The following is a 72,089-nucleotide window of genomic DNA, read 5'->3' as shown; positions in this document are numbered from 1 at the left end:
ACCGAGAGAACTGAAACAGAAGAAGAAGGGGAGGGACAGACTGGCAAAAAGACAATCAGGAAGACCAAGAAGAAGACGACGCAAAGAAAGAAGAAGGATGACGAAGGCAGAAAGAAGGAGAGAGAAGACTTGGAAAGGGCGAAGAAAGAGTCCCTAAAAGAAGCAAAGGAGAGAGAGAGAGAGGACAAAGAGACAGGAGGAGAAGGAAAAAGAGGAAGTACAGAAAGCAAAGGAGGCGTCGAAACAAGAAGCAAAAGAGAAGAAAAGGAGGGAAAAAGAACAAAAAGGGAAAAAGAAGAAAGAGTAGAGAAAAGCGGAGGAGGAAAGGAAGAGAAAAGCGGATGAGGAAGAAGAAGAGCTACGAAGGAAGGAGGAAGAGGACCTGGCAGAAGCCACCCACCGGTCCATCGAACAACAGAGCCGAGCAGATGAACTGAGGAGCCTGAGCCTGCATAGTGAAGAGGAGCCAAGGTCTAGCATGTAGGTGCCAGAGTTTGTGCCACCTCCAGTCCCTGAGGGCAAGGGCAAGGCCCCGATCCATCCAATTCCTACCCTCTTGGTGCCCTCCACTGAACTCACCACCATCACCCCCAGCATCCCGACCAGTGCAGATGTGTCAAACTTCGTGGCATGGATGCAGTATTTCATCAACAAAGAGATGGGCCAGGGGCAGAGCACAAAGACCACGGCCATAGGACAAAAGAGGCCAGCTACGGATGCGGAGTCCATGCAAGAGCCCAAAAGGTAGAAACTCAAAGCCTCAACCTCGCCCATCCACACAACGATGACGCCATCGGCTAATTACGACGAATACGTCGCCGAGCTGCTCTCCCAATTGGAGAAAGCTAAGGAGGAACACAAGATAGCCATGGTGGTTGAGTTGGCAGTCGAGAAAGAATCAGTGGCCGCCTTCCAGCTGGATAAAACAAGAATGATAGCCTTGCAACAGTAGAGGGAGATCACGGATCTCAGACAAGAAATGAAGGCTAGGGATGAGAGGGAGGAGCACTGGAGGTAGCAGCTCGAAAACGAGACATAGAAGCTAGTAAAAATGCAAAGAGAGCACAAGCTCCTAATAGTGCAATACCAGGAGCTTGCTGCGAAATCTACTCAGATTGATGCACCTTATGTTGTGGACAATCTAGGTATATGTGGGTGATTCTACATTTAGCGTAATGTTGGTCACAACATCACGAACCACATTACTCTTTCATTTGGGGACACCTATACAGAGACGAAGAAAGAAAACAAGGCATGAAGGAACAGCAAGAGGAAATAGAGCACCTGACAGACCAGCTACTATTTGAAAGAGAAGAGCAAGAGAGGCTAGTCAGGGAATTGGAAGACTATGAGCAGAAACTTATGATGCTAACCCTAAAACAGGGAGAGAGCTTGGAGGTGATGAACAAAAGAGCAGAGGAGTGGGCTGCGCACAATGAAAAGAGGGTGAAGACACTGGCGCAGCACCTTGCTCTGGCAGAAAAGGAGAAAATCATCGCAGAGAGCAAGGCAGAAGCGGACCAAGTGGCCTTCAGCTCAACAGAAGGCCTTCCTCGACACCATCCTAGATGCCACCCACGCAGCACAAGGAGAGCCATTGGAGGTGATGCAAAGAAAGCTCGACATGGCATGAAGAGCCCTACACGCTGGATTGCAGATGCCACCCTTACCTATGGAGGTTAGGCTGAGCTTGGATGAGCAATGAAAATACCTAATGCTAGCCGGCCTAACCCCCCAGGAGATCGACGCCCTCGAATTCGAGGAAGAAGCAGCACACGCAGAACGGCAGGGGGAAGAAGCAGAACTAGAAATCGATATGAATCGATTCAGGGAGGATGTAGTCCCACAACCCCCCTCGCCGTAGTCTCAAGAGGCACCACAAGAGGACCCATCTGCGGAAAGAAAAGCCACCTCTAGGAAAAGATGCAAAAAGCTGGTGGAGGAAGCTAGAAAAAAACTAAGAGCCAAGCCAGTCGTGCTACCATCTGCACCTCTCCCACCATGCCCTGATGATCTTCCCGCAGGATTCCACACAGAACTGGTGTTGTGGGAGATACAGGAACTAGGGAAGGATCCATTCCCCTTTAGTTTCCTCTTACCCAACAGTCTGTGGAGGGTCATGCCGCTCAAGGTGATGGATGAGGTAATCGCGGTCGGTGGCCGATTGAGGCAAAGATGGCTGAAAGAGCGGGAAAAGACCCCGACCTCTTGGAGCACAGAAGCGGGCAACTACTGGAAAAATAAAGTTTTTGAAGTCCCACACACTGTACAGGGCTACAAAAGCCAACCCCTGTGGAGGAGGCAAGTATGTGACATCAACATGCTCGCTTGGATGGCATTTTGTAACACCCTGCCATTCGAGCGGAACAACCCTACCTACGTGGCATACCCTCAAAGGGTAGGGGTAGATTTTGATGCCACCCTCCACAGGCGGTACGACTTTCCCATTATTTATAAATCCACTGTAGTATCCTTCGAGCATGCCCTTTTTTTTACCACCGAAAGCCTAGATGAGTCTATGATGCGCTTTCTTGCGAATTTCTCCTCATGTCCTGACCCCGCTTTTGTAACAACTTGTAATTATCTTAGGTTACTTAGGCTACTTCTTAAGCAGGACCCGACTCCACAAGAGCGCGGCCTATCTCCCCTATTCTTTGATCCTAACGCTATAGACAACTGCGCCATGGCTCGTCTCATGATGAGGGCTAGTCTTCTTCCCTCTTTTTGCCTAGCCCTCCTAGAAGATATGAACGACAGCCAATTCACTAGGTACAATCACCCTTTTCTCTCCACCACTTCTCTTCATGTCCGCATGAATCTGAAAGATTGCATGCAAAGTCGCCAGTTTTTGAGCAAATCTATCCGACCCCCTTCTCCTCCTCATTTCGATGAAGACAATTCGGCCTATTTATCATTTTCCAAAAAAAAAAAACACCACAGTCACTGCACCTAGGGTTTTCCCTAGCCCCCTCCCCACTTCACACTTAGGGCACATCAAGGGCAGGACTTTCAGACCTGTCACCCTAAGACTTGCACCGCACCTCCAACGACGCACGAACTGGGTCCTCAAGTGTGGGATGTTACCAAGGGCTTGCCCAAGGTTAGACCCATCTCCCAGTTCCACTACCATGGGCACCAAACACTACACGGCGAGACAGACACACCCCTTAGGAAGTGCACAACTTTTCTTACAGGTTATGTTCGAGTTTCAAGAAATGGCTACTCCGCGGAAGAGGATCAACCACGGCATCCTTTAATGACCACAACTTCTTTCCATGTGCCGGCATCTAGCCATCTGCTTGCTTGCTGATGGCTACCATGATTGAACCAAGTCAAGATAGATTTGCCATTGGCATAGATCTTGGAACCTCATCTTCTAAAGATGCATGCCCAACGCCTCAAGATCTACGGATCGCTTATTGATTCCACCAGCCTGAAGAATTTCAATGCATAGTTGAAGATCTTCAATGCCGTACTGAAGATCTTCGACTCAAAGACAAAGACCTTCAAATCAACGACACAAATTTTCAATACGAAGACAAACTATATCTTTGTCAAAACAGAGTTTGGGGAGGGGGGGGGACTCCTCCAGAATAAATCCCTCCAATACCATCCTCCTAAGGGATTGCTTATTGCTTCAAGCGTTTCTAATGCTCAAGCGACGACCAGCTACATGACGGACGCCACAACTGTGTGAAAGATGCCGAGCATCTTCATGGAGCCTAAAGCACACCAGAACCTGTCCTGGTCATCGTCACTAAACTCCATCAACTCTCATTCACACAACCACCTTGGAAGAGGTGTCATCCACCCACCAGTTTCGCCTCGCAGCAACCCTAACTAGCCACTACTTCCCATTGCAGTGCCATGGGACTGGCACTTGGCTAGGAGGGGGGTAATGTTACCGTGTTTCTCGCAGCACAGAGGAGCGGAAAACGAAAAAAAGAGAAATAGCAAAAAAGGCACCTTGAACGGTAACCAGACCCTGAAAATTTTAAAGGTTCGGGCACAACCCTCAAAAATTCTCAGTGTAGCCCGAGGCGACAAAAGAGTAAAAGGCGCACCATTAAATACGGAAGCGCTCCCAAATCCTTGTAAAAGAGCGCCAGGCTCGCTCCTGTGCAAAGTGTATGCATTAGTTGGAAACAGGATAAATTAGAATGGTGGGAAATGGGAAAAAGTGCCTAGGCTACGGCTGGCCATGTAAAAAAAGGGAAAAGGGGATGACCGCCCAAAAAGGATTTAGGGCTTTGTATATAAAGTTGAAAAGTGAATGAGAAGCTCATTCTTGGGTGTGGCAAAAGGAATCTTCTTCTTCCTCTCTTCTTCTCTCCTTCTTGCTTGTCTGTGCTCTTGAGAGAGGGAGTGTGAGAGTGTGAGGGAGTGAGTGTGTGGGAGTGAGGGATCAAGAGGGTGAAGCTCTTCACCATCTCCTCTCCTTCTCTTCTCTTCTCTTCTCTTCTCTTCTCTTCTCTTCTCTTCTCTTCTCTTCTCTTCTCTTGCGTGCGCGGCTATGGAGGATGGAGCTTGGAGATGGAGGAGGCTTGATGATGCTTGAGCTAGCATCAAGAATTGTGGAGCTACCGGAGTGTGAGAGAGAGGAGGGCACTCGATCAAGCATCAAGGTAAGCTCACTACACTCGTAGGATCAACGGCTCGTCGGCTAAGTGAGAGATAGCCATTAGAGCTCGCTTGGAACACTTGAACAATAAGCGGTCCGTGGGTCTTGGCCGTTGAGCAAAAGCTCCCACAACTGATAGGTCTTATGAAGTCGATTCCCCATTTTTCGAAGGGTTGTCGAGCAATAATTGGGGTCAACTCCATTTAATCCTTGCGAATCGGGACTTTTGTCCGTTGGCACTCATCACAATGCTTGACAAATCGCGTGGCGTCGCGGAAAAGTGTGGGCCACCATAGTTGAGACTGCAGCACCTTCCGTGCTGTCATGTCTCCACTAAAGTGTACTCCTGCAATGCCGCTATGCACCTCCGAGAGCACATCACGCATCTCATGCTCACACATGCACCTACGAAGCAATCCGTCTTGCCCCAGCCTATAGAGTTGGCTTGCAATCAGCTGGTAGGGCTGGATCTTCAAGATCAAGCACCTAAGCGGGGCTTTTTCTATTGGTCGCTCGCGTAGTCCGTGCTCGAGCACTTGGACTATGTCGTCCGCCCAGTATGGCGTCAGATCAGCCTTAAATAAGTCTCTCTCGCTGGACAGGTGGAATAGGTGGGCGTCAAGTAACTCGTCAACGATGCCTTGTCCAGCGGCTTCTCCTATGGGGATGTGTGACATGTGATCAGCCATGTAATGATGTTTTCCCTTTCGTACTACCACAGAGAAATCGAACTCTAGAAGCAAGAGGAGCCATCGAGCTATGCGCCCTGTAGCACAACATTTGTTTACTAAATAAAGCAGGGCTTAATGGTCCACGAAAAAGATGAAGGGTGTGGCCAAAAGATAATGCCAGAATTTCTTCACAGCGAACACCATGGCTAATCCCTCCCTTTCTGTTGTCGAGTAGTTCATCTCAGTCTCAGTGAGTTGTCTGCTAGCAAAGCTCACTGGATAATCTTAGTTGTGCTCACCAGATTGGCACAACATTGCCCCCACGGCAAACTTAGAAGCATTGATGTGCACGTGGAAGGTAATGGTCCAATCCGGGGCTCGTAGAATTGGTGCTGTTGTTAGAGCCTTTTTCAATTCTTCGTACACTCATTGGCATGCCTTGGTCCACTCGAAGACAATCAGTAGCTTGTACAATGGTCTGGCGATCAGTGCATAGTTCAGTACAAACCGCCGATAGTATCCTATATGGCCTAAGAAGCATTGAAATCCCTTGTAATTAATTGGGGGTGGAAGGTCAACAATAACCCTGACCTTCGAGAAGTCAGTGGCAATGCCATTCTTCGACACCACGTGTCCTAAGATGCATCCGTTGCTTTACCCAAAACTGGCACTTCAAGGGGTTCAAGGAGAGATGATATAAGCGACACCGTTCAAAGACTGCACGGAGTTTGTCTAAATGTTCGATCCAGGTCGAATGGACACATAGGTCGTCGACAAAGACCTCTAACTCCTTGCGAAGCATGTCCTTAAAGATGGTGCACATGAGACATTGGAAAGTGGCAGGGGCATTGGTCAACCCGAAGGGCATGATTATGTATGCAAAGACGCCCCACTCAGTGGCAAAGGCGGACTTGTGCATGTCTGCAGGATGCACTTGCACCTGGTTGTACCCTGAGAAGCCGTCTAGAAAACTGTAGGCTTCCTTGTGTGCCATCCTCTCAAGCATGTGCTCGATGTACGGCAATGGATAGTTGTCTCTCTTCGTAGCAGCGTTCACCTTCTTGTAATTGACGCACACTCGTATTTTTTCGTTCTTCTTCATCACAATGACTATGGGTGATACCCAGTCCGTGTGCTCAATTTTGTAAATGAATCCAGCTCTCATCAACTTGTCAATTTCCTCTTTGACAGCATGAGCGTGTTTTGGATTCATAGGGTACAGTCGTTGCTTGACGAGCATTGCTTCCGACGTCATGGGTATGTTGTGAGTCACAGCACTCGGATCTACCCCCTATAGCTCCTCTAAGGACTAGGCAAACACGTCTATATACTCTCGCAAGAGAGCGAGAAGACTCGTTTCTTCTTCACCAGTCAAGTCATCGGCAATGAACATTGGTCGGGGTGTTTCCCCTTCCTGGGCTAAGTCTACCTCCTTGACTTTGGCTAGTCCCTCAATTGGTTCGCTTATCTGCCCTTGACGTTTGGCACCTAATAGAACTATTACCCTATCCCCTTTTTTGAATTTCGTGAAGCGTTTAGGGAGGTCCTGCGGCTTTCACTGTTCTTTTGTTCATGTATCCCTAGGTTGCTTTGCCTTTTCCTGCCTTAATCGTCTCGCCTCAGGTGGACGGGTAGATCCCCTTTGGTACATCTGGTTGTGGGCGGCCTAGGGATCTCTGGATCACTATCCGAACTAACTTTTGATTCAGAGTCAAACCCTCCATCTTCGCTAGAAGAGGTGATCTCCCCTGGTGGCCGTAGTTCAGATGGTGATTCAGTCCTAAGTATTGATGCCGTTCCTGGCTGGGCTAGGCCTGCTTGCTCAAGGTCTATGGCTCCTACACGTTCCAACCAAGCGCGATCACATTCCATGCACATGACTCCTCGCTCTACTCTAAGGGTCTGCCTTTTCTGCGGCTTGGCGTCTGCTCGTATCTGTTCAATTTTTCGTCCTTCAATGTTGTATTCTATGGTATCTACTTCACCCTCGCTCTCATCACTGAAGGTTCATATTCGTCGCTAGAATCTTTGTCATCCGACTGCTCGTCGTCTCCTAGGGTTTGGTATGCCTCGTGTCATTGGTCAGGAACTAGGGCCCAGTTACACATGAGGTTTAAATCGTGCACCCTGGTCCATTGCCACTTGGATTCCTCTAAGAGATCCTAGAGTGGTTTGAAATTTGCAGCTGGATTGCCAGCTAACTGGTCCGTTAGGTATTCCAGTATCCCCTGGAGTTCCCTTTTTTGGATGGTACGTGGAAGGTGACAGGCTTAGGATTTCCACGGAGGCTTCCTGCCATCATGCAGACTGGTGTAGAGAGTGCTTCGTTAGACTTGCCGATCGTTTTGATGGCTTGCTCATACGCCTCATGATTTGAGAATGGCAGGTCGATTGTAGTGAGAACGTGCATCCAATCCTGCTCATCCTCTAGACATGGGATATACTTAGTCAAGGGCCCATAGGGCTTCTTGACTTGAGTGTTTCCCTTGAGCACAGCAGAGATGGCGTCTAGGTCGACTGGTGAGGTCTTTCAAGTGTCCATCTCTATTCTTACGGCGTCTGTTCTATTGCCAAGGAAGATCAAGCCATTTCCCCAATCTTCGATGACTCTAGCGTTGCGCATCCAGGGTCGGCCTAATAGGATATCGTAGTCCACTCCCTTCATGACTATAAAGTCAACAGAGAACTGGACACCTGCAATCTTCACTGGCCAATTCTTCAGTACCCCGAATGGCTTCACTCTCATACCGTTTGCTAACATGACATTAAGCCTAGCAGTTTCGATAGGCGGGTTTCCCCAAGTCTGGAGCACTGCGTGGCTAAGCATACTAACCCTGGCTCCCATGTCTATGATTCCGTTTCTTGTTGTGTCACCTAGGGGGCTAGGACCGGTAAGATCGCGTGCATCTCAAAGCCTTCCCAAAAGGCATTGACATGCAAAGATTTATGCACAGAGTGCAGCGTCAAACTTGGTAATTGCGTTTCTGCATCATGGTCTTGAGGGTCTGCCGTGACCTGCTCTTGTGACCCTTCGACCCACTACTTAAGATCTTGCCATAGGGTAGGATGCTGCTTAAGCAAATCTCCTAGGTTAAGTGTTATAGGGGTGGTCACTAGCGTGGTCAGGAGATCATTGGATACTCGTCCTTTCCCTAACCTAGACTGTCCGAGCCAATGGCCGCGGCTGATCTGCGGCTCTGTCGCGTCAAGGCTTGGTCTTAGCGGCACTGCTTGTGGCGTGGTTGCTTCTGCTGACTTAGGTTGAGGCGGTGATATTGGCATGCTTATGTTGGAGAGGTCATCGATCTCGTCCTCTGCGATGGGTTCAGAGTCTTTGAGGTGCTCTTGAGCCTCCTTCACCCATTCCTTCACCTTTTCTATGGCCTCTAACTGTCGCTTCGAATGCGGGTATTCGTCTACCTTAGCGCTTCCCTTTTCGGCCGTCTTAGGGGCTGAAGTCTCTGCCTCTGCGTCTGAAACCTTCTTTCTAGTAGGCAGAGTCGTAGCACTCTCGGTCTTTAGTGCGACCTTAGCTTCCGATCTCTTCTTTTTCTGCCTGCGGCTTTTCTTCCCTATCGAGGTTGTGTCAAGATTGCTAGGTCCTGGCAGAGAGATGCCGGCCTGCTTCGTTTGGGCTCGGGTCATGACCCGCAATGGAATAGGTGTGGCCTCCCCATCAAGGTTTTCGACACCAAACAGCCCCAATGGGATGGATGGCAAGTTGGCTGAGCTAGATGCTGGCTTCTGCCTTGGGCAATCTACGAAAAGATGGGTGATTCCGCACTCTGTGCACCTTTGGTCAACCTTGTCTCTGTTTTGCTGCTCTCTTTCAGGGCTGCGTGATGAGACATGACCGGGGTGACCACAAGTCCAACAAGTGACTGGATCCTGCGGCTGCCCTCCTAGGCCTCTACCTCGTCCTCGTCCTAACGCCATCAACGGCACGCGTCGATAATCCATGAGGACCGTGTTGCCCTCGTCGTCGTGCGAGATGTAAGGATATATGTAGGTCTCTTTATCATTCGGCTCCTCCACGTAGTGTACTGGAGCATCGCTTGGTGGGTGGGTCACGTAAGGACCAGGCGGTCTAGGAATGCCGATAGAGTTGATGTCCATTCTGGGGACGGCTAGTTTCATATCGTTAGGCGCGGGAAGAGCCAATGGGGCTCCCCTTCCGAAGAATGGCTGCGGCCTGTTCGCTAGATAAGACTGGCCGTAGGGTTGCGAGTATGGAAGTCTTCTTGGTAATCTACAATGCGCGACATCATGGCCGAACCTGCCGTAGTTAGCACAAGGTCTCGACCTAGGGTCTTGACACTCGGCCGGCAAGTGGTTTCTGCCACAGTACACGCAAAGACGTGCAGGCGTGTTGGTCGTCTCAACATGTCTTGCAACTTGGCTAATTCCATCTCAACCAAGTCTCGGTGGCCTTCCCCTTATCTTGGGATGATGGGATTGACTGCTCACTAGAGGCTGACGTTCTCTCTGAGCTTCGCGAGTTGGTCTCCTCTAGATTTGAGCTCCGCTCTTTCAGCTGATCATCGACTTTGGTGGCTTCCTCAAACACTCTAGCCACCGCGTCCCGCTGCAAGCTTGAGTTGCCTGCCAAAGCCTTATATAACTCCTCGTCTCGAATTCCACTGATGAATATAGTCGAAACTGCTCTTTCAGTCGGTCGCTCGCCCAGAGGAATTCTCTTAAAGAGACTCCTCACGTGGGTTACGTAGTCGCAGATGTCCTCATTCTCTTTCTGCTTGACGTTCATCAAGCATACTAGTAGATTATCGGAAGATCCGGGCTCGACGAATCTCTTAATGAAGAGATCCTTGAGGTCATTGAAGTTGGCTCGCTCTACAGCATCTAGGCTCGTATACCACGTCCTACCCTTGTCACCTAGGCAAAGCCCGAATACTTGCGAGCGTTGAGTTTGGTTGTTGAGGCCGTTGGCTTCGCAGACTTGCTCAAACTGCTCAACAAAGTTGTATGGGTCGTCATGAGATTGGTACTTATCGAGTTGCTTGGCAACAATCGGTATTTTGGCCTGGCTCTTTGAGCCTTGGTTCGCCCCTAATCCTGCAAGTAGCAACGTCGCTAGTGCAGTGGCACTCTGCTCTACTGTTGTATTATTGAGCAGCCGTTGCATGAGAAGCTCGCTCAACGTCAAGTCTCCCTCTAGTGCTCTCTCATGATCCGTTCGGTTTCGGCCAGCCAAGTTCAGCACTCGCTGCACCTCATGTAGCTCCATGCTTTGCCTTTGGCTCCTAGCCTGCTGATCCCTATTGTACTCGGCTATGCCCTGCAATGCTTTGTGGGCTAGCCTTCTCTCCTCTTCTAGATCTGCAATGATTGCGTCTGTTGTCTTGCCGCGGTGCTCCTACCGGGCGTGCGCGCCGTAATTGCTCACCAGCTGTTGAATAGCTTGAATAGACTTGACAGATCCTCATCGTTGGCACTCCTTGCTTGGTCCTATTCTGCACTTTGATGGTTTGTATATGTCTTGGGTCCTCTCCTATTGGTGGGTTCCTTGAGTGGTTTATCTGAATGAGTTCCTTTGGTTATTGAATACAAACCTCAATTTATGGTCACTCGGTACGTGTGTCGTTTCTCGTGCACTTATGCCCAATGAGACTTTCAGTTTTCTTAAGTGTACTTCAAGTGCAGAGATTCAATGTGAGTGCAACAAGCAATTCCTCAGCGTCTTACACACTCTCGCTTGTTTCGGGCCTGATAGGCTTGTAGATCCATTTTCTGGCCGTTTTGTCAAGGTTTAGGGTTTCCTCGTATGTCGCCTTGTTCGTTTTTTGTCAATCAGGTTTTACAGCTCAGCGGCTCGCGTCTAAGTCCTTGGGTCTCGCAACTGCCCACTTCTAGTTGCCCAGCGGCTGCACACTACAATTTCTCTTATTACGTGTGCCATAATCAAGTTCTGAGTGCCTGAAGTGTTTCGACAGTTTGCGCTGCTGCGTATTTGCTAGGTCAGGTCAAATTTCTAAAAATTTTGATAAAATGTTACACTCGGACTAACTGGTCCGAATTGTAGGGTCCGAGTAGGTAACAGGGCCGAGGCACAGGGCTGAGGTCCGGATTTCGGGAATAGACTCGGACCGTTTTGATTCGAACGGGCCGAATGGCGAATTCGGACAAGGTGATTCGGATGGGCCAAACGGCACTTGGGCCGAGGGCCGAATTTGGGACGTGGCCGATGTTGAGAATAGCAAATGATGTATGCCCATAGAGGTTGAATGTGTGCCCAAAAGAGGCTTGCCCATAAGTGGCTTGTATGAATGATATGACAAAGATGTATGCTCTAGAAGCTCTAAGAAGAGATGTCCAAAATCCCATATGCACAGTGAGGTACAGTGGTACTATCCAAAAAGCTATAAAGGAATGTACTTGACACTCATTTCAATGTAGTGGCACTATCAATTTGATTCACTCAAGATTGTGTTTATGAGTCCAAGCTAATCTATCTTGGAACCTAATTCACTTGAGTTACAATCTCTCATTTTGATAATGTATCATGTGTTTGATTTGCGTCCACCATAGCTAACTAGCTCTAGATCCGTGTTTCTCAACATGGTATCAGAGCTATGGTTGAGCTAGATAGCTAGTACGTGGAGTTTCTCCTTCTTTTCATGCTTTACAATCCTTCCTCTCTCATTCTCTCCCTTGTACAAACCTATTTTTATTCCAGTATCTCAAGGTATTCAACATCCATTGTGCATTCGGGGTGAAGAAGCTCAAGGAAGGAGGTGCAAGGTGTTATTCAAGAAGCTTGATTTGGATTTGGAGTCTACATTGAAGCAACGACGAGGTGCAAGCTGAGATCAAGAACTAGAATCTGGGCAAGAGGCCACAGCAGGCCTGAAAGATGGTACAACCAATGGTGATTTGTATAACAATCCAACCATGAGTGTGTTGTCGCAGAGAAGCTTGATTCAAGAAATGAGTATGGCGACCACTCTCCAGTCCTGTTGTTCTATCAAAACCTCAGCTCTCCCACCCGCAGCATCCAGTAACCATCCCGGCGGCAGAGCATTAGCCTCTTCCAGCCATCATCTGCCTCTTCCGCTTGGCCTGAGTTTGTTGCCGAGGTCCCTGTGCAAACCTTCCGCCATTGTGATGCGATGCCTTGAAGCTCCGCGTGGTTTGAGAAAGGGTGGGGTTGAGCCTGACCTGCCTGAAGACACCACTTTTGATCACCGCACTGCAGGAGAACCTCGAGAGGGTGAGGAGGATACTTTTCCTTATGGCATCGCAGATGGCCACTATACCTATCATGATGGGGAAGAGGAAGAAGGGCTAGAAGTACATGAAGATCATTCACAGTTGTCTTTCGGATTACCACCTATGTCAAGCACTACCCTCCAGCTAGATAAGGAGATCGGTGGGAAAGATGGCATGGGTAGCCTTGTTCAGCTGCCGTCAGTCATCTCTAATCTCAATTCGGGTATCACACTCGATGAAGGCTCTCCAGCACCTGGATTAGATTACCATGTCTTTAATAGTGAGCTATCGCCCTGCTGGTTTATCATCAAAGCAACAGGGAGATCGAAGGCCTTTGCATTTAATCATCAGCGCGGTCGGCTGAATTGATGTTGACCACAGAATGCAAAAGATAACACAATTTTAATATATTAAACCTTATCATTAAAGGTTTCGAAGTCTCCCCTATTAAAGCCCTATTCACACCTTGGTTTATCATTTTTTAAAATTCATACAAGACCTTCCCTCATTAAATGATTTTCTTGCACAAGTGCTCAAAAGGAAAGTCAATGCCAAATGAAAACCCAAAAACCATGTATTCCAAAATTCATCTCATGTGTGAGAGTTTGTCAAACGAAGCTCATGTATCCATCAGTGTGCTCACGTATAAAAGCATGAAGCAAAACGACCATGTCAAGAAGATTGAAGCAAAAAGAGAAGTACCAAACATCGACAAAAGGGATAAGGAGTATAACAAAAGCCAATGAGCATGAAGATAAAGAATTCCAAAAAAGATGAGGAAGATCAAAGGTTGCCAAAGAAGCAACAAAACAAAAAGGATGAAGAAAATATTTTCCGCTGCTACAAACTGACAAAATTTTTTGCAAAAATTTCCCATAGAGGATCTCGAATTCCTTGAGTGGATCTACTTCCCATAGTGGATGTAAAAACCCTACCAAAGATGTAAAGTTTCAAGCCTTAACTTGACTAGGCTGCCAAAGAGCTAGTCTCCTAGTCCATGTCTACATGTAGGGGGGGCAAAAGCCAGCAAGGGTAGAGACTCATCATTTGAGGGGGGGTGTTGAGAATAGCAAATGATGTATGCCCATAGAGGTTGAATGTGTGCCCAAAAGAGGCTTGCCCATAAGTGGCTTTGTATGAATGATATGACAAAGATGTATGCTCTAGAAGCTCTAAGAAGAGATGTCCAAAATCCCATATGCACAGTGAGGTACAGTGGTACTATCCAAAAAGCTATAAAGGAATGTACTTGACACTCATTTCAATGTAGTGGCACTATCAATTTGATTCACTCAAGATTGTGTTTATGAGTCCAAGCTAATCTATCTTGGAACCTAATTCACTTGAGTTACAATCTCTCATTTTGATAATGTATCATGTGTTTGATTTGCGTCCACCATAGCTAACTAGCTCTAGATCCATGTTTCTCAACAGCCGAGGGCCGAATTTGAGACTCGGACGGGTCACTCGGACGAGGCCGGATGTGCCATGTGGCAAAAAGTTTTGACTCGGACGGCCGAATGGATTGACTCGGACGGTTTGCCTCGGACGGGTCCGAGGGCCAACTAGGGTTTGGTCGAGTGGGCCGAGGGCCGATTCTGGGACTCGACCCAGGAAAGGCCACTCGGACGGGCCAAATGCGGCGCACGTAACCCGCGCGAACATGATTTCAATTCCAATCATCAAACAACTAAAATATCCCAAAATACTTACTTGTTTTGAAGATCAAAAACACCCAACTTCCTACCTATCTCAAGCTCTGTTTCAGGGATGAATCCCCTACTTCGATGCTCGATATGAGGCACGCAAGTGCTCAAGCTTGAATCCATTGTCCCGGCAAAACGGAACCAAAATGTGGGAGCTTTCGCTCAACCGCCAAGACCCACAGACCACTTATTATTTCAAGCGTTCCAAGAGAGATCTAATGGCTATCTCTCACCTAGCCGACGCGCCGTCGATCCTACGAGTGTAGTGAGCTTACCTTGATGCTTGATCAAGTACCCTCCTCTCTCTTGCACTCCGGTAGCTCCACGATTCTTGATGCTAGCTCAAGCCTCCTCCATCTCCAAGCTCCATCCTCCATAGCCGCGCGCGCGAGCGAAGAGAAGAGAAGAGAAGAGAAGAAGAGAAGAGGAGATGGTGAAGAGCTTCACCCACTTGATCCCTCACTCCCACACACTCACTCCCTCACACTCTCACACTCCCTCTCTCAAGAGCACACACAAGCAAGAAGAAGAGAAGAAGAGAGGAAGAAGAAGACTCCTTTTGCCACACACCAAAAGAATGACCTTCTCATTCACTTTTCAACTTTATATACAAAACCCTAAATCCCTTTTGGGCGGTCATCCCCTTTTTCCCTTTTTTACATGGCTGACCGTAGCCTAGGCCCTTTTTCCCATTTCCCACCACTCTAATTTCATCCTATTCCCAACTAATATGTACAATTTGCATAGGAGCGAGCCTGGTGCTCTTTTACAAGGATTCGGGAGCGCTTCCATATTTAATGGTGCACCTTTTACTCTTTTGTTGTCTCGGGGCGACACTGAGACTTTCTGAGGGTTGTGCCCGAGCATTTAAAATTTTCAGGGTCTGGTTACCGGTCAAGGCACCTTTTTCTGCTTTTATCCTGCGCCTTTTTTTGCTATTTCCTTTTTTCCATTTTTCGCTCCTCTGTGCTGCGGGAAACATGGTAACAGGAGCACTACATGGCTCAACACACTGATTCCCGCTCTTGTGTCTACAATTATTTTCCTTGTGGTATCTCCTAGATCTAAGAATGGCAAGACAATATGTGTTTTAGTGCCCTCCTAGAAATATTGATGTGTAAGGATTTTGGCATTGCTTGCAGCATCACAAACTCGGTATCTGTGTTTCTACATCGTATTCATGCAAGTCGACGACACCTTGCCCCATTGATCCTTCAACCCATTGTTTCAACTCTTGCCACAGTGGTAGATGCTACCTCAGTAGATCTCCTAGGCTTAGCATCACAGGAGTGGTTATCAATGAGGTGAGGAGATTGCTAGCTGCTTGCCACTCTCTTGTCCCTATGCTTCTTGGCCAATGGCCTTGGCTAATTCGTTGGCCCATAGCTTTTAGGCTTTGTTGATGTGGCACTACTTGTGGTGTAGTCACATCTCTCAATTTTTGTTGTGGAGGCAACAGTGGTGTGCTTATGCTTGAGAGATCATTGATCTCGTCCTCCAATATGGGCTCAGAGTCTTTTAAGTGTTCCCAGGCTTCTTTCACCCACTCCTTCACCTTTTCGATGGATTCGAGTTGGCGCTTTGGGTTGCGGTACTCCCCTACCTTCGCACTTCCCTTCTCAACTATCCTTCGCGCTGACATTTCTGTTTTTGGGTCTGCTGTCACTTTCTTTCCCATAGGCAGCGTTGTGGCACTCTCTATTTTCAATGTGACCTTTGCGTTTGGTTTCTTCCTCCTCCTCCTACGACTGCTCTTTCCGATTGAGACTGCGTCTAAGTTACTAGGCCCTTGTAATAATATGCTAGCCTACTTTGTCTATGTGCAGTTGTATGTGTGCAGGTCATGACATGCAATAGGATAGGCATGGCTTCTCGATTGAGTGTCTCAACACTGAATAACCTGAATGGGGCTGATAGCTCGTTTGTCGAGTTAGAGGAGGGCTTTCATCTAGGGCAATCAACAAAGAGGTATGTGATTTTGCATTCAGCGCATCTCTGATCGGCCTTGTCTCAATTTGCTTGCTCCCTCTTAGGGCAGCGTGAAGAGATATGTCCTGGGTGACCAGAAGTTATGTGATTGATTCTTAGGTTTGTCCTCCTAAGCCTCTACCTCTCCCTCTACCTAACACCATCACTGGCACTAGTTGGTAGTCCATAAGGACTACATTGCCCTCTTCATCATATGAGACATAAGGGTGTATGTAAGGCTCTTCGTCGTTCAGCTCCTCCACATAGTGGACTGGAGCGTCACTTGGTGGATGGGTCACGTAGGGTTCAGGTGGTCTAGGTATGCCCGTAGGGTTTATTTCCATCCTAGGAATTTGCTGGCTTGGCATCATTGGGTGCCAGGAGAGCCAATGGGGCTCCCCTTCTGAGGAAGTTTGGCGGCCTATTCGCTAGGTATGGTTCATTATATGGTTGCGAGTACGGGAGTCTCCTCCTCAGCATTCTGCAATGCATGGCATTGTGGCCGAACCTACCACAATCGGCACAAGGTTGGGACCGAGGGTCGTGACACTCAGCTGGCAAGTGGTTTCCATCACAATACATGCATTGGACGTGAGGGTGTGTCGGTCATCTCATTATCTCTTGTAATTTAGCTAGCTCCATCCTCATCTCCGCTAGCTCTTGGCTTGAGCTAGTGCCCTTGCCTTTATCCTGAGTACTTGGGCCTGATCTTTCATTTGTCGTCAAAGCTCTCTTGGGATTCCTAGAGGCAGTCTCTTCTTGATTTGAGCTCCTAGAATTTCTCTCCTTAAGTTGGTCGTCCACTCTAATGGCCTCTTCGAAGACCCTTGTTAGCGCGTCTCACTGTAAGCTCAAGTTACCGACCAAGGCCTTGTAGAGCTTCGCTTTGTATTCCATTAATGAATATTGTGAAGACTGCTCTCTTGGTTAGTCGCTCGCCAATTGCTTCACATGGGTCACGTAATCCCAAATATCATCCTTATCCCTCTGCTTGACATTCATCAATCGCACTAGCAGGTTGTCGGAGTACCCAGGCTCAAAGAATCTCTTAACGAAGAGACCCTTGAGGTTGTTAAAGTTAGATCGCTCGGCATTGTCTAGACTCATATACCAAGTCCTACCCTTATCTCTTAAGCATAGATCAAAAGCTTGCGAGGGCAAAGTAAGATTGGTGAGGCTGTTGGCTTGTATTTGTCTAGCTGCTTCGCGACTATCGAGATTTTAGATTGGCTCTTGGAGCCTTGAGTGACTCCTAATCCTACAAGCAACGAGGTTGCCATTGCAATGGCACTTCGCTCGACTGAAGTGTTGTCTAACAGTCACTTCATGAGAAGCTCACTTAGCATAAGATCTCCCTCTGGCGCTCTTTCCCTCTCGACATCAGGACCTGTTCTATTTCTGCTTTCTAGGGCTAATACTCACTAGATATCTAGCATTTCTATGCTTTGCCTACAAGTTCCTAGCTTGTTGCTTCCGATTGTAGTTCATTATATCATGCAAAACTTCTTGTGCTAGTCTTCTCTCCTCTTCTAGGTCCGCTATGATATCCTCGGACGTCCTATCGTGGTGGTCTGTCTAGGTCTGTAAAGTTTTTGGTCTCATGCTCCACCAGGTTGTCGATGAGATTGATTAGGTCGGGTTGATCCATTTCTCCAATGGAGTCTATCCTTGTTGTGCCTGGCTCCCTTGTTGCGTTTTCAATCGGGTTCTATGCTTGGGGTTTTAATTACACAGCTATGTCTCCAGGTCTTCTCCTACTGGTGGGTTCCTTCGGGTTATTATGTCTAAGTGAGTTCCTTGTTATTTATAGACACTCCTCAACTTAACTCACTCGGTTGATGTGTGCCCATGCTCTCTTCCATGCACTATGCGAAATCACGCTCTCGGCTTTTCAGTGCATGTTAAGTGATAAAATTGATGTGGGGTGTGAATGCAAAACGAAGAATGCAACTTACGCTATCTCCCCTTTTCGTTTGCAGCCTAATATGGCTCTAGGTGCATTCCCTAACTGCCTGTAATAATTGTCTAGGGTCTCTACTACCCCCCTCTGCTCAATCAGGGTAATTTTATGGTCTACAAGTTGGTTTCGAGTCCAAGTGGGGTTGGGCCCTCGTTTAGGGCACTAGGGGCTCCCCTTAGGCTGTGGGTCATGATTTCCCGTGTTCTTGGCTTCTGTAAGCTGAGATATTTATCTTGGGGGGTTTTGGGGTCGATTTTGGTTGGTTCTGGTTAGACGCTACTATATTTTTCCTATTTTTGTTCTACCTTGGTCCTATTTCCAAAGTTAGACGATCCAACTTTGATGGTGTCCAACCCTAACCATCCGAGTCAATTGGTTTGACCGATTTGACTCTGCAAGTCGGATGATCCTAGTGTGATTGTGTGTGTCTGATTGGCTACGAGTGGTCCGAATGGTGAGTCCAGGTGGGGTCATCCGAACGAACACGAGGTCATCTAAATGGCGCTGGTTGGACAGTCTTGGTCCGATTGACTCTAGTGGTCCCTAACTTGGACTGTCTGATGGTTTGACTGGTCCGCCGACTTTGGGAGTCGGATGCTGGCTATTAGTGACTGCGGCGGGTGCAACCCCGAATGCCGACGCAATCGATGTTGGAGATCCACAGGGTTCGTTGCCTAACCTGTAACCCTTCAGAATTATTGATTAGAACACAAGGAAGGCCTGGAGCTACCCGGACTACAAGATCAGGCTCGAAATTAGCATGCTCGATTTGTCCTGTACTTGCAACTCTCTCTCTATCTCTCAAGCTCTCTCTCTTGCACTGGAGTGCAGAAATGAGCTCTTCCTTGGTCTCTTGGGTTATAAACCCTTCCCTGGCTCGACCTTTCCAATCATTCTCCTAGTGACATAAATCCTTTCAGCACTCTTTTTTCCTGATCTATGTCTTGTTTGGGCTTGTTTCACAGCAGCAAACCCTACTGTTTTCTTGCAAGTTATTGGTCTCCTAATCTACTCTAAATGCAACAAAAATTCTAAACAGAAAACTGAAATGCTCCCTCCTACTTGCCTAATCATCAACAACACAAAATACTTACTTGTTTCAAATATAAAATTACCAAATCTCTTACCTATAAAGAGCAACGGCTCGAGGGTGAACCCTACTTCGATGCTCGATTTGAAGTGCCCAAGTGCTCAAGCTTGAATCTGTTTGTCCCGACAATGAAACCAAAATGTAATGGGAGCTCACGCTCAACCACCAATACCCACGGACCGCTTATTCCTTCAAGTGTTTCAAGCGAGCACTAATGGCTACCCTCACATAGTCAACGTGCTACCCCTCTCTATGAGTGTAGTGAGCTTACCTTGATGCCCGATTGAGTACCCTCCTCCTTCAAGCACACCGATAGCTCCACGATTTGTGATGCGAGCTCAAGCAACCTCAAGCCTCCACCTCCAAGCTTCATCCTCCATAGCCACACATGAGACGAGAGAAGGGAAAATAAGAGAATAAAAAGAGAGAAGATGATGGCGGGCTTCATAACCACGATCCCTCACTCTCACCACTTGCTCCCTCACTCACTCACACTACCTGAAAGAAGGAGAAAGAAGAATAGTCCACTTTGCCACGCACCAAAGAATGAGCTTCTCATTCACTTTTAGAGTTTATATACAAGTCCTCATCCCTTTGGGCATCCATCCCCTTTTTTACATGACCGGCCATCATGGCAAGGTCCTCTTTTCCCATTCCCTTCTAGTTGCCCTTTCTCTTTACCCATGTCCTTCTACCCTTTACAATTTGCACAGGAGGGAGCGTGGTACTCTTTTACAAAAGTTTTATGGGCACCTTGCATTTTAAAAATGTGCTTCTGCCTTTGACTTAGGTTTTGAGGTTGCCCTTGCACTTTCGATCGTTTCCCTTCTTGCTTCTTCCGTTGTGTTTGATTTCCTTCTGGGCCACCTCTTTTAGGTGACCCAACTTGCACTTTTCCACTTTCTTCTTGTGCTAAGATTAACATTGTTGTTTTTGTGTTTTTTCCTATTCTACTTGCTTCACAAGTATTTTTCCTTATTCTATTAGTTATCACATATGGACATGCCCATTTATGTTGTAGTGATTCATTTAAGCCTTTTCTTCTATTTGGATAGTAGATTAATACATTATCTCCCTTTTTATATTCCATATTCATTCTATTTTCATCATAGTATCGTTTTTGACACGTTTGTGCAAATTTCATATTATTATGGATTGCTAGTCTCAACATCGATTGTTTCCCTTTTAGTTCTAAGTATCGATCGACCGCGCCTTTGTACTTGTTAGGGATTTCTAATAATGGTATTTTAGGAGGAAAATTTGGATCATGTCCATGTAGGGCTTTGACAGGGCTAACTTTAGTGGAAGCTTGGATTGAGCATCTATATGTGTGTACCACATAAGGGAGAACTTCATCCCAATTTGTTGGAGTGGATCTACATACATGGAGATCATTTGTTTTAGTGTTTTATTTAAGCATTCTGTTAATCCATTTGTTTGCAGGTGGTGTGGGGATGCAAATGTTTGTTTTACATCTAGACATTTACATATTGTTTTGATCAAATTTGATTTAAAAGTTTGTCCTCGATCGAATAATATAGTTGTGGTGCATGAATGTGTAATACTTCTTTCAATAGAAATTTAGCTATTGAGTTAGCTGTTGCATCTAGTAGTATCTTAACTTCTCACCAACATGTTAGGTTTTTCATTAGTAATATAATATATTTAATACTTTTGTATGTTTTAAGGATTGGGCCAATTATATCCCAAGCTAGTAATTCAAATGGTCTACTGACTTTTATGGGTTGGAGAAGGCCTATCGGCTCGCCTATTGGTTCTTTAAAAGTTTGACATTTTGTGCAATTTCTTAAGCAGTTTGCTATGGATTGATGAAGTTTTGGCCAATAAAACTTTTTCCTAATACATTCTTAACATTTATGGAATCCTAAGTGTCTGAAAAATGGATGAGCATGAAAATAATTAATATATTTGTGTGTGTAAAGCTTTGGGAACTACTATATTTGGTTCTTTTAAATGGTCTCTATAATATAACACATTGTCTTTGTATTTTGTTACTTCTTATGCTTAAAATAATTGTTCTTATATTTGTATATTCTTGTCAAAGTCTTGCTATTAATTGAGTATTGGTTATGAGTTCTTCTATTAATGTGTTTTGCATATGAGTTATCTTGGAGAGTACATAAGCAATATGGTTTTTAGAACCTCGACAACATTTAATCCCATAATTATAATCTTGAATTGCAAGAATCCAATGAAGTAAATGTCTTGAAGGGTGAGATTATGGCAAGAATCCAATGAAGTAAATGTTTTGAAGGTTGAGATTTTTCATTAAAGCGATTAATGGTTGGTGATCTATTTCTATAATTAATTTTGACTCTTGTACATATGGATAGAGCTTTTGAAGTGCCCAATCAATGGCTGCAAGTTCTTTTTCAATTGTTGAGTAATTAACATGTTTTTGTAAGTGAATGACTAATAAGACAAATTGGTCTCTGTTTCTCATGGTCATCTAACTATAGTAACACTTATCCTAGTCCTTTATTAGAAGCGTCTGTTCTTAACACAAGTGGTTTTCCAAAATTAGGGTAATTTAATGTTATGGCTCTAGAGATTAGTTCTTTAAAATTTTCAAAGGTTTTTTTGCAATCGTCAGACCATGCAATTTTTTTTATTTTTTAATAAATTTCTCAATGGTTTGGTTATTTCTACTAGTTTAGGTAAAAACCTATTTAAAAAGTTCATCTTTCCTAAGAAACATTGTAATTGCTTTATATTTTTTTGGTATGGAAATGCTTTAATTGTAGCTATCTTTTTTGGGTCTATTTGAATTCCTTCCTTGGAAATTATAAATCCTAAAAATCTCACTTGAGTTTGACTCTATGTTCATTTTTAAAATTGCAATTAAGATTACATTTATGTAGAATTGATAGTACTTCTTCTATGATCTTTAACTGTTCATCCCAAGTTTTTGTGTGAATAAGAATATCATCTAAGTAAACTACTAACACTTTCTTTGCAATGAGATGAGCAAATAGTTTATTAACTAGTCATTGAAATGAGCTTGGAACATCCGAAAGACCAAACGCCATGACTTTAAATTCATACAACCCTTTTGATGTTTGAAAAACAATCTTTTTTTAATCATTCTTATTTATCAAAATTTGCAAGTAACTTGAGGCTAAATCTAAGGAAGTGATATAATTTGATTTTCCTAGTTCATCAATTAAAGCATCGATTCATGGCATATGATAATCATCGTGTTGTGTTATTTTATTTTGTGGTCTATAGTTGACACAAAGCCGATGGTGTTCAATGGGGGCTGATGTAGTAGAGGGTGAGGTAAAGAGAGCTACTTTTTAGTACTTCTTAAGTAGATTTATAATATCTTTTACCCTTGTTGTAGGTGCCACAATTTGAGAGCAATTAACTCCGAGATCGATCATCAGCTTCTCGATTTCTAGCAATTTGCCTCTTGGAAGTTGAAGTTTCTTGGTTTTGAAGTCAATTTTCCCGTCGACTTTGTCTAGCCAATCACAACCTAGTATTAATAAAAACAATTATTGTGGAAGTACATAGCATTCATGAAAATATTTAGTTTATTGTATATTTATTGGAAGTATGGCTACTTTCCTTGATCTATAAAGATGTCGTTTATCTCCTAACAATATGTACATTTCATGTGCTTTTTTAACTTCTAAATTTATTTTTAGCATGATTTCTTTATTGATTGATGAGAAAGTACTCTATGTGTCCAATAACATAGCCAACTTCTTTCCCTCGATTTCCATTTTTATCGTACGAATAAGTCTTCTTTTTTTAAAGTTGTGGAGGCTTGGACATGCGAGTGGAATGCCTTGGTAATCCACTCGCTTAGTTGTTTCTTGATACCGCTCCAAGCTATGTTGATGTATTAATTTGTATATTTTGCATTTTACTCAAACTTGGTCTTTAGGGCTTTCTACAATATTTAGGTACATGACCAAACATGTAACAATTATAAACATCTAGGACGTCCTTGATTATCGTTTGTGGTAGCTTCTTGAACGATCCAACATTTTAAATATCAATGTCCATTGGTGTAAGTTTATCTTATTGTTTATGTGTTGTGTGAAAGTCAATTGGGTTCACATTCAAGATGTTATTCTCTATATGTTGTGCAATTTGTATGGCCTCATGTAAAGTTTTTGGGCCTTGATCTTGGACTTTACGTGTAATATAGTGTCTTAACCAAGGCCATAAGAAATGTAACTTCATTACTTTTGACATAGTTGCATCTAGTCTAAGCAATGCTTGACTATATTTTATAGCAAATTGTGCAACGGCCTCATTTTCTAATTGTTTACAATTATTTAATTGTTGAAGTGTTATTTGCGTAACATTTTGTCATGCAAAGTCTTTTATTAATTGACTTTTAATTTCAAACCAATTCACTTTAATTCTTTTAGCTTATTGTGTATACCAAGTTGCAGCAAATCATTCTAATATTGTTTGAATCTCATGTGATTTTCGATCATCTTGCCATCTGTGGTACTTGGCTACATTCTCAAAATAGTCTAGCCATGTAAGCACATCTTTTGTTGGTAGGCTTGAAAATGATTTGGATGAACGCGATGATCTAAAGGTGTACTTGTCCCTATTGAGGCCTAATTTTGTTAATTAGCTAACAATGATTGATCAATATTTATGAGGGAGTACCTCTTGAGCTCCCTCACCCACGGTGTTGGCGTCGTGTCGTAGCGCGTTGATAGCTCCACCCACCCACCGTGACATAGTCCCTTGTTGAGCCCTCGGTGATCTTGTAAATGCTTTTTACCTACGAATATGATGTGATGCCCTCAAGATGGGCCCTTGGGTGAATCTTGTGCCGTGTTATATTCCGTGTCACGTTCCGTGACGTGTTGGGGTGCCTCGTGACGTGTTGAGGGGTCGAGATGGCAAAGTTATGGGAAGGGTCCAGTGCTGCCCCGAGGCCTAGACGGGGTTCCCAGGGGGTCCCGGGCGGGTCTCTGAGGGTTGGTCCATCACAATATTGGTCACTTGAATCATTCATGTATTCAAAGATTGGATTATTTGGTCATGCATAGACGTGTTATTTTCCTCTAGCATTTGTTTTTGAAATCCTTACATATTCTAAAAGAAAGTTGTTTTTTATACTTAAAGAAAGCGTGAAGTATGTAAGGTTTTTGCAAAAGGTGATTATTAATTTATCGAGCAAAGCTTGGAAGAATTTCTTTTAATAAAAGATACTTTAGCTATTATTTTATGTGATCTTAGCTTTTGGTCGCATTCGTGATTGCTCAGAGCTGGTTTGGTGTCGTCCACCTGAACATGTCAGACGTAAGGCCGTGTGAGGGGGGCGTGACGATGTGTGTTGCAACTTGCTCAGCTTTACTCTTTGGGTAATCTAACGGGTAGTAGGTCCTCTCTTCCGTGATCAAAGTGCTGAGAGATTTCAGATGTCTGGGATTGGATCATCTAGCGGGTAGTAGGTCCTCTCTTCCGTGATCAAAGTGCTGAGAGATTTCAGATGTCTGGGATTGGATCATGGATACTGGCTAGACTATCGGCCCCCGTTTTCCCTGCTGCTCTGTAGCTTACCAAGTCCTTGACCCCGACGTGGCTGTTCGGGCAGTTCGCAACGCAACGCTTCCTTCTTCGTTCACAGGTTAACCCTTGTATGACTAATCATCCATTCATTAATTGTTCGATCCCCTCTATTTCAGTTATTTTCAAACTGTGACCCCATAACGATAGGGCTGGATTTCATGGACGAAGGAAACGATCTACAGAAGATGAGATACTGGCTAACCTAGTAGAAAAAAGAGTTCATGGGAGGCTCTTCCTTTCTGTTTGTACGGAAGGCTGGGCACAAGGCCTCCATCACCACCGATAGGAACAGCAACAGCAATAGCAGCAATAAGAAGCATCTGCCTTTCAAGGCATCGACCTCGCCCTCCCCCTCCCCGCCTTTTTCTCATGGAGTCCATCCTTGTACTGCACAACCGATTTGCAGGTTGAAGAGAGAAGAGCACTGCCTCCCGCTCCCATACGATAGACTATTCTCTGCTTGGCAGGCAAGTCTATCCCCATCTGTGGTCCGTTTTATCTGTTGGAAGGCCTAGCTCTGTTTTGTCCAAGCATGTGTCATGCGCACGATTATGTGGACTCTTTGAGTCATCCGAATTGCGGATGCTTTTTCTTGCCAAACATCAAAATTCGACAAACCATATAGTAATCAATGGTATATACCTGTGCAATGTGCACATGCAGGTAATAATTGGACCAGAAGATTGGCAGAATCATGTGGCAGGTTTAGAAGCTGCTGAAAGGTATCGATTGCACAATTTGCCCAGCTATTCTGGGCCTGGTGTATACGAGCTTGCCATTCACTGGAGTGGAGACTCGGGGGGCCATGCCACTAGATCTTCCAGTCAGCCCCGAGGAGATAACTGTATTGTTGTGTATGTCGGAAAAGCTGAGAATGTTCGAACGAGGCTCCAACATTATGGACGAAGTGGTTCTCATCTGGAGGGTGGCATTGACTTCTCTTGTTTCAGCAAGGGTGCAAAAAGCTTGCAGGCAAACGGTCCTTTAGAAAATAAGAAAGTTTTTAATTGCCCTTGCTTGTTCACAAAGTCATTTTCTAGAGGATATGCGATTGTCTTCCGATGGACTCCGGTATGGCATCATCTCTATGTGAGGTTTGCATTTGTAAGTAGTAATAGTACTAAGTAATTGTGGCAATCTTGTAGATTAAGCAGATTTAAATACAAATGTGTTTAGGTTGTTCTCATACCTTCTAAACTTTCCATTTCATCCCTAGAACAGACCATAGTGCACTCAAAGAAAATCCTTGAACTTGTGCAAGGTCTAAAAATCTTATTCTATCCATATTCTCTTACTGGATTGGGCGATTACAATTGTCTTTATGTTGTTCTTGTTTTATTTAAACGATTCATTTCATTCTTTGAATAGAGTATAATGTCATCAAACCTCAAAGAAAATCCTTGAATATGTTATGTGAGAACACCAAATAGAATCTCTTTAGATCAATCTTGCTAGGAAGAAGCTCCTTTATGCAGTCAAATCAGGTTAGTATATCTTCTTGCAAGAGGAAACATGTTCTTGACAATTGTATAAATAAAGCACATAGAGTTAAACGAGCCATCTTTCTCCTATAAAAGAAGTATAAGTGAGCAAAATGATAAGGAAGTGGGTTGGTCAAACTTTCTTTTCCAAAAGTACATTGGGTTGCTTGAGTTCGAACTCTTGTTGGTTGTGGCTAATCTTGTAAGGAGGTCTAGCAGTGTAATGCATTTTGGATGCGACCCATATCAAATTGGTCATTCATTTTCTAGGACCAAGGATAGGCTGAAGAAATTGCGAATGGCGGGAGAAATGGGTTAGATAGGTCAGATGACACCCATGCCAATTGATAGGTTCGATTGGTTAGCCAAGCTAGGTGGATTGGTCGGCCACCCTAGCCCATCCAATGCTCATCACAAAGTTTAGTATTAAAACCAACTTTTCTATCATGTAAAGAAGCTAAGAGTAAAAGATTTATAGGGAAAGCTAAGTTGATCTACAAAAAAATTATGTTTTATGTAAGGGCCTATTTCTTGAACTAATGGGTACCATGGATCTATTAGCAACACTACCCATACTTACATCGCACATGGAGTCAAAGGGTGCTTATTCAGTAGCCAATTTTATTGCAACATTAAAGTTGGATGTGGGGAGTTGTTTTTTGGAGGATTCAAAATTCTGTGTGTTCCTTTGCAACAATAATACACAGGTTTCTTCATCATCATGGTAGCCTCATATGAAGAACTCTTGTTATAAGTTGAGAACCGCCCATTAGGCAATGGTCCGTGGTTAGAGCCCACTCTTCTACAAAGCTAGATAGTTATTTTACTTTTGCCTGGTGGTTGTCGACATTGAGAAGTGCGTGAAGGTTGGTTGGATCACCTTGAGCACTTGGTGGTTCTTGGTCTAGTGGGTGAAGCTTTTGGTGTACTAGTCCATGGGCATGTAGTGGTGAAAGGGCATCTAGAGTAGTTTAGGAGGTCTCCCCTCCCCCCCTTGTTTGGCTGGTTAAGCTATTAAAGAGGTCAAAATAAATCTATAAATATTGAGCAGTTTATTCGGTTCTCATATACAATGTAGCTAGGATTTGGAAAATAGGAGGTTCTGGAAATGTAGCCATGCTGCCAAATGCAGCCCGTTGCTCTGCTACCAAAACTGCTAGAGAGTCGTGGTTTCTAGTTGCAAAGACTCCACTGCTATTGATTTATTGTCAAATGTGGCCAGCCACATTATCACAGTATATAGCTAGAGATATCGGCATTTTGCCCCTTGCCATGCAACGAAAAGCTTGGTTTAGATCTTGTTTTAATTCTGCCAAATCTTGGAAAAGGCTTCAGTCTAGTGTGGTGTATGCGGGAACAATATTGGTGCAGTCCTTATGCAAGATGGATGAGTTGTGGCTTATGATGGTATACTTTTACATGGTGCTAAAAGAGATCTGCAATGTGTAAGTATGTGAGAAAGAGTTGCTAGCTATTCTACATGCTCTTTTTGTGTGAAAACATTACCTACTAGGGGCTGACGTTGTGGTGCAAATTGATCATTAGATGTTGCAATGTCTTCTCATGTAGTATAAGTTATTTGGAAAGCATATGCATTGGAAAATTTCTTATCCATATTTTAATTCCACATAGTGCATACGGCGGGTATGATAAATGTAGTGGTTGATGCTTTATCAAAGAAACCTTAGGTTTCAATAGTGTCTATGTCTTATCATGCAAAAATTTAGGGTTTAGTAGCCACATTGGGACCCGTGCCATCAGTCAAGGGCACCGTACATTGAAATCAACAGTATCCATGCAGAATGAGGATTTTGCCAAGGTCTATGATTAGTTGTATGATGGTCAACAACATGAGCACTATTACTCTTAGAGATGGTTTTCTTTTGATGCATGGTCCTTTGTGTGTGACAAAGTAGTTTAGGCCAAAGGTTATGATTGAAAGTCATGCACCACCATATGCAAGGCATTAAGGCATAGATGCTATAATTAATAGTGGAGACTTCTTCTTTTGGCTACTTTTGAGGTGAGATGTTGATGCTTTTGAACATTACATGCAAGGTTTGTGAGGAAGTTAAGTATAACAAACTAAAGGCGCCAAGATTTTTACATCCTTGGCTATCCTTGATAGGCCGTGGGAGAGCATTGATATGAGTTTCATTTGTAATCTTCCTAGGACACCAATGAATGATGGTATTTGGGTAGTTATTTGTAGCTTCAATAAGCAAGGCACGGTTCATTTTGGTGAGAGAGAACGCGGGGACTATTTGGAGAGTTTGTTTTGGAGAGAGATTTTGAGAATATGGGGACTATTTGAAGATCTCATCCTCCTTTCACATGTTGTCTTATAGACAATTAATAGAGGCAAATTCCAAATTTTTGGATATTCTCAAATGTCATAAGCATAAGGCCAAGTGGGAACAAGTTTTGGATTGCCAAAAGTGTGAGTTTGGAGATGGTAATTGGTTTCTTTTGCATGTCATAAACTACACAACACGAGAGGAGAGAGAGATTGCAAAGAAGAGAAGAACAGTGCAAAGAGAACTTAAAAGAATGCTTGGAGGGTATGACAAATGTAGTGGTTGATGCTTTATCAAAGAAACCTTAGGTTTCAATAGTGTCTATGTCTTATCATGCAAAAACTAGGGTTTAGTAGCCACATTGGGACTCGTGCCATCAGCCAAGGGCATCGTACATTGAAATTAGTAGTGTCCACGTAGAATGAGGATTTTGCCAAGGTCTATTATTAGTTGTATGATGGTCAACAACATGAGCACTATCACTCTTAGAGATGGTTTTCCTTTGATGCACAGTCTTCTGTGTGTGACAAAGTAGTTTAGGCCAAAGGTTATGATTGAAAGTCATGCACCACCATACGCAAGGCATTGAGGCATAGATGCTATAATTAATAGTAGAGACTTCTTCTTTTGGCTACTTTTGAGGTGAGATGTTGATGCTTTTGAACATTACATGCAAGGTTTGTGAGGAAGTTAAGTATAACAAACAAAAGGCGCCAAGATTTTTACATCCTTGGCTATCCTTGATAGGCCATGGGAGAGCATTGATATGAGTTTCATCTGTAATCTTTTTAGGACGCCAATGAATGATGGTATTTGGGTAGTTATTTGTAGCTTCAATAAGCAAGGCATGGTTCATTTTGGTGAGAAAGAACATGGGGACTATTTGGAGGGTTTTTTTTTGGGGAGAGATTTTGAGAACATAGGGTCTATTTGAAGTTCTCATCCTCCTTTCACACATAGTCTTATAGGCAATTAGAAGAGGCAAATTCCATTTTTTTGGATATTCTCAAATGCTATAAGCATAAGGCCAAGTGGGAACAAGTTTTTGATTGCCAAAAGTGTGGGTTTGGAGATGGTAATTGGGTTCTTTTGCATGTCATAAAATAGACAACACAAGAGAGGAGAGAGATTGCAAAGAAGAGAAGAATACTGCAAAGAGAACTTAAAAGAATGCTTGGAAAATGGAATCCATATACTAAGACGTGAGACAATCGAATACAATAGTGAGTCACAAGCTGAGTGGGCATTAGCATTGGCTCCCTCTCTCCAATAGAACCTGTTAGAGAGCCCTAGTCTATAAATAGTCATGATCAGGTTGGCTAGTTGTAAAGGCCAAAATAAAGCCAGCTAGCTCATTAATAAATGTTCTACTTGATAGAAAAATTGGTGCCTATAAACTAGTGACCACATCATTGGGAAAAGAAATGCATAGTCCACTAAAACACAACTTAGACTCACACATGAATTGTCTAATTTGCTAACACCCTCGCTCACATATCATGGGTGATTTATTACAATACAATATATAGTGATAGCGACTTGTCATGGTACACAACAATGACCATTAGATGGACCATGGATACCTAAGTAGTGGGTGCGCAAGCCACCACCAAGGTGTCTCGGAGAGAACTTGATGTTGATGCCAATCATACTAGCCCTTAAAAATAGAGAGGAATCAAAGTAGCTCTCTATGTGTGCCAAACTTTTGGTTGATGCGTTAGGGAATATCCCTCTTTGGATCATGTGCACCTGTAGCCCTGTATAGATGAGGCTTATCCGCCCCATCTCACCACCCTCTCACACCCTCTTTGCATGAAGTAGGAAGGACTAATGGTGTTCTTTGGCTCGAAATTCATTTGCTGGAGCTGACCATAGAGAATCATAGCTTGCATGGTTGATGGAGCCTTGTATAGCTTCTGTAATTTCTCTCAATCTGAAGCTGCAGGAGGTAATCACTAGAACAACCCCTTTTGAAATGCACATGAGAAGAGTAGAACATGCACAGGCATCATTTGTATCCGAAGTAAGAATTGCTTCCTTGTAGTTATCGCGGTCCCAATCATTTAAAAGAGAAGTTGGAATCCGGGGTTGCACAATAGCTCATGAAACCATGTATCACATGTGCATTTGCACAATCATGCTTTCATAATGGCACTCCAAGTTAACTAATCAGGACCATGAAGTAAGTCATCAGTAGAACAGTAGGGAGGTTCCATTGAAGAGGATAAGAAGTGAAGATGAAGAAAAGAAGAGATGTAGAGAGAGAGACTGCACTTGTTAGGGTTCACATGCAGGTTCAAAGAGAGCTGATCACAAAACAACTAGTGGAACAGGGAAAATCTGATCAAGCACAGCTAGAGAGGAAAGGTTATAGTCAATAGAGCCTAGAAAGATAGTCACACCCAACCTGCAGGGACAAGAAATACTGAAAACACAAATGATGTTAGGCAAAACATAGACTATGATGCATTAAATGCAAGCAAGTTGGAAGGAAAGACTATAGAAATACAAAACGCAGGCAGCTGAAAAGTTTCCTATCGCTTTTTGCTAAAGTTTTAGAATTATTCATCAATAGATGTGAAATGGATGGAGGAGGTGACTTAGTAGATTCACCTTAGTTGTTGCCTCTTTACTTAGAGGCTTTGTAGATACTTGGGAAATGGAATCCATGTACTAACATATGAGACAATACAGAACCAATGTGTGTCACTGGCTATGAAGGCATGGGCACCTGCTTCTCTCCCTCCATTAGAACCTAGTAGATGATGAATGATAGATGATGTTGTTTTGCTAAGAAATGCACTTAGCCACTTAAACAGCCCCAAAACATACTTATTTTAGGCTTATTTTAGCCAAAACCCTAAAAAGGGGAGCAGATCGAGAAAGTTAAGTGGGAGAGATCTAGAACCCTAATTTTCTATAAATTGGTAGCAAGCCCTCCACTCTTTTACAATCTCGTTTTTGCAGGTTTTAGGTGTTACCAGCTTGTTGCCCACACCCCGGTCATGGAGTACATCTCAGCCCTTATTGTCCATCACTGTTCCCTACAATCTGGCGCCTGTTTCCAGCCCTCCACACGCTGATTGCTGCTGTTTCTGCCTGGCGACTGACTGCTGTTCATTTGCACTGCTGTCGTACAGCCTGCCACGCCGGGAAACTGCTGCGTTTGCAGGCTCCAACTGCCGCCTTGATAGTTTTCTCTCTCTTGTCTGCAGTTGCTGCAGTCTTTTCTCTCTTGCAAGCTGTCCTGCCTGCGTTTTCAGTCTTTCTCTCTCCTACAGGCTCCTTTTTTAGTCTTTCTCTCTCCTGCAAGCTATCTTGCTTGCGTTTTCAGTCTTTCTCTCTTCTGCAGGCTCCGTTTTTAGTCTTTTTCTCTCCTGCATGCTTCATTTTTTAGTCTTTCTCTCTCCTCACTGCTGTCTGCATCAGATCCAGCTTCTCATTGTTGCGTTTGTTGGTGTTCGACATCCGGAGGCTGCCTTGCTGCGATATGGGATCAGTTCGGAGTACGACACACTCAGCAGCTCATTACCCCTGTCCTGATCCTAGAGATACAAGAGTTTGAGGTTTGGTATTCATTCACTGCATAGTGTGTTTGCTGCATGAGCTTCGTATTATTAGTAGTCATATCATTTCATTTATTCACTGTGCTCATTGTCTCTGAGTTACTCTAACCCTAACCCTAACTGTGTTCTTTTTATCAATCTGTGCTTTGTCGTACGGTTTTTGTTTATGTTTCTGTGTAAGGGTATTTTTCTTTACAGATGCATGGTACCAACTGTGGAGGAGTATCTAATAAATAGGCAAAAATAAGGCCATAAATGATGTTAGGTGGGCCAGCAATAAATGCTAAAATAGCCATCATAACCTCCAGATAAAATGGCTAAATAAATGAGGAAACAACTTGGTGCGCTAGCTTATTGGATCACATGCTTCTCTCCCTCCACCAGAACTTATCAGATGATGCATGATACCAATTGTGGAGGAGTACCTAATAAATAGGCAAAAATAATGCCATAAATGATGTAAGGTTGTTCAACATTAAATGTTGGTTGGCCAGCAGTAAATGCTAACTGATGATTTGTTTGCACAACAAAATCAGCCCCTAGTAGATAGTGTTTCCAAGTGAAAAGAGCATAACTCATAGCAAGCAACTCTTTCTCATAAACTTGCAAATTTTTCTCAACACCCTGTAAAGTCCCACTCTCATATGCCACAACATGGCCTTTTTGCATTAGAACTACACCAATGCTGTTCCCTCATACATCACATTGAACAATGGAAGCTTTTCAAAGATTTGGCAAGATTACCATTGGATCCAAAGTAAGCTTTTCTTTTAGCTTATTGAATGCTACAATTTTCTTATCAACCCATGTAAATGGAACTCCTTTTGCAATGCATGAAGGGGTGAAGCATTTTTGGCAAAGTGGCATATGAACCTTCTATAGTAAGAATATAGTCCCAAAAAGCTGCACACATTGTGCAGGGTTCTCAAATGAGGCGAGCTGCGAATTGCTTCCACTTTTGTAGGATCCATTCTAACACAATCTTTTGATACAATATGCCTTAAGAAGTGAATCTCTGACATGAAGAATTCACTCTTTTTTGCACTAATAACTAGCTTGTGTTTTCTAAGTTTCTTAAATAAAGTAGTCAAAATGTATCCAATGTTTTGCCTCAATCTTTGAAAAGCATATGATGTCATCAAAGAATGTGCCAATGAAAGAATTGTAGGATTGAAAAATGATGATACCCACTTTTAAGGTTTATTTTGCTAAAGATTGCACTTCCCCCTAACTGATCAAGCATATCATCAATCCTCTGTATAGGGAAGCTATTTTTAATAGTGTTTTTGTTAAGATGCAATAATCAATACATATTCACCATGAACCATCCTTTTTTTTGCACAAGGAGTACATGTGAGAAAAAGGGTGGTGAATTGGGCTGAATCAACCCTTTTTCCAATAGCTCGTTAACCTAATTTATTATTTCCTGTTGCTGGGCAGCACTTTCTCTATAGGGTGGTATAGGTGAGTAGAAAGGTGATGAATTGGGCCGAATCAACCCTTATTCCAATAGCTCGTTAACCTAATTTATTATTTCCTGTTGTTGGGCAGCACTTGCTCTATAGGGTGGTAGAAAGGTGATGAATTGGGCTGAATAAACCCTTTTTCTAATAGCTCGTTAACCCAATTCATTATTTCTTGTTGTCGGGCAATACTCACTCTATAGGGTGGCGTGTTTGGAGGCATAGTACCAGACATAAGGTCGGCCTTTCAGGTGGTGATTCTCCAAGTAGAGAGTCAAAAAAACAATCTTGGAATTCTTTTAAGAATTTTGTCTGCTCTGAAACACTAGACTTAGCATAATCTTTACTAACATCTTTTGCAAAAACTAAGCACGTGGAAAGATGCTTTTTCATTATTGAAGAAATTGCTGAAGTAGACCCATGAGGAATAGACTCTCCCTTCAACTTTACATCAAGAACTTGTTGCCGTCCTTCATGTGTGAGTGATTTTCCTGTTATATACATCAATCATTGCATGCACTCTATGACACCATGGAATACCCAATAAGACATCGCAGCCTTCCCATGGCATAATGTGAAAATCCTCACTATTTGCATACGGTTGCAAATGAATTTGGAGTTTTGCGAAAATGATAGGGGTGATTGGCTTTGCACGTGCAGGACGAGCCAAAGTAGCCTCACCCATGGAACCCATCTCATAATCTCTAATGCCTAACTTGGCTGCCAATTTTGGGGAAATGAAGTTGGCACGAGCTTCTACATCAAAGAAAACTAAAGCATGTCAATCCCTCACTTTGCCCATGCACAACATATTTTTGAAGCATTTGTATTTGGTTGCTCATTGTAAAAATACCAATCCTATTGTGGTTTAAGGCTTCATAGCATTTGTTTGCATCATACAATGCCTATCTTTAAGTGGATTTCTTTTTGCCTTTGATTAATTTTCAGCATGTTGACCTTTTTTGAGGATTTAAACTTGCTTCCCAAAAATTCAGTCTTGCTGCCCTTATTTTCAGCATTGTCCTTTGAAGCATCTTTGCTGCCCTTAACTCTTGTGACACGTCCTTTCATCAGTGCATAATCTGTATTTGCATTTTCAGTCATTTGTGTCATGCTCACCACTTTTGTCTTGGTGCAATAGTCACGGATTTCTTTGGGTAGTCCACAATAGCAGGTCTCTATTTCCTCAACCATCGTGACTGTGAAAAGAGCTAATTGACAAGAAAGCTGCCCAGAATTTGTTTGTGTACTCTTCCAAATCAGCACAATGAATTCCATTCTATTTGTGCCAAGCTATCGTCACATCCACTTCAAAAGTGTTTGTGAGCCATTGAGAAGAGAAAGCTTGTTTGAATTGCACCCAAGTTGCTAGTGCCTTGCCTTGCATCAAAGGGGTTGTCTAGCATTGAAGTGCATTTCCTTAAAAAAAGTGGTTGGCTTGTGTACTTTTGAAGGCTTGGAAAAATTGCCCCCCAAGTAAACTGCATCAAATTGCTGAATGAAGGTCAAAGCCTTCGGTCTATCTTGCATACCATTAAAGGTTTCAAATTTGACAGGTGCCCCACCTTCTTTGTAGTCTTTAACTTTACCCAAAGGAGTGAAGCTACCATACTGGGGTGGCTGCGTAAATGGTGGTCCTGGTGATCCCATTGCTGCATCAAATTGCTGAATGAAGGTCAAAGCCTTCGGTCTATCTTGCATACCATTAAAGGTTTCACATTTGACAACTGCCCCACTTTCTTTCTAGTCTTTAACTTTACCCAAAGGAGTGAAGCTACCATACTGGGGTGGCTGCGAAAATGGTGGTCCCGGTGATCCCATTGCTGCATTTGCATTTGACATATGCCCGGTAGTGCCTCCTAATCGACCAGACATTCTAGTTTGCATACTTGGTTGCATAACAATGTTACCATACATGCGAGTGTGCATTTGGGGCTGCATTGCCCCATCATAGTTCCCTTGAACACCTAACATAGGTGGGTGAAAACGAGCTACATTTTGCATGCCAACATTGGTGGGGTGCGGTGGCATCCATAGCTTGAAACATTGATCCACCCTCAAAATAACATGGATGTGTAGATAGTGGAGGAATTGTTTGTTGTCCATGAGGAATATGCACATTCCTTAATGGATGATCATGCTGCTGAACTGGAGTTCTCTGCACTTTAGGCATTACAGGTACTGGTGTGTGCAACACCTTTGGCTGAAAAGTTTGCCCATGAGCCGCACTTGGCTATTTAGAATGCGAAGCAACCTTTTTCCCTTTAACATCAGGAAGTGATTGTATAAATTCAACAAATTGAGGTTGCTGAATTAATTGTTGCAAGTTCATAATAGTACTTGCTGATTGTGCCATAAATATTGCATTTGCTTCTTGAGCGCCTTGGAATATAATGTGATTGAGCTACATGCTCATTGATCAGATTTGTCACTCGCTGCCCTAAAGCATTTTCAACATTTGGAGACTCAAAACCATGAGTTGAGTGCCTTTTAAGAGGAGATTCATGTTCCTCACTCCTATTACCACTATTATGTGACATCTTTTATTGTATGCTCCTTGCTGTACATTGTTTTCAATGAGTATAAACCTTGCTATAACTGAATTACAGCAAACCAAAATGCATGTGTTTGCTCCTCGAGAAGACCATAAGCTTACCTCCTTCGGAAAGTTGGTGTTGTCCCAACAATGAAACCATAAAACTGGCCTTTGGAAGCCCAAAGGGCAATAAATCACATTTTAGCAAATACTTAATTCAGCTTAACAATAAATTCAGCAAGAAAACTCCACACACAATTGGAGCTCAAGTGTTGCTGCACCACACATTGACACTTATTGGCCCCAAAGCTTGACGCCCCTTTAGTATTTCTTTAGATTACTGAAATATGCTTGAAATTGGTTACAAATGACTGTATTTCAGGGATTTCTTGCAACATAATTGATCCATGGATGTACAATGGCCTTGACATCTTCACTGTTGGTCTCCAATCAGTTATAGTGGGTTGAAAACTGCAAATGAACACCTTAGCTTGCCAAACCCTGAAGATAACAACAAGCATTTGATGAACCCAATTTTGCGGAACATTTGTTGAGATAACTCTCTTGCATAGTCCCCGTGCAGTGCCACGTTGTTCATCTCACAAACAAGGGGGTTATCTCGTGATGAAACTATGAGAATGTTGCTTTCTTCGCGATAAGATTGCCTAAAAAGTGCAATAGACTTGAGATCTCGAAGAAGAAGAAAAGATATTAGTCCTAGTGTTGTCACAATGTTATGAGGATGTGAAATTTTATTGCTTTGCTTAGCATTTGATTAAAAGTTAATTAAATGTGCTAATGTGACTTACCCATGTGAGGTGCAAGGTAATTGTTTCACAGTGTGGGACCTAGGACCTTGAGATATCAGTTAATGCCAAAGACAAAAGTTATAATAAGTTATACTTGATAGGTACTAGGTAGTATGTGGCGTCAAATCTGGGCCTAGACCAGTTTATTGGCCACTAATAGTAGTGTGACATTAGAGACCAAGCATTGATTCTAGTAGCTGAAATTGAGGTATTTTAGGGAGATTTCAAGAGGCTAGCTAGCCAATATCAAATTTGGACTGAATTTGTCTTTCAAGGAGTAGGGTAAAGGCCAATCCTTAAGTAAACCAAGGGGAAAATTGGTTTGAAGGCTTGTTGGTTAATTTTGATAGCAAGAGGCACTTGGATTAGTGGAGCAGATTAGAGGATCTCAGTTGTACTCTTTCTATTTGCAATATAAGATAAAGAAATACCACAAGGGCGCTAATTTTGGGGCCAATAGGGTGTCCAATATCTAAGATTAAAGTAATAAAGTGTATAGTTTCAGTTTACGTGAATTTTATGCTTGTTGTAATTAGTGCTTAATGAGGTTATTTACCACCCTATCCGAGGAGGAATGTTGGTTTCACATAACATGTTTTTTTTGATATTTAGCTCAAAAACAACATATCTTGTTGTATGTGGAGTTACGAGGCTACCCAATGGAATCCCCATGCCAAGAGGGGAAAAATTGACTATTGTCCTTACTTCATCTATGCTCCTATGCGTCACTTCGACACAATGATTTTCATCTTCTGCTCCATGTGTCTATCTTTGCTTCATGGGCTACTCATACAGTAACCATGCGAATGCATAGTCAGTCCATACCCACATTTGGATCCACTGTGTACGCTTCTTGCATGTATGGAGGGCACTTTGGGATTCTTTCTCACATGTACTCCACTCCTCCACCCCATCCATCCCACCCCCATTACATACCCTATCCATATTCTAGCACTACCACTTCTATTGCAATGGCCATGAATGCCTTCACGGATAATACTCCTTTTTAACAGGTTGAATTTCACCACTTGGTCGAACTTCATGCAACAAGTACTTGAATCTCAGGGACTTGGGAATTCCCATCTTTAGCGGCTAATTGACTATGTAGGGAGATTTGATTTCGATCCCCATATGTCTTGATCTTTGTTCCATGGACTAGTTATGTTGTCACCATGCCCATTGCCTTGAATACATGTATTTTTACAAGGCTCACTTAACATGTGGATTAATTTTTAATCACATGTTTAAGTAAATGTTGCACATATGAGGTGCAATTGAGGTTAGTATAAATTAATAAGCTCGGGAATGAGGGAATTAGTGGATGCCAAAGGCAAGAGTTGCACTTAGTTATGTTGCATAGATATTAGGTGGTACTTGGTGCCGGTTATGGGACTAAGTCATTTATTTAGCCATAAGTGTTAGTTTGTGGCACTAGAGATGTGGAGTTTAATGGTACTTAACGACGATCTGATGGTAAAAAATGACATAATGACACTTGAAAGATGAAGTGGCCTAGCCAATTTAATTATTAGTTAGTTAGACTATTTTTATGGGCATCAAAATAATTGTTTTTTAAATTTTCACTAATTTTAGCCTAGAAATCAATATAGTAATGTGGATAATGCTAGAAATTCAGTTGAAAAGGTTGCTGCATGTTAAATTTTCTAAAGTGTAATGGTCAAGAATGCCTTCATAGAAAGGACTCTTTTAAACGGGTCGAATTTCACCACTTGATTGAACTTCATGCAATAGCAACTAGACTCTTAGGGACTTTGGGACCTTATCGTTGGTCTAGACCTATGCTTGACCCTCGATTAGCTCACCTTGATTACATCTGTCAATGGAGAGTCTGCAATGCCACATCTAGTGTTGAGTTAATGTAGGGGTTGCTTCTTGCATGGTGGGCACTCTGGGATTCGTTCCCACGTGTACTCCACTCCTTCACCCTATGCGCCTTACCCCCATTACACATCTTGTCTATCTCCTAGCATTACTACTCTTGCAATGGCTAAGAATGCCTTCACGGATAAGACTCATTTTAACGGGTTGAATTTCACCACTTGATCGAACTTCATGCAACTAGTACTTGAATCTTAGGGTCTTTGGAACCTCACCAAACCCTTGATTAGCTCATCCTAATCACATCTCTTAATGGAGAGCCTACAATGCCTCAACCAATGTTGAGTTAATATAAGGGTTGCTTCTTGAGTTCCACTCTTAGTTACAACATTTTTCCCTCACCTTTGAGCATTGGAGTCATCTCATTGATTGCTATGCTATGTGAGATCGCACTCGATATATCAATCTCGACTTTGAGCTTCAACATTAGCGATTACTCGCCTAGTTTGTGACTACTTGCTCTCCGAAGGCAAAGGACAATCAAGCTATATTCTTCTTAAACAAGTTGCTTAGAAAATACTTCCATTTAATTTAGCATATTATCTTGTTGCCTTGATTGTTGACCTTCTATGAGTTTTAGTGCCAATGCTTGTGTTATGTGAGGTTACATGATCAAGTCTATAAGAATTCACAAGATGCAAAGGTTAGCCAAAACAAGGGTGACACCCCTTCCTTTGATGGAAACAAAGGATTAAAACCCATTTGGCAGTAACTCCCTAAGAAAAATAGGTTTTGCCCACATTGCTAGAGATTGGGCCATGTGGATTAGGAGTATCGTACCAAGGTCGAAGGTCTTCCTCCTAAGAAACCTTAGCAAATTGCCGCAAATGCTTCCACTCATGTTGGATAGTCCATTGGGAGGGATTATGCCTTCTGTTGTTACCCCATCTATTCCTTTTGCTCAATGGCCACTGGACATGTGGCATGTGGATTGTCTCAATAGCCTATATCTTTCAATACTAATGAAGGATTAGTTGATTGGTCTACTAGCTCCTCATCCATTGTACTCTTTACAACCATTCCATGATCTCCTCCTATACCCCACCCTAGGCACACTTTGCTACCTTGTGAGGTATTTCATTGGCATGCTACTGGAATCTCCTCCTACACCCCACCCTAGACACACTTCGCTACCTTGTGAGGTGTGCCATTGGCATGCCACGACTGTCTCCACTCTTGTTGGACAATTCGGTGGGGTTACGCCACTTGCTCTTGCCCTGGTGGTTGCCTTGTGCAATCTATATCTTTCAGTACCCTTGAAGGATTAGCTAATTGGTTTGCTAGCTCCTCATCCATTGCACTCTTTGCATCCATTCTAGGGTCTCCTCTAACACCTCACCCTAGGTACACTTCGCCACCTCGTCAAGCGTTTCATGGGCACTAACCTACCGATGAACGTACATGATGGTGGTTGTAACCAGCCTTTCTTCCGTGGATGGGTGGTAAATCTTTGATTACAACTTAATTACAGTAGCAAACAATTAATGCAAATCTGAAAATACAAATGTACCTATTGATCTTGGACAATCAATGCACACTAGATTGGCCCCAAAATTGGCGCCCCTTTCAATATTTCTTTAGCTTTATTGAAGAAAAAGTTGATTTACAATGGGATTCTCCCAATCCCCTTTGCAATCCAAACTCCCCTGCCGTCCAAAGTGACCAGCAAGTCTTTAATTTGATTTGCCCCTTGATTCAGGCACTTAATTGGCCTTCACCTACTTCATAGACGATGGAAATGCCCCAAATTTAATGGCTGGCTAGTCCTCCACGTGAATTTAGCTGAAATTTACCTTCAGCCCTGAAAAATCCAAGTCTTGGAGCTTCCAATTTTTGGCACGCTTCTCGAGGCTGCTGCTAAACCCTAATTTCTGCTGTAAATTAGGGTTTACAGTAGAGAAATTTGCAATTTCTCAGCTTCCAAGGGTCCAAATGCTGAGATCTTCGAAGCAAGGCTATGAAATGGCTAGGAGATGAGAGGGAAAGCTGTAGAGAAAAAATTCAGAGTTTTGTCGGGAAGAATGACTGAAAATCAGTCAAATGCAGCTGCTGCCTTGCTACAACAACATGTAGATGCAAAGAATTGAAGAAACTCAGTCATTTACTGCTGCTGCCCTGTCTCAACAGCCCGTAGATGCTATCACCTGTTGTTGATTGGCTCTTTTTTGCCCCTGGCTGCCTCAGAAGATCCTCCAATGGCTACAAATCAGATGCTGTCACCTGTTGTTGATTGGTCTTTTTTTGCCCTTGGCTGCCTCAGAAGGTCCTCCAATGGTTGCAAATCAAACTAGTAGCCTCTCCTCCTCTCTCTCTTGCAGGCTGAATTATAAAAATGCCTCTCTTTGGCCACTAAAGACGTTTTTTAGTCTTGCATGGGCAATTTTGACAAGTGGTAGCCTTCCCAAATGGTTTTTCCAGTATTTTTCATAATCAAATATTAATTTTCAGTTTTTAAATACTGAAAATTAATCTAATAATTATTTCGGTGCCCTGAAAAAAACTGGCCAATAATTAAATTGGCTAGGCAACTTCCATTACCGAGTGTCTCTGCATCATCTTTGACCATCAAATTGGCGTTAGGTATCATTAAACGCTACATCTCTAGTGTCACCAACTGATGTGTATGGCCAAATGAATGACCTAGGCCAATAATTAGTACCAGATAACCCCAAGTACCTATGCAACATAACTTATAGCAACTTTTACCTTTGACATCCCGTGATTTTTTCGGGTCCTGGGCTCGTAGATTTACTCTAACCCCAATTACACCTCACACGTGTAACATTTACTTAACCATGTGATTAAAAATTAATCCAAACAGCATCACTGCGCATCGCTGTTCAACCATTCCATATGCCCAACATATGCTGAAAATTATCAGCCAACATAACAGAAGACTCACAAAGGATCCCAAAATCATTGCCAAATTATCGTGTGACATGTCCATTTCTCATGAGCTCAACTCATCTGGCAAAACCAAGCTGTAGTATAACGAAAACCAAGCATAAACCATGCCTAAAACATCAATGGTATCATAACATATGTTGTTGTCCATGGAACTAGATGTAAACCATTGAAAATTGAGCATAATCTGATCGTAAACTGATCACTTGCTGATTTGAGAACTGATCACAAACTGCGGTAAATGTGACCCCAAACTGTTAAAAAATTCATTGCAAAAACTGACCAACAATCAGTGCAAAAACTCATGAACAACTGATCCAAAAAGTGACCATAAACGGTTCTCAAGCTAATAAAAAACTGAGCTGAAACTAATCAGAATTTTTGTCTTAAAATTGAGGCAAAACCATACTTCTCAACTTCCTCCTATCCCGCCACTATCTTCTCCACATTTTGATTTGCTTAAATCTTCATTCCAGTATCTGGGATTACATTCCACTTCCGCTCAAAGCACACTAGGGGTTAGATCTTCATCTCTGCTCCTAACACCCTCTCTTTCTCCGTCCCACCATCTATCTACACTCCATCTCGTGGTGCATCGTTAGGGAGACTATTACCCTCTAACTTTACCATATCCTTTCATTTTACCATATCTTCTATCTACTCCCACTTTACTATATCCTTTTACTTTGGAATGGCTGTGATGGGGCATTTCCATCATTACCCCGAGAGACTAAATGCTCCATATACGACCTTTTAAATGCAAGGATATCTATCCTTTGCTTATGGACTATTTCACACATCCTATAACCAGCCTTCCTCCTCAGAGAACCTAATTAAAAACTATTTACAGCAATTAACAAATTCACAAAAACTGAAATGCACACTTTACCATATAATCGTGGACATTGGATACCTTGTTGACCCGAAACTTGATGCCCCTTTCAGTATTTATTTAACTTACTTGAAGAAGAAGTTGATGTACAATGAGATTCTCCCAATCCCTTTTGGTATTCCAACTCCCCTTGCTATCCAAAATTACCAACAAGTCTTTAATTTGATTTGCCCCTTGATTCGGTAAATCAATTGGTCTTCACCTACTTTGATGGAGATGGAAAATGCCCCAAATTTAATTATTTGCTGGTCCCTCCACTTGAATAGGCTAAAAACAGCTTCAGCCCTATTGAATCCAAGTCTTGGAGCTGTCAATTTTTGGCACGCTTCTCAAAGTTGTTGCTAAATCCTAATTTTTATTGCAGATTAGGATTTACAGTAGAGAAATCTGAAATTTCTCAGCCTTTGGTGATCTCAATGCTATAATCTTCGGAGCAAGGCTGTAGAAAGGCTGGGAGATGAGAAAGAATACTGAGGAGAGAGAAAATTCAGACTTTCTTCATGAAATTGAAGAAAATGTGTCATTTACTGCTGCTGCCTTGTCTCCATAGCTTGTAGATGCTATCACCTATTGTTAATTGGTCTTCTCTTGCCCTTGGCTGCGTTAGAAGGACCTCCAATGGCTACAAATTAGACCAGTAGCATCTTCTCCTCTCTCTCTTGCAAGTTGAATATACAAAAAATGTCTCTCTCTAGCCTCTAAAGGCATTTCTCAGTTTTGCATGGGTATTTTTTGACAAGTGGCAACATTTCTAAATGGTTTTTTCAGCATTATTCATAATTAAATATTAATTTTTAGTCTTTAAATACTGAAAATTAATCTAATAATTATTTCAGTGTCTTGAAAAATAATTTTACTGGCCAATAACTAAATTTGCTAGGCAACTTCCATTCTTGAGTGTCTCTGCGCCATCTTTGATCATCAAATTGGTGTTAGGTACCATTAAACGCCACTTTCCTAGTGCCACCAACAATTGATACTTATGGCTAAATGAATGACCTAGACCAACAATTGGTACTAGATAAAACCAAGTATCTATGTGGTATAACTTATAGCAACTTTTGCCTTTGACATCTCGTGATTTCCTTAGGTCTCGAGCTCGTAAACTTACTCCAATCCCAATTACCTCACATATGCAACATCTACTTAGCCATGTGATTAAAAATTAATTTTCATTTTAAGTGAGGTTTCAAAAACACTTGTTCTCATGATACATCCTTGGGTCACTCTTGCGCAAGGATTTCCATTCTTTGCTCCCCGTGTACTTGTCCCTCCACCTTGGGCTCCATAGGCAGTTACCATGTCCACTCTTCTTGTCCACATTTAGATCCTCTATGTACACTTTCGGTTTGCATGGTGGATGTAATGAGGACATGTATTTTTGAAACCTCACCTAACATGTGGATTAATTTTTTAATAACATGATTAACTAAATGTTGCACATGTGAGGTGCAATTGGGGTTAAAGTAAATTTACGAGCTCGGGACCCGAAAAAATCACGGAATGTCAAAGGCAAAAGTTGCTATAAGTTATGCTGCACAGGTACTTGGTGGTATCTAGTGTCAGTTGTTGGCCTAGGTCATTTATTTGGCTATAAGTGTTGGTTGGTGACACTAGAGAAGTGGTGTTTAATGGTACCTAACGCCAATCTGATGGTCAAAGATGGCGAAGAGATACTTCGGAATGGAAGTTGCCCAGTCAAATTAATTATTAGCCAATTAGAATAATTTTCAGTATTTAAATATTGAATTAATATTTAATTATGAAAAAGGTTGAAAAAACCATTTGGGAATGCAAGATTGAAAAATGTCTTTAGAGGCTGGAGAGAGGCATTTTTAGTGTATTCAACGTGCAAGAGAGAGGGAGGAGAGACTGTTGGTCTGATTTGCAGCCATTGGAGGACCTTCTGAGGCAGTCAAGGGCTGAAGAAGACCAACCAACAACAGGTGACAACATCTATAGGCTGATGAGACAGGGCAATAGCAGTAAATGGCTGATTTTCTTCAGTTCTTTGCATCTACATGCTGTTGTGGCAAGGTAGCAGCTGCATTTGACTGATTTTCAGTCATTCTTTGCGACAAAACTCTGAATTTTCTCTCTCTACAGCTTTCCTTCTCATCTCCTAGCTATTTCACAGCCTTGCTTCGAAGATCTCAGCATTTGAACCCTTGGAGGTTGAGAAATTTCAGATTTCTCTGCTATAAACCCTAATCTGCAGTAGCAGAAATTAGGGTTTAGCAGCAACCGCGGGAAGCGTGCCAGAAATTAGAAGCTCCAAGACTTGGATTCAACAGGACTGAAGCTGTTTTTTAGCCTATTCAAGTGGAGGGACCAGCAAATAATTGAATTTGGGGCATTTTCCATCTCCATCAAAGTGGGTGAAGGTCAATTGATTGCCCAAATCAAGGGGCAAATCAGGTTAATGACTTGCTGGTGATTTTGAACAGCAAGGGGAGTTGGAATACCAAAAGGGATTGGGAGAATCCCATTGTAAATAAACTTCTTCTTCAATAAAGCTAAAGAAATACCGAAAGGGGCGTCAATTTTGGGGCCAATTGGGTATGCATTGTCCAAGATCAGTAGGTAAATTTGTATTTTCAGATTTGCACTAATTGTTTGCTGCTATAATTAAGTTGTAATTAGGGATTTACTACCCATCCACGGAAGGAAGGCTTGTTATAGTGGACACTCTGTGATTCCTTTCCAAGTGTACTTCACTCCTTGACCTTATCTCCCCTATTCACCCTTTCTCCATTACTCACCTCCATCTCCTAGCACTACCATTGCTGTTGCCAAGACCAAGAACACCTTCATGGATAAGATATATTTTAATGGGTCAAATTTTACCTTGTGGTTGAACTTCATGTAACGAGTGCTTGAATCTCAGGGGCTTTCGGATGTCATCATTGGTACCGAACCTATGCCTAACCCTCGATTAGCTCACCCTGATCACATTTGTCAATGGAGTGCACATAGTGCCATAGCTAGTGTCGAGTTACTGCAAGGATTGCTTCTTGAGTTCCACTCTTAATTACAACATTTTCTTTGTATCTAAGCATTGGAGTAATCTCATTGACTACTATGCTACTTGAGATTGCATTGATGTATCAATCTCGATTTTGAGCTTTAGGAGTTTTCCATTAAGGAATAGGATGATTTGAAAGTTAAGTTGACCAATTATTGGCATTTACTAGCTGAGTTTGCCACCTAACGACTCCCTGAAGTCAAGTGACGATCAGGTCACGTTCTTCTTAAACAAGTTGCTCTGCAAATCCTTTCGTTTTATCCAACATATTATCTCACTATCTAGATTGCCGACCTTCTATGAGTTTGGATAGTCTTGACACTCTATCTCCTTCATTATTGAAGGATTGGTTGATTGGTCTGCTAGTGGCTTTCCTATTGCACTTTATGTATCCATTTCTAGGGTATCCACTACACCTTCTAGGACCCCTTCTCCACCTTGTAGTACTCGACGATGGCCAAACACTTAGCCTTTTCCTTTAAGACTTTTGCTATATACTTACATACTCATTGCATTGCACTTAGCTTTCTTTTATTTTTAGTTTTGTTTTTTGGAGCATCTCACTATTCACCTTTGTGCTTGCAGATTTTGATCTCTTTTGCAAGGTTTTGTATTTTAGTGTAGGGCTAACATACAAGCTTGCACCAATCCTTCCTATGTTGGAGATAGGAGACACGCACTGGTACTTTTATGGTTCTATCTACTTGGAGTTTTGCTGTTCTGCCAACATGGAGGCTTTCCCTCTCGCAGTGGATCGTGCAATATCTCTCTTAATACTATCATGGTGGTGACTTCTATCCTTGCACTTCTAGTCGGGATGCTTCATTATCTTCATCCCCATGGTTCTTGGCATCCCATGAAGCCCGACATCCTTAGGTTTTTCTTTCTTCTTTAGCATCGACATCCAAGTTGAGAGGGGGGTTCTATCCTTCTTGGTGTTGTATAGGTTTCGGCACTTGTCTTTAACATTGACATTTTTTCCCTCTTATACCTTCCCCTATGCATTGCATGTTTTCATTATCTTTGTACAAGGACGTTTGGGTAAGTGAACAATTTTTCCATGCTAGATATTGTCCAAGTGGCACCTGTTGCATAAGCATTCTTCGGAATCAACATTCAGGTTGAGAGGGGGTTTCTATCCTTCTTGGTATTTTATTGGTTTTGACACTCGTCTTTGATATCGGTCTTTTCCTCTTGTTATACCTCCCTCTATGCATTGCATGATTTCATCATCTATGTACTAGGATGCTTGGGCAAGTGAATAATTTTTCCACAAGAGACACTGTCCAAGTGGCACCTGCTCCTTCGTATTTTATAGGTTTCGGCACTTGTCTTTGATATCAGCCTTTTTCCTTTTTTATACCTCTCTATGCATTGCATGATTTCATCATCTTCGTACTAGGATGCTTGGACAAGTGAACAAATTTTCCATGAGAGTCATTGCCCAAGTGACACATGTTGCATGAGCATTCTTTAGCATGTATCATACTATGCATCTCATTGTATAGAGTACCATTGGATAGATCCTAAGTTGTTTTCATTGGCGGACCGGCCTTTTTCACATGATCCTTCGTCATCTTTCCCTTGTCATCTACATCCTTGAGTATTTGGGTTAGCTTGTACTGTTTTGTGATGTGTTGGGTGTACTATCTCTACTTCTGTCTTCTAGGTCATTGTTACTTAATCGGCTGCCACTCCTAAAATTAACTTTTCATTTTAAAAAAAAGTTCAATGTGGTTCCATCTACCTTTGTAGGGCTTAGTAGGCCACCCGAGAGTGGACGAGCACTCTTTGTCCGATGCCTTGTCCTCTCTGGGGTGACTACTTGAACTCCCTTGGTAAGATAACCATTACCTCAGTAGTCTTGGTAGGCCATTGGGAAGTCGACATGCACCATTCGTCTGATGCCTTGGTTGCTTTGGGGTGGGACACCTTGGGATAAACATTGCCGGTCTTCCCTTTTAGACTCGGTTCTGGGCTTGAGAGGGGGTGTTGAGCTAAAACATGCTTTACACTTGATTAACATTTTTTAACAGTCCCAAAACATGCTTCATTAATGAAAAATGCAAATTTGATGCATGGTTCGAGAGACTTCCAATGGTCTCCCAAAACCCTAATTTTTGGGGCATCCTTCAATATCTATAAACATAACAACTACCCACCATTTAGTCTTATCTCTTTGTGTAGGTTTCTCAAAATTTTCAGCGTAGATTTCAACCATCAGCCTTTATCCACGTGACAGTCAACCCTTTGCGACCGTTGCCACTTCTCCATTAGCCCTTCTAGTACTTGGCACCTCCTTCCACAACTGTCGCCCACTGCTTGGTGCCTCTTGCCTTGTTTGGTCACATCAGCCATTGCCAGTGACTAGATTGCCTCCTACTACTTGCATTTGACCCTCATCAGCTAGGAGGTAGTTGGCAGTGCCCTTTCTTAGCATTAGACGACCTTTTGGAGTATGCATTTAGCCCTCCTATTTGCAAGCTATAGTTGGTTGTGCTCTTCCTTCTCCAGGTAGACCTTCTACTGCTGTGCTTGTAACCTTTTGCTGCTGCCCTCATCATCAAGCATCATTCTTTGTCGTTGCCTCTAACCCTTTGGTGATCCATATTCGGTGTTTTCTTGAACTTCTACACTCGGATTGGTGGTCATAGCAACTTGGGATCCATCTCTGGTGGACACCACTCTCTTACACTACATTGCTCTGCCATTGGGCATTCTGTATACTTTAACATTCATTCACTTAAGAGTTTATTCTCTTTGTGTTTGAGTTTTGAGTTTTTGTGTTTTACGTTTTACGTTCAGGGTTTGAGTTATGCTTGTTTGTGTCTGAGTCTTTGTGTTTCAGTCTTGGTCGTACATGCTATGCTTCCTCAGTGCAAACCTTGGCATATCTTCACACTCTTGACCTTGGTTGATGCCTTTGAATTGGGGGAATATTTCTTGACGATCTCATTGGCCACTGCTTGATGGATCCTCGGGTATGGACCACATTTTTCACCTATCTTTTGATAAGTGAACGAGAAGCCACATCACACTAGTTTGGACCTTGCCACAATACTTGCAAGTCCAACGATAATCATTGGTGCTATTAGTGGCTTTCTCAAGGTGTGGTATGCAAATAAAAGGCTTCATGAAGGGCTTTATGTAACTAGCCTTCCTTCTGTGGATGGGTGGTAAATCCTTGATTACGACTTAATTATAGCAGCAAACAATTAGTGCAAATCTGAAAATACAAATTTACCTGTTGATCTTGGACAATGCACACCTGATCGGCCCCAAAATTGGTGCCCCTTTTAGTATTTCTTTAGCTTTATTGAAAAGAAGTTGATTTACAATGGGATTCTCCCAATCCCTTTCGGTATTTCAATACCCCTTGCTGTTCAAAATCACCAGCAAATCTTTAATCTGATTTGCCCCTTGATTCAGGCAATCAATTGGCCTTCACCCGCTTTGATGGAGATGGAAAATGCCCCAAATTCAATTATTTGCTGGTCCTTCAATTTGAATAGGCTAAAAACAACTTCAGTCCTGTTGAATCCAAGTCTTGGAGCTTCCAATTTCTGGCACGCTTTCCAAGGCTGTTGCTAAACCCAATTTCTGCTCTGCAGATTAGGGTTTACAGCAGAGAAATCTGAAATTTCTCAGCCTCCAAGGGTCCAAATGTTGAGATCTTCGGAGCAAGGTTGTGAAATGACTGGGAGATGAGAGGAAAAGCTGTAGAGAGAGAAAATTCAGAGTTTTGTCGCAAAGAATGACTGAAAATCAGTCAAATGCAGCTATTGCCCTACCACAACAGCATGTAGATGCAAAGAACTGAAGAAAATCAGTCATTTACTGTTGCTGCCCTGTCTCAACAGCCTATAGATGCTGTCACCTGTTGTTGATTGGTCTTTTTTTGCCCCTGCCTGCCTCAAAAGGTCCTCCAATGGCTGCAAATCAGACCAACAGCCTCTCCTCCACTCTCTCTTGCAAGTAGAATCATAAAAATGCCTCTCTGGCCACTAAAGACTTATTTCAGTCTTGCATGGGCAATTTTGACAAGTGACAGCCTTCCCAAATGGTTTTTCCAGCATTTTTTATAATTAAATATTATTTTTTTAGTATTTTTTAATACTGAAAATTAATCTAATAATTATTTTGGTACCTTGAATAAAATATAACTGGCCAATAATTAAATTGGCTAGGCAACTTTCATTTCCAAGTGTCTCTGTGCCCATCTTTGATCATCAGATTGGCTGTCACCAACTGACATGTATGGCCAAATGAATGACCTAGGCCAATAATTGGCACCAGATACCCCCAAGTACCTGTGCAACATAAGTTATAGCAACTTTTGCCTTTGACATCCCGTGATTTCTTCGGGTCTCGGGCTCGTAAGTTTACTTTAACCCTAGCTACACCCCACATGTGCAACATCTACTTAATGATGTGATTAAAAATTAATCTACATGTTAAGTGAGGTTTGAAAAATACATGTCCTCATGACAGCCCTTCCCCTTGAAATGTTTGCAATCGTCCTTGATTGCACTGCCAAATGCATCAAAAGCAAAGTACTACACTGGAATTTCCATAAGGCATCTTAGTCAACACAACATTGCGCATTGCTGTTCAACCATTCCATATGTCCAACATATGCTGAAAATTACCAGCCAACATAACAGAAGACTCACAAAGAATCTCAAAAACATTGCCAGATTATCATGTGATATATCCATTTCTCATGAGCTCAACTTATCTGGCAAAATCAAATTGTAGTGTAGCGAAAACCAAGTATAAACCATGGCTAAAACATCAATGGCATCATAATATATGCTGTTATCCATGGAACTAGATGTAAATCATTGAAAATTGAGCATAATCTGATCATAAATTGATCACTTGCTGGTTTGAGATCTGATCACAAATTGCTACAAATGTGACCCCAAATTGATAACAAATTCATTGCAAAAACTAACCAGCAATCAATACAAAAATTGATCTAAAAAGTGACCATAAACAATTCTCAAGCTAATAAAAAACTGAGTTGAATCTGATCAAAATTTTTGTCTCAAAATTGAGGCAAAATTTATGCTAAATTGATCATAAGCTGATGCAAAAGTATAGTTCGAGTGCATGAGTGAAACTCATACTCATCTTCATACATCTCATAGTGACTAGTATACTAAGTAGTGATCTCATGGCAAACATACTGTCAGCGCAGTACCTTGGATGCATGCGGAATTACATTTGAGATCCACTGCATACGAGAGCTGTCCATAACTGGAGGAGGGAAAATGCTACCTCTCCCTTGAGCATTAGACAATACTCCGGATCCTTGTTTTGTTGAACCCAACAGAGCCCGAACTAAGCTCTAACTAAAAGGCATCTAGGTAAAGCTGCAACAACCGAGGATGGTTTGCCAAGTCATCCTCTTCCATCCATTTGGTATCCATTGGTGAATAATTATGAAATTTCACCAAGTATCTCTTGGAAACTTTACCTTTGACCTTTCTTTCCTTATGTGCCAAAATCTGCTAAGGTACCAAAATCTCATCTAGCTCCTCAAACTCGGGCTGAATTTCAGCAGACATATCCTTTGGCACATCACCATGAAAAGGCCTAAACAAACTGTCAAAAGATGACGTACCAGCGAGACAGTAGGGTTGGCAGGGAGGAACATGGACTGAACTCGGCAAACATGGAGAAGAGAAGAGAACAGAGAAGAAACTCTAATGAATGGAATGATGAAGTTCTGAATAATGGAGTGAATGTGGTACAAGGGAACAAGGGTGCCGTAGCACAAGGAAGATGATGAAGACAGCCATGAACCACGAACCGCAATGTCCTTTTGAAGGGGTGTGAGGGTAGTGGAGAGGCTAGAGAGAAGAGGTGACAGACTGAATGAATCAGCCGTGAAGAATGAATGAGAGAGTGGTTTATAAATAGACACCATCAATCTAGGATGGTGCCTCTTTTTGGAGCTGCAAACCCTAAACGCAAAACGCAAAAACGCAAAAACGCAAAAATGCGAACTGCAGGTGAAGGATGAAGGGTTTCTTAACACCCCCTCTCAGGCCCAAAAAGGGGAATAAGAGAAGAGAGGCGAAGATGCAATGCTTATGCAGCAGGTGCCACTTGGATAGTGTCCCTCGTGGGGAAATCTTTCACTTGCCCAAGCACCCTAGTACATAGATGATGAAGTTATGCAATGCATAATAGGAGGAATGTCGGACTTTGTGTGGTGCCAAGAACCATAAGAATATGCCCGTACTTTATCTTGGGAGGTGGCTCCATGCTGACTAAGGGACGAAGGCAAGAAGAAGAGGTAGAAGAAGATATAGAGGATCATGAAGATCCAAGATTTCCATCGGAAAGGGAACCTGTAGTAAAGAACGGTAGATAGAGTGAACTGGAGAACCCAAAACATAGCCTCGGGAGAGAAGCCACTAGCTCCGTGTATCCATGTTGGAAGGAATACGAAGGCCTCGTCACCAAGTTGCAGTTGAACCTCTAAGGTCTCGATCTAGGTGGTACCTGAAGATCTTGGGTATCAGTAGAAGAGATGACTGGTCGAAGACAGCCACCCCAAGAAAGTAGAGGATGGGTGAAGAACTTCATGTGGAGTAGGTTTCCCCTTTGAGATGGGAGGTGGAGGGCCCCCCGTTGAAGTTGAAGAAGAAGGAGATGTCCCCTTTGAGGGCAAAGAAATAACATCCCCCTTTGAAGTAGATAAGAAATCCAAAAACTCATGGATCATGGACTCCGAAATGTTTGATGACGAAGGAAGTGCCCTTGGTCATGCTGAAGAAGGTATTTGGGGTGCTAAAGAGCTCCAAGAGGTAGCCTCTCGAACCTGAGTAGTTGAGGGTGGGGAAGGGTGGGGCTTCGAATGAGCAAGAGGTGGGTAACAGTTGTCGTCTCTCAGTGGAGCAGATTGGGTAGCCAAAGAAGAGGAAGGAGTTGAGCAACCACTGTCTCTCGAAGGAGCAGACTGATGAGGAGACGGTATCAAACAATCACCGTCTCTCGAAGGAGCAGACTGACGAGGAGACGGTATCAAACAATCACTGTCTTTTGATGGAGCGGACTGCAGATCTGCAGGTCGTGGAAGCCATTGTACTTGAAAATAAGTGGGAGAAGACTGCCGCTGGCATGGCAACAATCTTCAAGAGGTCGTACGCCAATCAATTCTCCATGTGCTGGAAAGAACTTAGTGCACATCGAATGCGTCTTATTGCCTTGAGCATTTTACTTTGATAGTCCATGCAGAATGATCTCTGTGGCCCAGAAAGGAGAGGTGGCACAAGGAGTGCTTGGTGGAAGATAGATATGCTCCGGGGGGGTGGGGAGCGAGGGTCGAAGTCGACAAGCATTGGTGGTGTGTCCGGTGATGCCACAGTAGAAGCACCCAATAGTCAGGTCATCTATTGGTAAAGAAGCCATGGATACCTGTGTGCCTTGGTGAAGAAGGAAGAGGTCAGCCACCATGAACCACGAATTGCAATGTCCGCCTCAAGAGGTGTGAGGGCAGTGTGAAGCACGAACCGCAATGTCCGTCTCAAGAGGTGGGAGGATAGTGGAAGGGCTGGAAGTGAGCTGCCAGTGGGAGGAGGATGTGACTAGCAGTAAGAGGTTGCAACCAGTAGAAAAACGCAGGTGAGGAGAGAGAAATACTAAAAATGTAAGCAGCAGGTGAGAGAGACTAAAAACATAGGTAGGACAACTTGTAAGAGAGAGAAAGACTAAAAACGCAGGCAGGACAGCCCGTAGGAGAGAAAAAGACTAAAAATGCAAGTAGGACAGCGTGCAGGAGAGAGAAAGACTAAAAACGCAGGCAGCAGGATTGTGATGACGTGGTAGGTTGTACGGCAGCGGGTCTGCACAGGAAGAGCAACTTCCAGTGAGAGAGGAGACGAAGCTGTTAGACTCAGAGTATGCAAATGATACAACACTCTACGTAGAGGACGATGAGTTGATGTTGGAGAGAGAGAGACTGATTCTCGAGGTGTTCTGTACGGCAGCGGGGGCGAAAATCAACTGGCGAAAGTTGGTTGGTTTTCTTTTAGACCCAGACTCTAGCATAGAGTGGGGCGTTCACTTGGTATTTAGATGGGTGTGCAGAGGGCAGACTGTCCGTTATCTAGGGTTCCAGGTGGGACTCGACATCACTCCCGCCCAGCAATTTCTTCTAGTCCTTGACTCTATTTGGAGAAAGCTAACCTACTGGATTGCTGCTCGCCTTTACCTAGCAAGCCGAGCCCTGGTGGTTAACCAGGTCCTCCTAGTGACGGCTTGGTACATCGCCTTGTGTTGGGGCTTCGTCTCGTCCTGTGTAGTACAGCTTCGTCGCCTAGTGCAGAACTTCCTTGGGTTTGGGTTAGATGGCTCGAGGGATTCCCGGGCCAAGGTGGTGTGGGCGACCATCATCCGGCATCGATTAGAGGGAGGGCTAGGAATCATAGATCCAGAGTATCAAAGTATGGCCCTCTTGGGCAAGCTAGTAGTTCGCGGCCTCACACTAGGACATACCTGGAAGGTCCTATTGCAAGAGGGTCTCTAGGAGTGTAGACCGAGGCTTAGCGGTGAGTGGAGGCTGTCCCTGAGATGGATCTTCACGATAGCCCAGATCACCCCCCCAAATCTCCCTTCCTACGCAGTTTGCTTCGTGTGTGGTAGGGCCTTCGTAAGGCCCTAATTCAGAGCTGCCCAGGCTACCAGGAGGAGATAGACCGCCAATCGGTGATCTGGAACCCCCATGTGAGAGATTGGGAGGGGTTATAGATTGGTGAGCGCCTCCACATCCAGTGGGTTGGGTGGGAGGGCGGGCCGGCTCATATCATCGGGACATGGCGGCAGGTGTACAGGATGATGGATGAGGGGGTGTTGCAGCGGGCATCAGGTTGCCAGAGAGGAGTGGAGCTGAGGAGAGGAGAAGGGAGATAGAAGCAACTATACCTCAGGAGTGGCTTGCCCACCCCCCCCAGCCCCCCTCCCCCAGGAGGACGTACTTGGAAGGTCCTATTGCAGGAGGGTCTCCAGGAGTGTAGATCGAGGCTTAGCGGTGAGTGGAGGCCGTCCCTGAGATGGATCTTCACGATATCCCAGATCACCGCCCCAGATCCCCCTTCCTACGCAGTTTGCTTTGTGTGTGGTAGGGCCTCCGTAAGGCCCTAATTCAGAGCTCCCCAGGCTGCCAGGAGGAGATAGACTGCCAGCAGGTGATCTGGATCCCCCATGTCAAAGACCGGGAGGAGGTATAGATTGGTGAGCGCCCCCACATCTAGTGGGTTGGGTGGGAGGGCAGGCCGGCTCGTATCATCAGGACATGGCGGGAGGTGTACAGGATGATGGACTAGGGGGTGTTGCAGCGGGCGTTAGGTTGCTAGAGTGGAGTGGAGCTGAGGAGAGGAGAAGGGAGATAGAAGCAACTATAACTCAGGAGTGGCTTGCCCACCCCCCACCCCCCTGGGAGACGAGAGCTGTTAGAGGCCGGGGAGGTATGGGCCACAAGGTTCTCACTAGCAAGTGGCGGCTGGACCCTTATGTCTTGTGGGAGGAGCTCAGGGAGTGGCGCCTTTGGATTTGGGAGGGCAGGCCACTTGATGAGCTGGAGTGGGATCCGGGAGAGTGGCTATGGCCGGCCACTGTGGTTGCCAAGAAGCCACTGAGTTTCCTAGAGTACACAACTAGGATTGGCAGACACGTACTGATGCAGGACATGGATTGGGCGCCGTCACATAGCAGGCACTGGGCGGAGCACAACATCATGGAGGCTTTCCGACGGACCTTTTGGCACCGCCTATGGGATAGCTGGAGGCCGAGGAGGGTGTCGTATTTCTTATGGCTGATGGCACATGGAGGTTGGGCGGTGGGAAGTTGGCTAGCCCAGATGTAGAAGGAGGGAGATTGTAAGCGCTGTACATAGCAACCTTTGGAAACTCCGAAGCATTGCCTTTGGTGGTGTGAGGCGACGTAGCTTATGTGGAGAGGAGCATGCCGCATCCTCCGCCGTATAGCACCCAGCCTTGGATGTATCTCATGGGGAGCTTTCTGCTGGCAAGTAGTTAGCTAGGGCCATCACCTTTTGTATGAGGCCGGGATGCAAGACACGATATTCATTATTGAGGCAGGATCGTGTGCAGTGGTTGGGTTGGAGGCTCTACCCATCCGCCAGGTATTGGAGCCCACAGAAGATTGTTCGGAGGTATGGGAGATCATAGGGAATCTTACTGGATGGCATATCTGGAAGGTGCAGTGTTAGGAGGCTTTTGGCGGAGAGAGACTTTCAGCACAGGCAACCTTAGCAGAACTTTGGACCTCTATCATCCACTCCCTTCGCGGCTGATGGGACCAGGTGTAGGGCAAGTCTAGAGCTCGTCAGGAACTCCGTTCTCATTTCATGTGCACTTGGGGCGGCCAGGACCTGTTTTTCGTATTGCAGGCAGGCAGCCCTAGATGGCGATACACCCTCCCCACCCTCCCCTCCATGGCTTCTGGCCCCCATCCCCCTTAGACCGCCCTGAGAGGCTTGTACATTTGATATATGTGTGACTTTGCATCAGCTCCAGCTCGTCTGTTAAGTGCACTTCCTTGTATTCAGGTTTTTACTGAAGTAATATAATTAGCCACACTTTATTTGCAAAAAAAATCATAGGGAATGGATGGATCAGACAGGATGGTTCCGTCCGTGGATGGGATGCAACCCGGATGGGATGCATCAACTCCGAGAATATTAACGCTAGCCACATGGAATGGGGAATGGGAAATGGTAATGGGGAGGTCCTATTCTAGGAATGAGAGGAATAGGAAATTGAAAATTAGATAACATTTATGATTTTTAAAATAATTCTGCATTAAACAACCTTAGTATTTAAGGATACTCTAAAAGCCACACTTTAAACATCATATTGCATGAATGGTTCCAGATATATTAAGGCCAATTGATACTGCAAATAAGAGTCGAGTACATAGTGCACACAACCAAAAAGAGTTAAGGTCTAATGATTAAAGCTTAAAACTTTAAAGACTCAAGAGCCATAATTATAATGTTTGAAGGCTGAGTAACATATCAAAGCATCATGAAAGCACGAAGGCCCAAGTGGCAAGGCCAATGGTACATACAAAATAAAGTCGAGAGCTATAACTCAGATTGAATACAGAGTTTGGACTAATGTTTTGAGCAGTGTTTGAGTACTTGAATAAACTATCAAAAAGATACATCATACTAGACTCTAGTACATAAAAAAGCTGAGTAACATATCAAAGCATCATGAAAGCATGAAGGCCCAAGTGGCAAGGCCAATGGTGCATACAAAATAAAGTTGAGAGTTATAACTGAGATTGAATACAGAGTTTGGACTAATGTATTGAGCAGAGTTTGAGTACTTGAATAAACTATCAAAAAGATACATCATACGAGACTCTAGTACATAAAAAAGAATACATCATATATCATACTCCACCCACCAAAAAACACCCCCTCTTCCTCCCCTCCCCTCTCCATGAAAAAGAAAAGAAGAGAAAAAGAGTCGGAACGGCCATTCCCAACATGCAACGGGAGGCTTGGAGTGTTGTGGAATGGCTGACATGGGACGTTTGGAATGGCTGTTCCCCACATGGAACGGGAGGCAATGTTGTGGAATGGCTGACATGGAATGTTCCTGCCTAGTGGAAGTTAAACTTTGGAATTGACAAGAATCTGGCATCACATCCTGATAATCTTGCCAAAGAGTGGACAGACTGCGTTTGCATTTGAGGAAGTGTGCATTATAGCTTAGCAAAGTTAGTAGCTTTTTAAACTTTGGAATTGACAAGAATCTGGCATCACATCCTGATATGATAATCTTGCCAAAGAGTGTACAGACTGTGTTTGCATTTGAGGAAGTGTTGTTTGGAATATATATATATATATATATATATATATATATATATATATATATATATATATATATATAATGCTATTCCTTAAAAGCTTAGCAAAGTTAATAGCTTTTTAAACTTTGGAATTGACAAGAATCTGGCATCACATCCCAATAATCTTGCCAAAGAGTGTACACTGTGTTTGCATTTGAGGAAGTGTTGTTTGGATGTGATACCTATGTATGCAGTGAAAAGTACTTTTATGAGCTTGTAATGACATTTCACTCCTGTATTCAGGCCAAAAGCAAAGCTGATGCACAAGCCATAGAAACAGGCCTGCTGAAAAGGTTTGACTATGCATGGAACAGAGGCAGCAATGGGAAGAGAAGGCCAGATGACACGTTCATGAAAATTGAACAACTAGTTTTGATATCAAGGAAATCCCCAAAGTCACTTAAGGTATCTCATTGGACCTATGGGGGCAAGACAAGCCGATCTCCAAAGCAGTCTGTAGTTACAGTTCTCAAGGACAGACTCAAGAAGCTAAGCAGGACACGAACAGTATCCAATGGAACAAGTATACTCTATGCTGATCTGGAGGCTCTTCCATGGAATGAGCCAGAACCTTCATCAAAGCCTGTTATCAAATTGTATGGCCCAAGGCAAGAGATGGGTGTTTGTGGCATAATTGATTTACGAGGGGAAGCCTGCATGGCTTCACCATTGCAAGGGAGAAAAAGATGCGAGTTACATAAAGGAATGAGACTATCAAACAAAGTTCTTCATTTCAGCAAGTGATTGGAAATCATGCTGTATGACCTGAGTCACAACAAGGCCCTGAGATCAGTGAGGGCACTAAAACAAAACAACCATTGTTACATTGTGAGGACAGAAAACTCTGTAAGCACCATAAAGGAAGGGGTACCAAAGTCTGAAAGGTTGATTCTCTTTTCCCACAACATGGCTCTTGAATTTTCTGGCTTCTCAATCAATATTAGTCACAGCCAGAAATGTGTCCTCTGTTTGTTTGCTAGTCCAATCGCATGACACTCAGTTTGTTAGCCGGATGCTGAATATTAGATTTTCAATGCAAATATCCATATTGAACCATCAAATTCTTGTTTTTACTATGTGCCCTTAATTTGCATGACGTGACCCTTCCAAAATTCTGACATATGGTGACATGACCCTTTGAAAATTCTAACAAATGGCGACTTGAAAGCTAGGTCTTACTGGAAGCCACTAACTCTTTGCAGTCCTTCCATAAATGACCTTTCTTCCCACAGTGGTAACACTAGATCTTTGACTTCTTCTTCGAACCCCTCTCCGAAGTTGCAAGAGCCTCACTAGAACGTGATAAAAGCCTCCTTTGTAACCACATCTGTATAAACCAAGCCTTCATCACAGCACTCTATGTAAGATAATCAAATCCATGTAACTTATCATCAGTGGATGTACATGGAGGAGCCATTTGTATAGGATTTAGAAGAGAAGTAGAGAAAAGAAGGTATTTGGAGAGGGAACACAGCCAAACCACAAGCATAGAGGACTGTAGAAAATGAGAGTTCACATGCAATATTCACCAAAATCTGATCAAAACAAGAAGAAATCTACTACGAAAAGACAAAAAATCAACTAAGAACTACTTGAAACACCAAAAATAGCTTGAGAATGCAGTCGTCTAGCAAGGAGATGTAGAAAAACTAAAACACAGATTGGAACTGCACACAAGTAGTAGAGGGGCAATGCAGGTGGTACAGATGTTGATGTCAGCAAAAAATGTAGGTAAAACGGGTCGCCTGGTTGGAGCAATAGTCACCAGATCAACAATGGTCAAAACAGTCTTGAAATCAATAAAGAAGTTACAACATGAGCACAGATCTTGAAATTTGATACCATGGCAGAAGTGGAATAGTAATGGAAGCGTAAATATATGCAGTAATAAATTGTTGAAACACAAGACAAAAGAGAAAAGAAAAGAAAAAACACAATACAAATGAGAACTCAGATGTATGCTCGGGAAATGAAATCCATATATCCAACACGAGACAGTCGCATGCAACAGTGAGTCACTGGCTACGTAGGCACCGATACTAGCTCCTTTTCCCAGCAGAAGATCCACAAATGATGATGGGTGACTGAGGAGGAAGAGCCTGAATAAATAGGATCAAAATATGTCCTTAAAATGATTAGGTTGGTGAGTATTTAATGCTAGTTGGTCAATAATAAATGCCCAATGTGATCATAAAATGACACAAATAAAAATGCCTAAATATCCTAAATAATGCGTTCGCCTCGGCATGCATAGACTTACATATGAGCTGACATATCTGCTAATAGCATATAAACCATAGCCATTTGGAATGGGAAACTACAAATGGTAACGAGGAGGTCCTATTTTAGGAATGAGAGGAATGAACAATTGAAATTAGATAAAATTTAGGATTTTTAAATTAATTTTACATTAAGAAATTAAATAAGTATTCAAAGATACTTTACTCTCTTCTATCCATCTGTTCGCCAGGTCATTGGCCAGGTCCTTGATCTTGGATAGGATGCCTAGAGGCAACACACGGTCCAATGAGCGTGGGCACTTTAAACATCATATTACATGAATGGTTTTAGATATATTAAGGCCAATTGATGCTGCAAATAAGACTGCAATACACAATGCACATAATAAAAAAGAGTTAAAAGTCTAATGATTAAAGCCTAAAACTTTAAAGACTTGAGATCCATAGTTTATAAATGTTTGAAGGTTGAGTAGCATATCAAATCATCATGAGTAACATATCAAAGCATCATGAAAGTGCGAAGGTCCAAGTGGTAAGGCTAATGGTGTATACATATAAAATAAACTCGAGTCATAACTCAAACTAGACTCTAGCACATAAATAAGAATACATCATATATTATACTCCACCCATCAAAAGGAATGCATAGGGATTTTTAGGTTACAGAAAGCATTCGATGACCACATAGATCAATGCTAGCAAGAAATGCACATTGCTCAGGCATTAAGAAAGCTTCTTTTATGAGGTTGTAAAGTCTAATTCAATAATATAATCCATATCTGTTGGCTCCATGGACTAAAAAGAAAGTTGTTTGGCTAGATATCATTGAGCATTGTAAGAGGAGCACAATAATATTTTACAAGAGTATGTAAAATAATGCAAAGAAAAACTCAAAACACATCAGTCAAGCAAGCAGAAAGTGTGCAAAGTGGAGGAGAGAGACAAAAAGGTGGAGTATGGGAAGTTGTAGAGTAAGAACCGCAATCCCTTGCGTTTTAAGCATAAAATGTCGATTAGCTTCAAAATCAAAACAAGAGCTTATTGTAGAGGTTTTAAGCACAAAATGTCTATTAGCTTTAAAATCAAAATAAGAGCTTATTATAGAATGATGGATGTATGCAAGCTCTTTGGGTAAGATCTTCTCACATATATTCAAGTTATCATATGTGGTGCGCATGTAATTATCTAATTGTGTGGCCACCATGCTTTTTAACTAGATCCAAGGGGGTTTTAAAACCTAACCAAATAATGACTATCATAAATAACTGGTGATAAGACATCTTCATATATACTTGCAATCTCCCAAAAAGTTGTGATTGACGTAGAAACAACTGTCGCATGCCACTAGGATGTTGTCATCTACAGAAAAAACGATCGCCCACAATAGAAAGTTGTTACTTGCAAAAAGATGCAGATGCTAGCACCAAGAAATACACCTGCAAAAATATAAATTTGCATTTTTAGTAAAACACAAAAGTTGATGTTGCCAAATGTAGAAAGTTATCCCATGGTCCTTGGAGACTATCACCTGGCTACTTGGGGTGAAAACGGACAATGGACCACCTATTCGAGCTATAAACGCAATAAACACAAGCTGAAATTTTACATTTTGAAAATCTCGGATACTCCACAATGAAAACCTACTCTTTTGTAAGAAATATCTAGACTATGTCCTCGCTTAGGATGATACCATGTGAGAGTATGCAACGAAAGAGAAATGCGAACACAGAGAGAAGTAGAAAGAGAGAGAAAGAGAGAGGAAGTAGAACGAATACGGCACTAACTGAAGAAGAATAATGATAACAATGATGATGGACTGATTATTCCTTACATGCAAACCCATAACATTAGTGAGGGAACCAGATCATGCTGATGATGACGACGGCATTGGAGATGGAGGAAGATGACAGAGCTAAAGTGTACACCTGTCAGGGAAGGAAGAAGATAACATGAATGAACGACTGCCAAGTGGAAAATGGATATAAATAGCCATAAAACCCCTAAACTAGCCTATTGAAGTGTGAAAATATCATAAGTGTTGACCGACTAACATTTAAAGTTGATTGTGGCATAATAAATGCCAAGAAAATGCTAGATGGCCACTAAAAAATCTATTTGGCAAGGATAATATCCAACAAATGTGGATAGCCTAGAAAATGCAAAAACTGCTCATGGAAAACACACTGGAAACAAATATTTAATATTGATTGAGGCATAATAAATGCCAAGAAAATGCTAGATGGCCAACAAAAAATCTAATTGGCAAGGACAATATTCAACAGATGTGGACGGCCTAGAAAATGTAGAAACTGCTCATGGAAAACACACAATGGAACCAAACAAACCTATCAGAGCTCCAAAAGTCCTCATCTAACGCAAACTAAGGCTCACAGGTGCAGGAGATGATAAGGTATGACAAATAGGACTCCTAGCAGGAGTGACCCAGGGACAATCCTAAAATAAATGTTTATCATCCTCTTCAATCTTTCTACAAAGTATACACATGAGACTGATATCAAATTTCTTCACCAAATTGGCACTAAGTGGAAGCTTCTTGATCATTGTCCTCCATCTTAATAAATTAAGCCTATAGGATGGCCTCACTTTCCACACTTGCTTCAATCTACATCTCCATGTGATCATCCTAGCCATGGGATGAGGAGATGAAATCTTTACAGTGTCTGTAGATTGCAAGCACTTTCCAACAGGGCTTTCAAGTGAGTTCAAGAGGAAATCCGATCGAGAAATAAGCAAGGTGGGCCAATCTGTTTTCTTGTACCGAAGTGTGCTGCAGTCACTATTGTTCTCTCAAAGAGAGGTTATACCACATTATTAGTGTGTCCAAGGATAGCAATTGATGAACCTACTTGTCCCAAACATCCTCCTAGGTTCTCAGTCATTTGGCATGCAACTTCCTGGCTAGACCACAATTGCTTAACACTGGAGCCCTCGATGGATCATACACAAGGGGATTATACCACATTTTCCTACTCAAGGCAACATCCCCATTCTTGTTCTTGGAAGTTGACCGATTAACCTGGGCATATAATGGGAAGTTAAGAGAATTGAAATAAACATATAGTGGACATAGCAAAACATAGATTGGTAGTTATCTTACTCATTCAATATGATAATTTCGGGATTCAAAGATTATTTGGGAGTTTTATTACATTTTAAATGTGATAGACATCAAAATGTCATGAGTCAACATGGTTAGCAACTTATATAGCTACAACAATCAAAGCCAATGTAATATTACTTTTTGATATGTTTTATCTCTCCTTTAAGTAGATACTCTACATGTAGTTATAAATGATATGTAAGGAGGATGGCAAACCATGGGTTCTTATGGGAGAAATATCCATTTCATATGTATTTCTCTTTCTTTCTACATTTGTAATCTCTATAGTGTTTTTAATGTTTTATGGGGTCTTGTTAAAAGCTTTGTGATGCTAAGTTTACATCAATTTTCACTTTGAAAAGGCGTCAAACCCCAGGTGAACTAATTTATGCAGAAACCTCAGGGTCGAAGTGGATCCATGCTGGACTTGGTTCAAGGAGAATGGGAAACGAGAGGGATGCAAAGCTCGACCTCTCTGCCCATAAGGCATAGTCCCATTCCCTTTCCCTAAAACAACACAAATCGGGACTCTAGCTCCCTAGATTCTAAGTCATCGTTACCTTGTTGTCAACTTCTTCGAGAAAAGTTCTCGGCCAACCGGGACCACCCTTCCATAGGACGGATCCATGCTCACATCCACTGCACTTTCCTCAGGGTTACTTTAGTTGTCTAATTACCTACCACATTTAGTTTGACACGCAAAAAAAGCTTTCTTAATTAGCCTATTATTCATCGGTTCCTTCACGTAATCTTAGCACTGACATAGAAAAACAATGTCAAACAAGTTCCTTTTCAACCTCAGAGGATGAGGTTTCTATTTCTTTCTCTGAGAGGCAAAGAGAATTTTGTGCTAGTTCATGCGATGAATGAAGGTCACCTAGCTTGTTTGTATGGGATCCCTCTCCTCCCCATTCTCTCCATGTTTCACAAAAGGCCCATTTTGCTAGCCTTCATATGCCATTCATGGTACCCTCGATACAGGTGCCCGTACTCCCTTCTTTGCCCAAAGAAGACTAGCTTGATGGTTTCAACTACTCGCTTTGGTTGTATAAAGTGGAGTGTATCCTTGATGCCTTCGATCTTTGGGAGTTTGTTATCCATCATATTCCTTGTCCAATGGAGGATCACACCATTGGATCATCGATGGATTGTGCGGCCTTATGGGATTGGCTCAACTCTAGAGCTCGATCATTCCTCTTTATGAGCTTACATGATTATGCCTTAGTGCATTTATGCATGTTGCAGAAAGCACGAGAAGTGTGGGCAAAGCTTGCTTCTTTGTACCATCAGAATACATTTGCCCATCAGATTACTCTCAAGAAGAAATTATAGATGTTCATTATTGATGATTCTCCTTCCATGAAGGATCATATCAACAAGTTGGAAGACATGAGGGATAAGCTTGCGCCCCTTGGTAGGATGATCTCTTCAAAGGATATGGCTATGATTCTTTTGACTCAACTGCCATCTCTCCGATTCAATGTTTTCTACTCTAGCGAGGACTTGTGAGAAGCTTCTATGGGAGGAGCTTACCTTGCTTGTTTTGGAGCATGACAAGTGCGCCAAAGAAGTAGCCAATGGATTCACCTCCACCAAAGCTTTCATTGCAGGTTCGAGAGGGGGAAAGAAGAAGAAGAAAGGAAAGTAAAAGGCTAAAAGATAGGAGTGTTCTTTAGGCTTTGATTTTGAATCGGAGAAGGCTCAATGCCCATACTATGAGAAGGGGACACATCCAGTGGAGTAATGTTGGAAGAAGTACCCTCACCTTCATCTAGGAGTGAAGGATGGAGCTACAACATTCGAGCCTTCTACCTCTACTCTAGTGGTTACCCATGGATTAGTGTTCCTTCATATTGTTAAATTGGAGGAGCCTTCTTTAGTGATTGCCTCATCTTGTGAGAGGCCTTGGTTGGTTGATAGTGGAGATTCTAGTCATATGACTCCTCAAGGTGATTTGTTGCAAGATCTATGCACTTTTGAGGGTTTTGATAGTGTTGTTGACATTGTTTTGGTGCTTATGTGTGGTGTTGGTACTTTGCCTTTATTCCAAAATTGTGAATCAAGCTCCCTTTCACAGGCCCTTTATTTTTCGGGCTTGGGCTTTCCACTCCTCTTAGTTTATGGCCTTACTAGGCTTGGTACCCAGGTTGTCCTCACTGAGAGTAGGCCCTTTGTATTGAGGATTTGTCTATAGGGGTTGTTATTGGGATAGGTTGGTAGGAGAGTGGGCTTTATAGGCTCCATTCCCCTTCTCTTATATGTAGGATTCTCCAAGGCAGTTGTCTCTTCTATACCTATTCCCGCTTGTGCACCATCTTTTCCATAGGTTCCTTCCCATCTCCCATTCTCTCTTTTAGTGGTTCCCTCATATCCACTATCCCTTTTAGAGAGGGACAATCTCGATGACACGGTTGGGGATTTCTTGGCCCCTACTGTTTTACAGAAGGCTTCCCAAGATCGTGAGGAGCTTCTTCACTGGTAGTCTTTATCGACAGACTTCATTGACATTGGCATTTCTCTTGCCATCCCATGATTCCTTACTTCCTTGGTCTTCTGCCACATCCAAGATTTTAGAGGGGATGTTAGTAGTCCTATTTTTCATGCCTTGTCATCTCTTATATGTGAGCCTCACTCTGAGTCAGACAAGGACTTTTGGAGCTCTAATGGGTATGTCATGTGTTTTTATGGGTGAGGCTACTCATTCTAGAGTGGCTATGTGGGTGCATTTCGTTTGTTTGTTGGGTTCTAGTGTGTTTTCCATGAGCAGTTTTTGCATTTCCCAAGTTGTCCACACCTATTGTACATTGTTCTTGCCAGTGTCGGATTTTTTGGTCGGCCAACATTTATGGCATTTGAAGATTTTAGTAGGCCAGTTTAGGGGTTTTGTGGCTATTTATAGCCATTCCCCCCTTTGCACTCATTCATTCATCTCATCTTCCTCCTTTCATGGCAGGCACACACTTCAACTTATCTTCATCTTTGGTGCTGCCATCATCATCAACTTGATTTGGTGTCCTCATTGATGCTATGGGCTACTTGCAGGGACTAATTAGTCCATCATTATTGTATAAACATTTTTCTTTAGTTAGTGCAGTATTCTTTCCTCCTCTTTTGCTTCCTCTCTCTCTCTCTCTCTCTCTCTCCGTGCTTCTCTCTACGTTCGTGTGTCTCTTGTGTTGCGCGCTATTGTGACTCCCATTTGAGCCAAGATTAGAAGATGGCTTAAAGAAGCTAATTTGAGAATAGATTTTGAGATGGCATCAATATTTTTTAAGGATCAAGCAACTCTAGATGAAGCTTCCTAGAAATTAATGCCTCTATTATCTATAGTGGCTATCAAATTTATCTGGAAGAAGAGAAACAATGTATTCATGCATAGGAAACCAAAGTCACTTCCCGCTCAATGTGTGAAAGCCCTATTGGGGGATTGTATTGCTATTTGGAAGGCTGTAGAGTCCAAGCATTGGATCTAAAAGCTATTTTGTGTATGGCCTAGTGCTTGTTGCACTAAAGGGTATTGTAATTATTTATCTATTTTGTAAAATACTATGATCACATTATAAAAAACTTACTTCTCTTCTCCAAAATAGGCCACATAATGCTTTTCATAAAGTGAGGATTTGAGGTTTATATTAATCTCTTATTATTAAAAACTTATTTTACATATGTTAACCTAATATTCTTAGGATACAATTAAATAAAATAATGGAGATCAACAATCTAGCCGCGCGCGCGCGCGCACACACACACACACACACACACACACACACACACACACACACACACACACACACACACACACACACACACACACACACACACACACACACACACACACACACACACACACACACACACACACACACACACACACACACACACACACACACACACACACACACACACACACACACACACACACACACACACACACACACACACACACACACACACACACACACACACACACACACACACACACACACACACACACATGCATGCGCACACGCACACGGACGCACACAATGCACACACATGGTATCTAGATATTGTGATATCAAATGTACACATTGTTGTAGGAATATATCTATTTGGAAAACATCTTATATCATAATCATCACATCTTGAACAACAATACTACAAAGAGCAACACATGGTCTTGAATATATGAAATCATTAGCATAATCAAGAGATACGAGGCACATGAAAGAAGATAAATTCAAGTTGATCAAAATATGATATAATTTTAGTTTTTAATGATATTATTGAAAGACTCAAATTTGGCAGATATTGGTGCACAAGAAGCAAATCAGACCATTGAAATGCAAACGTATAAAGCTTGAGTAGTTTGATGTAGAGGTAAGGGTTGATTTGGATGAGCTATGTAAGTCCACCATTATCTTGTCATAATCTAAGTAGGTGTATTTCAATGTTATTGAGAAAGGTGGTGCATATGATTTAAGATAAAATATATGTGATCTTTATGAACAGTCGAGTCTTGCATCTCAATTGTATTTGTTAAAAAAGCTTGTGGAGGCCTTTGCATGAAAAAGGCCACTCCTATGTCCACGAGTCTCATTGCATTATGAGTCATCTTATCTTGTAGGACATTAAGTTTGGGGATAATATAAAGTGTCTATTCTTGCTTATCACACTACTTCAGTCTTGGGATACATTTAGTACTACGATGAGTGCTAATTCTCCTAAAGATGTGTTTAAATACTCCAATGTAGAGGGATCTTTGCTTACAAAAGAAGTGAATAGGAAGAACAATTATGAAGCTTGTACTTCTCATGCACTTACAATTAGAGGCATGCATGATTGGAAAGGGAATAATAATTGTGGTAGAGACTCATAACCAGGGCAAGTCTAAGTATTGTGTGCAATCATGCAATAAGTCATATGGTCCTAAGTTCTCTCTTACTTGTTATTATTGTAAACAACAAGGCCACATAAGTCTGTAGTGCCATAATATGCGTAATGATAGGCACGAGAAAGATAAAGGAAAAGTGCAAGATAATGCTAAATCTTTTGATGATCACACCATTGTTCCTAAGTCGAGTGTTAAGATAGAAGAGATAAATGCCTTGTTGCTTCATCACTTGATGCTCTTCAGTTACTTGATGTGAAGTCTAGTTACTGTTAGTATTGGCTTCTTGATTTGGGGGACTTCCTTTCATATTACCCCACCTCATAATTGGTTTTATACCTAGCATACAGTTACAGGTTCATTTAAACTAGGTGATGATCATGTATGTAACATTATTGGCATAGGTGATATAAGATTGTAGTTTGGTATTGATGCTCCATTTGTGCTTTAGGATGTGTATCATGTCCAAGATTTGACTAAAAGCCTTATATTAGCAAGACAATTAGATGATGACAAGTATAATGTATCTTTTGGTGATTTTATATGGAAGATTACACATGGCAACCTATTGTTTACTACCCCTTGCTTGTATTCGATCTATTAATCATGTTTTGGCCACGAATGATCTTCCCCATGGATCTATTTGGTTTTTTCTTGGGAAAATGTCTCTTAAAGGAATGAAAATACTCACTTGTTTGCAATATTTTTTATCTCTTGACTACTCATGTTTTGACTCTTGTGATCATAGTTTATATGGCAGGGAGACTTGTAACTCATAAAAATTTTGGCTCTATGTGCTTTGGTAAGTCGTTGGCTCTTGTGTATTCAGATATTTATAGCCCCATGCCTTGTCAATCATTAGGTGATACTAAGTATTTTGTTACATTTATTAATGATTATTCGCATAAGATCTGGGCCTGTCCTATTAAATAGAAATCACAGGTATCCATTTTTAAGCACTTTCTTACTATGGTTGAGAACTAGTTTGAGTATAAAGTAAAATGCTTATGATCTAATAATGGAGGTGAATATGTCTCTAAGACATTTGAGTAGTCTTGTGATGAGAGGGATATTAAGCATCAATTGATTACCTAGTATATCCCTAGAATAGTGTTGCAAAGCACATGAATAGGACTATTCAATAAAGAGTCTGTAGGATGCTTAGTTTGGGGGGGGGGGGGGGGGCTTACCACAATGCTTGGGGGTTGAGGTAGTTACTATTGTGGTTCATATTATTAATAGATCTCCATGCACTCCTATTGGTGGTAGAGTTGCACAAGAGGTATAGTTTGATAAATCTCCCTCGTATACACACATGAGTCTTTAGATGTGAGGCTTTTTGCCATATTTTTAAAGACAAATGCAATAAGCTGAATTCAAAGTTCGCCAAATGTATCTTTCTTAGATATGGTGATACAAGTAAGATGGGCTATCGTTCTTTGGGATCCCCGGATTTAGAAAGTTATATGTAGCCATGATGTTGTTTTCCATGAGGAAAAGATGCATATGAAAGTAAAGCAGGTAGTTGAGATATGTAGAGTGATCTTTCAAGATGAATCTACTGTTACAGTACAACTAATCTTGGTTAGATAGCTTGCAGTAGGTAATGATGATGATGTAGTGACGTAATGCACATATGAAGTATATGGGACGCCTATCCCATGTTCTTCATCTCAAAGCTCTTCTTGAGTCGAGTCTTCAAAGCATCCCACTCAACATGAGGACTCCCAACTATAAGTATATCATCAACATAAAGTACCACGATAATAAGGCTACCATCATAGGCCTTTTTTATGTACAAACATAGATCCATATTATTGCGGGGATATTCTTACAAATGTATGAAAGTATCAAAATTATGTACCACTCCCTTCCCATAAATACTCTTTTAATTTGCATACTAGGTGTTCCTTGTCTTTCTTCCTAAATCCCATAGGCTATTGTATATAAATATCATCATGCAAGTCCCCATCTAAGAAAGCCATCTTTACATCCATCTGATAAAGATCCAAATCTGATTGAGCAACCAAGGCCACCAAGTGTAGCATAGTCATATTGACTACATGCAAAAAGACTTCATCGAAGTTAACATCATGCTTCTACTTAAAACCCTTTACAACCAATCTAGCCTTATATGCGAGCTTTGGGTAACTAGGGACAATCTTCAACTTATATATCTACTTGCATGGTGATGCATATTTTCCATCATGAAAGGACACTAAGTCCCATGTACAATTCTTCTTTAGTGAATCAAAATTAGACCATATAGCCCTCTCCCAAGAATGAGAATCACCTCTATGCATAATCTCCTCATAGGTAAGTGACTAAACAAAGTTTGTCACCATGAAATTATCCATAGGTAAGTATCCATAGAGGGTGCATAGAGATCAGGAGGATCTGAAGCTCTAGCAGAGCACCTCAAAATTGGTTGTGGGCCCTATATGATATGTCCTCTCTATCTAATAGCACAATCCTACATAATGGGTAGATCTTGGGCTACTACATCAACTGCACGTTGTCTAGCTAGGTGTATTATAACAAGAGGCTCCTCATCAAAAGCTACCTTGAATACATCAACTACCTGCTCATATTGCTTATGCATCTTCTCTTCGTGAAACACAACATCATTTCTGTGGATAATTTTCCAAGATTGTAGATCCCAAAGGTGATAGCCCATCTTACCTATATAACCATATATAATTAAGATGCATTTAATAGACTTTGTATCTAGTTTGTTGGGCTTGCCCTTGGGAACATGACAAAAGCCCTCACATCCAAAGACCATCAAAGGAGCATATAATGGAGGTTTTCTAGACCATATTTCCTATGTAACCTAACAACCAAGAGTAGTATATGGGGATCTATTAATACGATGCATGGTATTAGTAATTGCCTTAACCCAAAAGTACTACGGTAAGCTTGCGTGACTAAGCATACTATAGGCTCTATTTTAAATAGTCATATTCATGCGCTCTACAATACCATTCTAGGGTGGGGTGTTTGGGGTGATCAAGTGAAGCCGAATATCCTATTGATTCCAAAGTTTCTTAAATGCCTTAGAGACATATTCACTCCCATTATCAAACCTTAGGCATCTTAGCCTATACTGAGACTGGTTCTCAACAAGGGTAACAAAGTGCTAAAATGTAGCTAGAACATTTGATTTCTACTCAATAAAATAAGACCATACCTTACACGAATAATCATTAATAAATGCCACAAAGTACTTTGTGCCACCCAATGACTGATAGGGCATGGGACCACATACATCGAAATGCACAAGCGCCAGAGGCTCACACATGCCCATAGAGCCAGACTTATTATGAGAGGTTACATGTTTTCTTACCATAAAGACAATGATCACATGAATAAAACTGTGAGTAATTAGGAGGTGCAAGATGTTGCAAATGAGTAAGTACTTTCATTCCTTTCTTCATAGACATGTGTCCAAGGAAATGATGCTATAAAGATACATGCGGTAAATTGGTCACAACCAATACATGATTAACATATCTAGATATAAACAAATAATAAAGGCTACTAGCCTTGGCACCTCAAGTAAAACAAGGCAACCATAGGTAATCTTCCATGTAGAATCACCAAAAGAGACATGATATCTTGCATCATCCAATTGCCCAATAGAGAGTAGGCTTTTGGTCAAAGATGGTACATGATGTACATTATGGAAAACAAAGGAGATACATGTAGCAAAATGCAATCTAATATCCCTAATGCCAATGGTATCCAATGCAGTGTAATTTCCTATTCTCATAGAACGTGTCATGTTGTGATAGGTATAAAGCCAATCTTGATGTAGGGTACCATAGAAAGAAGCCCTTGAATCAAGTAACTAGTATAGAGAGTAATCAGATGAAGCATCGATCAACTAAATAGCATTAGGAGATGAAGCAACCAAGATTCACCAAACTCAGGTTGTACTATATTTATCTCTTCAATCTTCATGTTGGACTTATACTAGGGACAATGATGCAATCATCAGACTTTGCATTATCCCGCACTTTTCCTTTGCTTTTCTCATTCTGCCTATCATTGCATATGTTATGGCATTGTGGCCTAATATGACCTTGATGCCCACAATAATGGCATGTCAAAGAGGACTTACAATCTGCAAGACTTACTATGAGATTATCCACAAGTCTGAGACTTGCTCTTGTTGGGCTATGAGTCCCTACCATGGCTATTATTGTTATTACCACCATTTTGGCATCTAACAATCAATGCATGAGAATGAAAGAGGAGCAATTAGTGTTTGATGGTGG

At 42.3% G+C, this 72,089-nt stretch overlaps 1 protein-coding gene across 3 annotated transcripts; it reads left to right on the top strand.

Moving 5' to 3' along the window:
* Positions 1 to 24,501: 24,501 nt before the first annotated feature.
* LOC148027280 (protein EFFECTOR OF TRANSCRIPTION 2-like) lies at positions 24,502 to 58,634 on the top strand. Of its 3 annotated transcripts, none has more exons than XM_087691858.1 (4): positions 24,502 to 24,869; positions 24,980 to 25,278; positions 25,475 to 25,882; positions 57,822 to 58,634. In XM_087691858.1, the coding sequence occupies exons 2-4, from the start codon at positions 25,033 to 25,035 to the stop codon at positions 58,320 to 58,322; spliced, it is 1,155 nt and encodes a 384-aa protein (XP_087547984.1). In that variant the 5' UTR covers positions 24,502 to 24,869; positions 24,980 to 25,032; the 3' UTR covers positions 58,323 to 58,634. The 3 variants fall into 3 exon arrangements, with proteins under 3 accessions (XP_087547984.1, XP_087547983.1, XP_087547985.1); XM_087691857.1 differs by having other exon boundaries at positions 24,959 to 25,278; XM_087691859.1 differs by having other exon boundaries at positions 24,502 to 24,879; positions 24,959 to 25,278.
* The last annotated feature ends 13,455 nt before the right edge of the window (positions 58,635 to 72,089 follow it).

This window comes from Lygodium microphyllum, chromosome 13 (genome assembly GCF_053477565.2).
Source record: "Lygodium microphyllum isolate KBCC chromosome 13, Lygodium_microphyllum_v1.1.10, whole genome shotgun sequence".
Taxonomy (NCBI): domain Eukaryota; kingdom Viridiplantae; phylum Streptophyta; class Polypodiopsida; order Schizaeales; family Lygodiaceae; genus Lygodium; species Lygodium microphyllum.
Note: the sequence above shows the minus strand (reverse complement) of the source record. Positions and strands in the feature narration are given on the sequence as shown.

Excerpts from the sequence above, each read along its gene's own strand:
- LOC148027280 (XM_087691858.1), top strand. The coding sequence starts at position 25,033 with ATGGGAGGCTCTTCCTTTCTGTTTGTACGGAAGGCTGGGCACAAGGCC. Across the intron at positions 25,279-25,474 it reads GACTATTCTCTGCTTGGCAG|GTAATAATTGGACCAGAAGA; the intron begins GCAAGTCTATCC and ends GTGCACATGCAG. Across the intron at positions 25,883-57,821 it reads TTGTCTTCCGATGGACTCCG|GCCAAAAGCAAAGCTGATGC; the intron begins GTATGGCATCAT and ends TCCTGTATTCAG.